This window comes from Atractosteus spatula, chromosome 2, assembly GCF_055471065.1.
Source record: "Atractosteus spatula isolate fAtrSpa1 chromosome 2, fAtrSpa1.hap1, whole genome shotgun sequence".
In the NCBI taxonomy this organism is placed as follows: domain Eukaryota; kingdom Metazoa; phylum Chordata; class Actinopteri; order Semionotiformes; family Lepisosteidae; genus Atractosteus; species Atractosteus spatula.
In genome coordinates this window covers 10,370,947-10,436,915 of record NC_142707.1, presented here as the reverse complement: position 1 = coordinate 10,436,915, position 65,969 = coordinate 10,370,947, and the positions used below count along the sequence as shown (strand labels likewise).

The window sequence follows — 65,969 nt, the reverse complement described above, 5'->3', positions numbered from 1 at the left end:
TAATAATAGAGCCAAAAATGAGAGCCAGTGCATTAATTAACAAGCAACACTGACCTAGAGCGCAGTCACTGTAATTAGGCTTGATGGCTTTCTCAGTATGCAGCAAAAATCTGTGAGCTTCCAAAATTCAATCCTCATGCCTCAGTTTTGCCAGCTTATGTGAACACCAGGCTTCTCTGTACATTGTCACGTCTGCACAATAGCATGATAGTGTTCTTGCAGAAACTATAGTTCCAGCACTGAGGCGTTTACTCAGATACCCCCGTTATAATTAGCAGACAGCAGAAAGAAAGAGCATGGGACATTTTTTTTTCTTCTAGAAACAATATAAAGGGGATGATAATTGTGGATTGTAGAAATAAAAGAAGGGGATTAGTCCCATTGTTTTCACTTGTCGGCCCTTTATTGACAGAGAAAAAGAATGTTCACACTTCAGTGAACACTCAGAGGGAATCCAAAAGAGGGTGCCAGAGACAAAGGATGAACAGATGCATAAACGAACAACGTCATGCAAACAATATTCCCAAGAAATATGACAGTTTGCAATCCCAATTCCTCAATCACTGCAAGCCCCCAGTGCGCACACACGACCACAGCTCTTCATCCTCTGCCTGCTGCCATCCTTATTTTTCTTTTCCCACTCCCTGATTTTCTTTCTTTTTCTTCTTAACGGGCACTGAAATCCAAATGCATTCTTCCTCTCTTTTTCAACATTCCCGCCATTTCATGATTTGCATTTGAATGCTTGCTCATTTGTTTCTGATTCCTACTGTAGTTTTCGTCACTCACATGGTTAACCTCCTGACCAATTGGCTTCACAATGAAAAGATTCAAGGTTGTGAATCCCCTTCTGGTGTGCCCTTCCCCACATCAAGATAGTTGAAAAGATGGAAGAAGAAGGGGAAAGTTACGTTTATAAAAAACTAAAGCTGGATATTTTTGCTACACTCAGCATTGTATTGTGAGTGTTGTGATTTTGAACAGCTCAGCATTGCATTGTGATCCTCATTCACACAATCTGAACTGCTATCACTTGCACTGCTAGGGACGCTGCTCATATGAGGTAATATCACAGAGGTGCACAATGAGACAATCTTAAGGCTTTGGATGAGTATTGACATCAGTCCTCTATATTTTTAGTCTAGCACTAAGTTATCTCTGAGATAATTTTCAAATAGTGCTTTCAAATCATGGAGCATGATGTCTGGAGAAATATGTCTGTATACACTGTATCTATACTGTATCTATACACAGTATGCATTGGTTTTTGTGTACTCCATGTTATTGATGAATACCCATAAGCAGGAGATGGAAGCACATAGTGTAACAAAAACATACTGCATCTATCTCACAACTGCATAACCCACAAGAATCTCAGATGCTGCCAAATGACATCTCAAATCTTGTTCAGAAAAAAAGATGGAATTAATCAGCACTTGGTTTGTTGTTACATTTTTAGCAGTAATTTAGACTTAAACTATGTTAACATTCATTCATTCATTCATTCATTGGAGTCCCTGGCACCAGAGAGCTGAGCTCTTGGTATATATTTTGACAGGCAATTCCTGCAACACTGCCTGCCTTGCACTTGGTATTTTTGCATGAATCTGTCCAATAAATAATTCCTGGCGCTACAAAAGAGACTGAAGAAAGTCAGATGGATTATTTATTATTCTCTTTTCAACAAAGTTCTAGATTTACAGAACATGCTGTAAAGGAAACCAAGACTCAGATTCAGTTTTGAAACTGTATTTACAGTACTTGTTATGGAATAGTCTCTAAATGGATTTTCCAACAAGGCAATATTACAGCAAGAAAAAAATCAATAAATGTATGCATGGATATGTAATAATGTAGAAGAAAGGGGGGGGGAAGTGGGTAGTAAATTAGAGTTGAGTACAACCCTAATGCAAAATTGGTCTGTGTGCATGTTAGTACAGATTAAAGCAATAAGAATATTTCTCTTTTAAGGGGGTTGTATTTCTCCAGAGGAGACTGTTGTAAATATCCACTTCCCTGCTATGTGCACAGCGGGTAAGAGGACTAAAGATACTGTTTCTTACAGGGAGTGTGGGATTTCAAACTATTTCCAGCTAATGGGCTACTGAGCACACTCTGTGTGCCCAGTGTTACTGTGAAGAACAAGGACAATTTGGAAGACATTTTTAAAAACATCCACTGTGATGGTAATGGTATTGTATATATATATATTTGGAGGTGTCAAATTTGAATTCTCTTAACAAATGTTATCCTTCATTGTACTATGAAGAGGAGCAGGAGTAAAACTTGATACCAGCGTTTGAAAGGGAATCAAAGAGCACTGTCTACAGCAGTCAAAGAATCTAGTTTCCTTTTGCGGACTGGTTTCAGCTATTTTCAAGCCTGTTACTGAAATACTGACACAATAGGCTGAACTCCCTCTTTCCTCTAAATTTCCCCTTTACCACCAAATCCTTCCCTGCTTTCTCAGAAATAACATGATGAATCACTTTGTCATGGAGACAATAATTGAGAGCTTTTCGTATTGATTCACTTTTCAGGCGTCTTTTTCCACCGTGCTTCAGAGTAGAATTTGAAACTTACCTCAATGAGATATATACACTAGAGATGCAAGAAACAGGAAATAGGAAATTATACTGGAAGAACATCTACCAAAAAAGAACTAAATTGTTCCTTATGAGATTTGTGTCTAAAAGATTATTAAGGGTGCTTTTGAAAACTAAAAATACTAGTTGGATAATGGGACTGAATACAAGACATATTAAGATGTCTGTCTATTAGTTTTCTGCAAGTCTGGATATTGATAACTCAATCATATAGATGCAACCAAATCTGAATGTACTGGGAGTAGAAGATCTGTAGCCTGGTGAATCAAATGACTGCTTAGCATCTAAAATGAAATTCATGTTATTTAGATCACTGGGGTTTATGCAGTTCATTATGCTAATGCTATCCTTGTTAAATACCGTCTCTGTAAAGGAAGGCTTGTCCCAATATTATTTGCTTTTCAACACCCTCCGAATATAACTCATGGTCTGACCTACTGTATGCTTGCTTAGAGATCACCTTTCTATCTTCATTCTTTCTTGCAGGTTACTGGATGAGGGAACACATAGGAATTATGATATTTTGTACAGTATATTACCATGTGTTCTTACCAACATGCCCATAATTTTCATTTTTAATATTCCCATCTTGGCAACTTATGGTTTCCATCCATCACTTGTAACTTCAAAAATGTCAGCTTGCAGTCAGTCCAAGGATACGGGCTGAGGGCTGTGGTCTGCCTGATGTTACATGCAATAACTAGAGAAACACCTTCCTTCGAACCTTAGTGCAATGAAAGCACCTGGTGTTGGTGTTACTCCAGCAGCTGTGAATGACATTACGGTCCAGCCTCAAGTTCCCCTGCTGTATTGAAAGTAAGAAGACATCTTGAAACTCAGCACAATATAACTTCAATATAACTTAAAAGTTTAAAGTGACCAAGATTTGAGGAATTCAAGCAAAAATTACATAAACATGACTTTAAAGCTATGGTAACAGCTGTTGATGATGTACTGTGTAATGCTCTATTTTTCATGACTCATGATACTTGTTCTTTGGAGTAGCTGCAAGTTAAGAAAAAAGCCTTCCAATTCTTTTTCTTCAATTGCACAATTCAATATCTGGGGCAGAGAAAGACTTCATATCTCTATCACTTAGATGTTTCTTCTGAGCGACCCTAAACAGGCCTGATTGCTTTAATCTCTATTACAGACTCCTATTACGGGGAGAAGACTCCTGGAATTGCGTGGCTAGCCCCAGTGGGAGGGATTTACGATGAGGGATCAATGAACAAGTAGCAGTGCTCAATGCCAAGACCCAGCGAGGCACAGAAGCTGTAATTGACTTTCAATGTTTTCACAGCCTTGTTGACAATCTGCCAACACCTTGGTGTCATTGCAAATATCTAGAGGGACTCTGGGACTGATTTCCTCTCAGAGAGCTTTGGGGCAGAGCGCTGATTTCCTCTCAGAGAGCTTTGGGGCAGAGCGCTGATTTCTTCTCAGGGAGCTTTGGGGCAGAGCGCGGAGAGAACTGACAGCTGGCTGATAACGCAGTGCTTTCACGGTACCTGTCAGGTGAGTTGCCCATCATTGTGCTGATATGTCAAGCTTGTAAATATAACTTCCACAAGTTGTAATTACTACCACAGGGATTGGATTCCTTTATCAGAAAACAAGAAATTTGGTCGCATGAAACTGTAGGACGGTTTGTTCTAAATGTAAGGCGGTTCGGTAACTGTAAGAGAAGTTACTCTAGACGATTGCTTGAGTGCTGTTCAGCTTGATTTAATGTGAGATCCTCACCTGAAAGCTAAATTAGTTGTCTGTGAGTGAATACCACAGACTAGGCAGGCTAAATCTTTGGACTGTATTTCTTACGGTGAAGCTGATTATAGGTCTTGCAAGCACAAATTTAAGGACCATGCCAGAGTAACCCTCAATTTCTTTGCCTTTCTGTTCATCCTCGCTTTGCATATATTACGCAAAACTCTTTCAATCCCAGTATACTCTGCTATTGACAAAATAACTGCAAGCCTATTGCTTAAATTATATGCTTCATTGAAGTTGAATTTATTGCACTGTGATTTATCTATATCAAATTCCTTTGTATATACAGTATGTAACTAAAAAATATTCTCCGAGCATGTGAACTATAAACTTTACTCCATCTTCAAACAATAAAACAGTACAGAAGAAAAGGTATTTAATAACGTTCCCAGCAGTTACGTATCCCCTCTTATCCTGTAACGTTCATTTGTGTCTTCCAAGCACAGTGGCTCCGTTACTGGGCACTCTTAGTATTACCCTTCAGGACTGAGCACACCTAGGGATCAACACAAACTTCTCTCTGTAGTGCTACCAGAAAACAGTAGAATTAGGATTCCTGGCTAAACCTGGCAGCAGTGGGTGATCATGTGCCTTGTGTAACTCTCAACTCGGCTCAAGCACAAAAAGGAAAAATAGACACTGGATGGTTTTTTTTTCAAAAAGGAGAATAACAGCTTAGATGGGATAAAAAAAGAAATGACAGGGACAGCACATAACACAAAATGACTGGGAAGTCATCCCCAGGTTATATCTATGCCTTCAGGTACAGCCGTATCATATTAGCCACTTGATGTGGATCAGGGTTGGAGGGTTGCAGTCACTTAGAAATTGAAATAACTGCACATGACATGCTCAGTCTAGCTGGATGGGCTGGATTGTCATCCCCACAGTCCAGACCACTGTGAAAGAGGATAAGAACACAAGAATGTCTCCAAACAAGAGAAAGCCATCTGGCCCACTAGTTCACTTGATCTTTGCTGTTTCTTGCAATGTGTCAGCTTTGACTGCATGGTTGGGTAGTTCTCGACTCCCACAATGCTTTGTGTGAAGAAGTGCTGCTTGTTCTCAGTTTTAAATAGGCTTCCCTTTGATCTTCCCCTTCACTTGTGTTCCAGTGCTGATTAGGAAGAATGCCATAGTGTTGACTTAGTTGATGCTCTTCAAGATTCTGAATACTTGAATCAAGTGTCCTTGTAATCCCTTTTTTGTGACTAAAAATATCTAGTTTTATTCGCCTGTCAGAAAAGGGCTACTCCTTTGAGACCGGATGTTTACCCTTTCTCTGAAATAATTGCTAAGCAGCAATATATTTTTTTAATGTGGTGAGCAAAACAGAACACAATAACCTTAAAGTGGTTTTATTAGTGCATCGTACAATTTCACCATGATATCCCTTGATTTAATGTCTATGTGTCTATGTATCTAATTTCTTTGTCTATGTATCATAACATTCTGCTGCCTCTTTATGCTTTCTGACATTTCACTGACATGTGACATGTCCAGAAGATGAAAATGTCTTTTCACTAGTAGCTTCTTCAAAGCTCAGTTTTCCACGCACTCACTAATAAACAGTTGTTAACATTAAATTAATGCCTCCTGCTGGAGTTTTGCCTGATTTTGAATTCTGTTTAATCTTTTGACTTTTGTTTGAAATGTCTACAATGTTCGGTAGTCCAGAACTAAAAACAACTTTGTTCACAACTTTAGAAAAGTTAATTTGCAAATGTGACTACTTTATTAGCCATACCTAAAGTACACCCAGATCTATATCCCTGTTAGAAATTATGAATAGCACTGGTCCTGATATAGATCACTGTGGTGCTTTGCTAAATACGGTACCCCAATTGGATCATTCTTTACCTGAATTCACTTTTTTTCTATCTAGTTATTAACCAGTTCTTAACCCAAATGCATGTTCGTCCTTGAAATCCTTGAAACATTCTGAAAATCGAAATGTATGTCTGACACTCACTGATGCAGGGCGTCTTAAAATAGGAATTTTAAAATTTTAACATACTAGTCATGGGGAAACAAACAAAGTAGCCCTAAGGCACAGTATAAACTATGTGCAATTTATTTACAGTGTGGAAAACATAAAAACAAAACAAAAACCCAGGTCTTCTCCAAGCTCATGACAGACTTCTTCAGTAACTATCAAACTGGGAAGCTAAGCTGCTTACCAGTTTTCCAGTTTACAAGTAAAAGCAGTTGAGCAGGCTTTAATAAAGTTAAATTTAGTATCTTTCCATAACAAATTAGTAATCTCTAAAAATCTTTAAAATCTCAAAAGGATGTTTTAAGATGGCCAGGTTCTGAGGTAGGAATGAGTTAAAACCCTCCAGTGTTCAGAGTGAGTGATTTCTGGAACTATTTTAAATGAGCATAGAATTAGGGCAGGACTGGAAATATATGAGGCAACATGCTGTAGCAAATACAGAGAAATAAAACACACAAGAGTATATTTTGTGTCTGCATGAAAAAATGCTTACTCTTTAACACCGTTATTTTTCAATCACCTAATGTCACATAAATTTAAATTTTGCTCAAAGGCTTGGAATCATTTAAAAGCAGAGGGAAAGAACAGAATATATTTGGAGAAGAACTGTCTTGCACTGGATTATAATAATCCATATATTTAATCTCTTCCTATAAAGATCATAAAATGGAAATTCTAAGAATTTAAGCCGTATGTAGTCCAGAAACTGTAGATGAATAACATTGGGTGCACAACTTAATAATGTCCACAGATTTGAGATGGGTCTCCTGCAGTAGAGCAAATTGAACTTTCTTGTTAAGTAAAAGATCTAAACATTTAGCTGCCTTCATGGGTGAATTCAAGCTAAGCACAGCTCAGAATATAATATTGTAAATATCCATTTCAAGAGATTTAAAAACACGGGAGTTAAGGACAGCCTGCTCCCTGGGACCTGGACGTATGTAACAGAAAACAAAAAAGTAACTTCCATCCACTTTCTTAATACTTTATCCAGTAAAGCAGAGTCAGAGTCACTGAGAAGCTGGAGCCTCTCCCAGCAAGTAACTGGCAGAAGCCAGGATACACCCTGGACAGGATACCAGTCAATTGCAAGGCACACCCAGACACATACCAGGGCCAGTTTTCCCAGACATCATACCTACCAGTATGTCTTTGGACTAAGGAAGGAACCCACACAGACAAGGAGAGAACCTGCAGAAATCTCTTGAACTTGCCAAACTCTCTGTTCATGTGTCCACTATAAGAAAAACACTGAACAAGAATGGTGTTAATGGAAGGACACCATGGAGGAAACCACTGCTCTCCAAAAAAAACATTGCTGCACATCTCAAGTTTGCAAAAGACCACCTGGATGTTCCACAATGCTTCTGGGACAATGTTCTGTGGACGGATGAGACAAAAGTTGAACTCTATGTATGGAGGAAAAAAAAAACATACTAGTCATGCACTGCACATGAACACCAAAGCCTCATCCCATCCGTGAAGCATGGTGGAGGGAGCATCATGGTTTGGGGCTGCTTTGCTGCCTCAGGGCCTGGACAGCTTGCTATCATAGAGGGAACAATGAATTCAAAATTGTATCAAGACATTTTACAGGAGAATGTCAGGGTAGCGGTCCATCACCTGAAGCTTAAAGGAAGTTGGGTGATTCAACAAGACAATGACCCTAAACACAGGAGTAAATCAACAACAGAATGGCTTAAACAGAAGAAAATTTGTGTTCTGGAATGGCCAAGTCAGAGTCCAGACCTCAACCCAGTTGAGATGCTGTGGCCTGACCTGAAGAGAGCTGTTCACACAAGGAATCCCAGAAATATCAATGAATGGAAACATTTTTGTACAGAGGAATGGTCTAAAATTCCTCCTAACTGTTGTGCAAGTCTCATCAGCAGCTGCTAAAGGAGGTTCTACCAGTTACTAGATACAAGAGTTCACATACTTTTTCCAGCTTGGACTGTGAATGTTTAAACTATGTGTTCAATATTGACAAGAAGAAGTACATTGTGTGTTATTTGTTTAAGCAGATTGTGTTTGTCTATTATTGTGACTTAGTTGAAGATCAGACCACATTTTTATGAGTAATTAATGCAGAAATCCAGGTAATTCCAAAGGGTTCACAAACATTTTCTTGCAACTGTATGCTGTACATCCATAACAAAACATAAACAAGATTGTCTACAAATACAGAACAAATAATGGCCCATCCATTGCCTAAGATCTTTAGCTGAGGTTTCACCGTGCTGAAGTGGTACATGTAGTTTTTGGGCTGCTTGAACAATGAGGTTCAGGTCAGTATAGAGAATGAGTTTAAAGAAAGATTTAGATATGATGCCCATCCCTCCATGCACCAGTGACAGCATATCAAATCATACAGCGTATACTTTATATCTTCATTACCTCAATGAGTCTGGTAATGGCCAGGAAGGGTTACTATTTTGGTAACATTTTTCACAAAAGGTTAGTAATATTATCTTCCTTGGTTTCCACCAGCAGGCCAAGATTACAGAAGTTTGATTGGCTTTTATCCCCCAGTTTAGCTAGATGGGATTTAAGCAGGGTCACCTTTTCTCAAACTTTCTGATGCTGTCAAAGATCTGATGTTGCATAACCTGGAGGACATCCTTCCACTACTTTGTTTTTATTGGTGAACAACACAAGACACCATGGTCCCAGTGATTTTTGGTCATTCAGACAACCCATAATAAAATCCCTTAGTGAGCAGAGCTGTTTACAGGAGAATCATGGTATCTCCACCCCCCCCCCCCCCCCCCGTGAGTCCTGACAGGAAAGACCAATATCTGTAGTAGCAGCCTGGAAGGTAAGAAGCTGCTGGTATTCATAATCCTTACTTTGAGAGAGGGGGTGCCTGGCTCCGTTATCCATTTTCACACTTCTTGGGGGATTGAATAACAAGGTGTAGAATCACAAACTGCCTTAAAATTAATTTTTATTTAATTTTTAAAAAGAAAGGGGGCAGTCAGGTTGACAGTATCCTGACTATGGCACCATCTTATCTAAAAGCCACCGGACATCCCACCTTAATTACTTGTTTGAACTAATAATCTTCTTAGTTGAATGAGAAGAATCTTTTTCATGTCTTTAACCACTGGTAATTTAAATGGACCCTTGGGCACTTAGTTTCACACCACTGCATTGGCTCAGCAATGTTTTCACTCACTATGATTATCAAGTCCATTTGGTATATTTTCAATTCTTTATTTTCCCTAAAGACAGTCTAGAAAATTCTAAAAAGTCAAAAAAAAAGATTTTTTTTGTTTTTTTTTCTCACAAATACATATTTGCACACTTAAAACCAAATGACCAAATGGTTTAATGTAATGGTGGGTTTTTTTCGTGGGGGGACAGATTTTTCTTGATATTTGATTTTAAAAATGGATGCTTTTTGCACAAATCTGTACAATTTTCAAACAATGAAATTGACATGTCAAATGATGTGTAGGGTATATACTGTACATTCCTAGTAATGCATAATTACTAAAAAGGACTCTAAAAAGTTAACTCTTTGATATCCAGCTCATGATATCATACTCATGATATCCAGCTGTGCCTGCTATATCTTTGTCTACCACATTTTAAATTTTTAATTCCAAATTTACTGCACTTCTAAGACAGTAAAGCAGACTGCAGGCAGTTTAGTGCCTCATTCCACCTCATTCTTTATCCACTTCTCTTGGTTACTAGTGTAACCCCTGAACTACAGAGCTCTGAGTGGCTCACTGGCCTAGACAACTTCAAGTTTAGCTCACCAGATTGGAAGAAAGGCTCCTGTGGCTTAAGGATACCACCCAAAACTTTCCTTTTTGCTGGAGGTCAGATGCAAATCATGTACAAAATATTCAAAAAAGATCCCACTGAATATAGCCTTAAAAACACTATTTAAAACTACATTTTGAGATTTCAAGGTACTTGCAAAATGTTATGAGTAACACAAATGCCCCATCTGGATAAGTCTAATTAAACACAATAATCTAATTAAACAAATAATTAGTTTGCTTAAGTGATTGAATATTGGAAGATGTTGAGGTCTTGAGGAGGTCCGAACTTTGAAAAGGGACATACTGTATTTAATTTAACAAACATCTCTGGGGAAAAAAACATCTATATGAAATATGAATCAATTCCATTTCCATATTCTGTCCCTACATACTGTATGAAATCATGCCTCCCTGCCAGCAGTGGTTCAAGTGCTATAAATTCTTCATAATATATTGATATCTCTGATTCACAGCCTAAGAAAATCAGATGTCCGTCTCCTTGGCTACCGAATGGAGACAGAGAAACAATGGAAATGCCATTTGGAGCTAATTGTGTTGCCAGAGCTTGAAGGGGAGGGATGGCTTAGAATAGGCTCTGACTGAGTCAGGCAGCACTGTGAAAGTCAAGTGGAGACAGCTGTGGAAGGGACTGTAATCAAAGCTTATGGAACTGAGAGAGAGATATGATTGCTCTGTTCCTGACAATGTAAAGACTACCATAGGGCATGCTTTATGTTAGTACAGAATGCCAGTACAACTTGAGTATATCAGGATCAAAACTCTCTGTTTTCATTTTGTTTTATTTTTTACCAGTCTACTTGCGATTAAAGCCTCACTCAACAACCATTAATCCATCGACATTCACTGCATAACAAAGCAACTTCTATTAAAAGCAACAGTGGTTACAGCATTTTTATGACAAGTGAAACAAAATCTATATTACTCTACACCTGCTTGATTCAAATTTATGAATTATATTAAGCATGTTAAAACATAAAGAAATGAAAGCAACTTAAAAAATGGGTGTATCTGATTAGAATAGTTACATTTCACAAGTACTGTAGTTGTACAATTGCCTACTGGTGCCTAAATTGAAAGACAAATGCTCTCAACTACAATTAGCTTTATTGCATGTTTTAACAGAGAATCTGTCAGTTTGGGAACATGTTATTTAGAATGTGTGACTTTTTAATCTTAAAGATGTACCATCAGTGTCCGAGCAGAACCTTTTTAGCCACAGCCTTCACTACCCTCTCCTTAAACATGCACAACTTCACAACACACCTTAAATCAAGACAATCAGGTTAATCATGAAATAATAAATTAAATGCAAAAATCCCCCATTATGAAGCATTGGGTAATATTTGTGTGTAATAATAATAATTGCTTACACTTATATAGCGCTTTTCTGGACACTCCACTCAAAGCGCTTTACAGGTAATGGGGACTCCCCTCCACCACCACCAATGTGCAGCATCCACCTGGATGATGCAACGGCAGCCATAGTGCACCAGAAAACTCACCACACACCAGCTATCAGTGGGGAGGATGGCAGAGTAATGAAGCTAATTCATAGATGGGGATTATTAGGATGCCATAATTGGTAAGGGCCAGGGGGAAATTTGGCCAGGACACCGGGGTAACACTCCTACTCTTTTCGAGAAACACCCTGGGATTTTTAATGACCACAGACAGTCAGGACCTTTGTTTTACGTCTCATCCAAAGGACGGCGCCTGTTTATAGTATAGTGTCCCCGTCACTATACTGGGGCATTAGGACCCACACAGACCGCAGGGTGAGCGCCCCCTGCTGGCCCCACTAACACCTCTTCCAGCAGCAACCTTAGTTTTTCCCAGGAGGTCTCCCATCCAGGTACTGACCAGGCTCACACCTGCTTAGGTTTAGTGGGTTGCCAGTTGTGAGTTGCAGGGGGATAATGGCTGCTGGTGTATAGTAGCTTTCCTACAAAAAGTACTTCTGGAGAATGTTAACTTTTCTATCATGAGCACAGAAATGAAGAGTTGTGAATAAAGAATAAACAAACTATTCTGCACCTTCACACAGTACTAAATACACAAGAAGTCCTTGTCTTGTCATTGCATCATCAAAATAGGTGAACCCTATGGGAACTTCACAAGGATTAAGATACTGTACATACTTTACACTGCCTTGTAAACGTAGTCAGACCCTTGCACGGTTTTTATATTTTGTTGCTCAAAAACTTGCAGTCATGGCAATATGAAGTAACAATTAATATTTGTTATATACACAAAGTACTCCACACATTCAAAGCAAAAAACAAAAAGAAGCAAATAGTATTAGTACTCAAACCCTCTGCTATGGATAAAATTGTATAAAGGCACAGATCAGGAGAAGAGCATAATATATTTCAAAGATCCTTAATACCTCTTTAAGGAAGTTGAGGTTATTCATTAAAAAGCAGAAGACACTCAGATACTGCTTGCACCAGGCTGTCCCCCAAACTGAACAGCTGGGAAAGGAGGAAACTGGTTAGGGATGCCACTGTATTGCCAATGGTGACTTTGAACAAGTTTGAGAAAATGTCAGTGGGTTTACAATATCATGGTAACTCCACAAAAGTGGGCTTGGAAGGAATACAAATACTGTAATCTCAAATTCCTAATCAGGTTGGAAACAAAGTATTCAAGTGAAAACTGGGACAGAAATTCACCTTTCCGCAAAACAATGATACAAAGCACAAGACCAGACTTACAGTGTAGTGGCTTAAGAGTAGGAATGTGACTGTCCTTGAGTAACCCAGTCAAATTCCTGATTTGAATCCTATTGGAAATCTGTGGAAAAAATTGAAAACTGCTGTCCGTGGGTGATCCCGAAGCAACCGGAGATAACTTGAGCAAATCCGTCAAGAACGGAAGAAGTTTGCATCAAACCAATGTGAGACTTGCACAAAATGATTAGCAGCTGTAATTGTTGCCAAAGTTGGTTCTACCGTACTGGATATTGTTTACCTGTCTGAATACTTATGCAATCAAAACATTTAAAATATTGTATTTCTTTCTATAGTTTTTTTTTATTTGTGCTGTAACATACCTTACCTCTGTCATTTATTACTTCATTTTGTCGATAAATATTTTTCTCAGTTTTGGAAGTTATTTCTTGGCCTCAGTTAAAAAGCATCTCAGTCTAAATTGATATGATACAACGCTGTTTGGAATTTCCTATTACTATTACTCAGTGTCAAAGTTAGCAATCAACAAGGGTACCCATAAAATGTTTTTTCTAGAGGAAGGGTTGAATACTTTGCCGGAATCCTATTCCAACTACAGTGTCTTCAGCTTGCCAGCTCTACTCCGGACATAGATTAATGTAGAAGGAGTCCCAATAAACACAAATTATACGTTAGTACACATAGCATTTTCCTATGAATTTTAAATTATAGATCTTCCACTGCTGCACTGTTAACCAATTTCATCCGATCGGCCATGTTTTATCGCTAAATCGGCAACCCTGTCCTAGATATTTTTAGAGTAAAGTTAAAGTTGTTTACCCTCATTTAAAGCAATACAGTCTGAATCATGGGGCATTAAAATGTGAAAACAAACGGGCAACGTGCCAGGCTGCATGGAGAAACACAGTCCCACCAAGCCGCCCAAATAGAATGGCTTACCTTGCTAATCTGTCTTGTTAAAAAGTCTGTTCTTGAATTCTTTACTGAAACAGAACAAATAACCGTGCAGAATCAACCACTGAACTCGCATTCCAGATTCAGTCCTCGGCATCAGACAAGACACCGCTACTAGAAAATGTACAGTACCTTATTTACAGGAGCGTGGCAGTGACAATGACAAAAACCAAGAGCACGGTGAATGAAAATTGTATTCGAGAGAAAACAGCTGGAGTAACAATACAGAATGTAGTAGTCTCTGATTTTATTTTAGACGTAAAATATGAGTTTTTGGATTTGTCCTTAAAATTAAGAAAACCAGGAAGGTATTTCATGACTTAGTAATTCTGAAATACAATATATTTGGATGTATTAAAAGTTCAATATCCATTGTTTTCGACTGTTTTAAAAGTGGTTCCTGAAATTACAGAGAATATATAAAAACAGTATATTCTTATATTTAAGAATGAATCCACCGTACATTAAGAGAGTGCGTCATGTCAGCACCAAGAGGATTGTTTTACTAGGCTGAAATACAAATGAAAGTAAAATCTGCATGAAATACTTCTAAGAGCTGCAATACTCGAGGAGTACACGAGTGCTCATTCATAAAGTTAACACGAAAAATTGGCGATGTCAGTGTGCCGCACAACTCCCACCCTGAGGAGGTGTGGCCACGCAGACACCTGAGCGCGAGAACATCGGCTCCCTCACTTCATCAGTATGACGGGCGTCCATTCTGTTACAGAATACAGCTGTTCCGCACAGAACGAACGGTCATTCCAGGACCATATTAAATTAGGCTACCGAGCGATTACGGGAACATCACACGTAATGCTTGAGGTAAACGGGCTCGTACAGTATATACAGCTCGCATACTGTTCGTTGCTCAGGATACGAAACCAGTTTGTATTGTAGTTAATGAAGATTTTAATTATTTATATTGTTCCTAAAAAACAAAACGCCTAAAGAGGATTAAGCTTATCTGATTTTACTTTACTTGTCATCAAATTTGAGCTTACTCAATCATTATTTTATCATCATCATCATCATCATCTTCGATAGTTCGATTCTTTGCAGAATGTGAAAACACCGGTCTCGGCAAGCGGTGACATTTACAGCTATTTCACCGTACATAGAATTTACAAAAGAATTGCAAACTGAAAAACAGTTCAAATATGTCAGGAGAAATCAATGCAATCACGCGTGAAAGCTGTATTTTATCTTAATGTTTATGGGCAAAAAAAGTAATTGGACGCTTTACAAATATATATAGTCCCACATGAGCATTCGCAATCTGCAGGTATTGTATCTCTGCAAGGCTCCGTGTATTTCCGAATGACTTTTTGGCACTGTGTGGTGTTTGTGGGTGTCACACTGGATCACTGGAAAGAACTTTGCACCGTCGCCGTAATAGCACCCGGAGGAGTTGAAAAGCAAGAGAAAACAGTAACCCCTTGCATCTGATAAGACTTGCGTTGTTAGTTGATGTCAGTATTTGTAGTCACAAGGTAAGCTCTCTACGGTAGATCTGAAGACAGTCGTTTTAAGACTCCGTTGTGGCTTTCGCACTTGTCTCAAAGGTTCAAAGAGGAAGAAGACGGTTTTACACAGACTGCAGCAACCGCTGCGTTTTAGACCCTGAGGAGCCGCACAACTTACAGAGCAAACACAGCTTGCGCTCCCCGCAGAAGGCGCAAAAAACATATTTATACTTTGTAGGAAGGTCTTTCCCAGCTATGCGAGAGGAAGAAGCAATCTTCGAGAACGTCATGAGACCGAAACGGAGGATTTTAATGGTATTTTCACCTCAAGCGCATCTCCAAGCGGATTCCTTACTGAATTAACTGATCACATATGTCAAAGTGGCGTTTTTCGGTTTTATTGCGGTTGTATTTGTCTCGTATTGGGAAAACGACAGATGGACCCCAGGTCAGACGCAGACGAATAAAAACCTCCTAAGTATGCTCCAGACAAGAGCGCGCTGTTGGCGAGGTGTCCCCTGCACCAACACGGGCAGCTCCCGGCCGTGATGTTTGCTACCTCGGGTGTTGAACTTGCTTTGGGTCACCAAGACAATGTTTGGGAAGCGTCTAACGCCACCACACAGCTCTATCTCTCCAACAGCCTCCCAGCCTCGGATCCCACCGCCAACGTGAGTCAGTCATGCGGGGAACAACTCCTCGACTTCGGTACGGTAGAGAAGATTATGATCGGGGTGATGCTAACCGTTATCACAGCGGTGACCGTGATGGGGAATACATTGGTAGTGATAGCGGTCTGTGTGGTGAAGAAACTGAGGCAGCCGTCCAACTATCTCCTGGTGTCTCTGGCAGTGGCGGACCTGTCGGTGGCCGTGGTCGTCATGCCCTTTGTAATCGTGACGGACCTTACAGGCGGAAAGTGGCTGTTTGGCGAGGTGTTTTGCAATATCTTTATCGGAATGGACGTAATGTGCTGCACGGCATCCATAATGACGCTCTGTGTCATCAGTGTGGACAGGTAAGGTGGCAGAATTACTTGTTGGATGCAAAATGCTTTTGAACTCAACCCTCAGTAGAGCTTGTTTATCTTATTAAAATAAACAGCCTACTGCTTTTCAGAGAAGAAACCAGAAATAGAAATGTAGAGAAAAAATGCCATGCACCTTCTGTACACGATGAGCTATGTAGTACAAAAACAAACTTCTTGGCTTCGCAGAAAATTAAAAACTAAAAAGTAGTTCCAACAAAAATGTAGGAAGAGTAATGTATGTAAAACAAAAATGCAAGAAGAAGACTGTGTTTTTGAAAGTCAATAATCAAAACACCAAAAATATTTTCCAATAACGTTTTCTTCTTAGACTTATCTGTGGGAACGTTATTTCAATGAACTGAATCAGAATATTTTTAGAGACGCAGATCAAAAATATGTGATGGCTGGCGGCATTTTGACAGAAAAGGAACAAGTAATAGGTTTATTCCATGCACACACACCTGCTGCTCACGCCTGAAGAAGGGTCCACGACCGAAACGTTGTGTTCTCTTTCTTCTTTTTTTCAGCATGGAATAAACCTGTTACTTGTTCCTTTGCAGCCTACGCATGCTGACGCAGCTACCCACCTGAACTATTTTAACAGAAATATCTTTTTCGACTATCATTTTTGATGTATTTCAGTATCTTAATAAATCTGCAACATTAGTATGCGGATACCTTATTAAAGAACTCTCTACAATAAGAAGACATCTTTGTGCGCCGGATGTACATCTTTCCAGATTCAGCTAGTCTAACCACATTTAACTCATCTATATACAATGCTTAAGTGACTTATAAATGTCTGCTCTATACGTGAACACTAAGAAATGTATATATAATGTTTTTTACTACTAGGCCTGTTCCCTATAGGCTACATGTCAACATATGTTAATTACAATTGTCCGGAAGCTACGGGTAGTTTCTGTGTCCAAAGTTTTTCCAAAAGCCTCCTTTTTCAATGATGGTGGTAACGAAAAACAAAATAGAGGCTTCAGTCAACCACTGAGTTGCTTGTCCGTCCACAAAAATGTATTTCCACCACGCAATGATAAGAGCTTTCTGGTTACTCTGGACTCATTAATTCCTCACCGGTTTAAAGGGTTAGGCTGTAAGACAAGAAGTACAGCACATCACATGGTGCAAACATGATTTCTTTTTAAATTCATATTTTAATGAACACGGAAAATGATCCCGGTGACGTACAGTACATTCGAAAACAAAGGTCAGGTTAGCTTACAGGTCAGCTATATCACTTCACCAGAATTCAGATCCAGCACTACAGTACATGAAAATCACTACACAGAAGCGCGCCCGACCAGCTGACGTCATGGCTATTAGTAAGTCGCCCTGAATGAGCGTTTTAGATTTGTAGTGGTGTTGCAACCTAAGTTTTTTTAAAATGTTAGCTAGTTTGACACCATCTCTCTTGTTATAAAATCCTCTGTGAGGGTTGTCAGAAACATGCTGTAAAGAATTGATTTTCTGTCATAGTTGTAGCACTTTCTTACAGGGAACCGGCTACTAGGGTGGACATTATGCGGACGTTCGGAGAGAGGATTGATTTATTTAAATCCGGTAGCAGAAGACGCCCTTCCCTGCTAAGACTGCAATTGTCTGCAAAGCAATTTATTTCTTTATTTAAGTCCTTCAAGATAATCAACGTCAGTGAATACAAGACATGTCCCAATTAACCTCAGATCCGCTGGTCAATGCTTTATCATGGCTCAGGCGTTCCCATTCATGACAATGTCTTCAGGAGCATAATTTCCCCAGGCTAATGCTGAATAAAGAGACCAGGCATCCTCGCCCACCGTCGTCTGATGTTATGACATCCAGACTACTGGAAACGGTTAATTGTTTTTGACATTGTTTAGAATTGTTTTCAGCACCGCTTAGAGTGAACACAGACTTAAAAGGAGCAACACACGTCACCGTATGTGATCGTTGAATCCCACATAAATGTCAAAACGTTGTCACAGTATGTGATCGTGATCACAGAATCCCACAAAAATGTCAAAACGTTTGAAGTGTTCGGAATTGTCCGGTGTTAATGTACTGTAGGCCACCCTGCACGTCTCGGTGAAGACGTACAGTATCATTTTACTATTACTGAGAAAAATGAATGCACTGACGACTAGTGAACATTTGAACAGACGTACACCCACACGATATTCTTACAATATTTAACGCAACACTTTTATAATAGACCATAAGTTGAGCGAAATGTTTTTAGCGATTCATCCAATGATACAGACTTTTAAGTGGTGTGATGCGGCTACACTTCAGTTACACCGGGCGGTATCAACCCGCATTAGAGCACGACAGAAATACCATTAGAGAGCCGACAGCTCTTAAAAGATCTATTTCTACCGTGCTTTACCTAACAGAGGAAGCACGACGTCGATCTAAAACCATCGCTTTTGACCACCGATGAAAAGTTAAGGCAGAAGTGGCGGTTTCACTACCGCTTGTCTTTTGCAGCAGTACTAACCTTTGCATGTATTTATAAAATGTCGTTGTTAATTAAAAAGCTGTTGCGGCAGGTTCGTTTTGCAATTTGTTTGCTTTGTTTTTGTGTCTCACGTCAGCGCGTGCTTTGCGACGCCATTTACCATAAGGTAGTAAAATAAAACGAAATATTTAATTTCTTTACTTTGAATGTACTGTACCATCAGAGTGTGCATATTTTAATTCTTGCACGGAAGTGTAGAACCCAGGCCCTTGTTATTCAGAAAAAACCGGCTTTACTAATTTGATATTAAATGGAAGTTTTTAAAATAAGTTCGGGAGGGATAATAACAAGTCTGTCTCACACAGCTGTACCTACAGGTAGTCACCTTCATTACGTCATTAGCTATACACACTGAATTCAAACGCCCCCCTTCGCATTTCGTCTCAAACATCCCTCCGACTGTAGGTTTCTGGATTATATCTAAAATGGGGGCCGTATTGTCAAAACCAGTATTTAAACCTATTGCTGTATGTTAACTCCGTTTACAGTATACTGTACCTAAACCAGCAGTATGAAAACATCGCTAACATGGCATCGTTAAATTGCTGTCATCTATATACCAATGTGTACAAATCATTGCATCTTTTTTATCAGAAACTTTGTATCCACATCTTCCATACACAACACATATATTTTGTTAAATAAATGTTAATTTATAAAAAAAACAATTGACAATAGGCATGGCTATCTCTTATATTGCCCTCAATAGAGTTTGATAACAAAAATGAACATAAACATTGATAAAGTTCCTCTTAAATAGTGTTTAAAAAGGGAAATGTAATTGTTCAATATGCAACATACAGAACAGGGTTTTAAAAGATAAACCTCTTCATTCAGAGATAATGATTAAACTGTTGAACTACTATTACCTGGTGACTCCAAAAAAATTAAACAATCTTATTTAAAAATAAGCCAGCATGAAATTGTACTTCATGCAGGCTTTGGCATTTGCTGTCTCTGAACGCTACAACGTATTATATATTAATTAGGTTTAGTAATACAGGTTTACAGGCAGATTAACGATTACAGAGAGAGCTGGAGAGAGCAAGTTGTTTATTCATTTTGTGATTCTTCTGTATTCTAGAACAAAAATATCTGTATGTACATTATTGGCCCGAAACCTTACTCAGAAAAGGCAAAACCTGTTTCCAAGCGATACACAAGATAGACGAGTCATAGAACGAAAGAAAAAGAGCCTGACAAGAGAGAGACACAGAATGAAAAGGATTGCAGGTGGCCACAGGATACCGTAGGTGTTCAGACACAAAAGAAAAAGACTGAAGAACCAGAGGTTAGGGGAAATGCTGGGAGAACCCACACCAAGAACAATAACATCTTTCAGCAGAGCAATTATTTTTTTTTTCACTCTTAATGTGGTATAAAACCGTCGTGAGTTTACAAACAAGAGGTGGCCAATCAGTCCATTCTAGACTATATTGGGTGACACTGACCTGTTAGAATGTCAGGTGTTAGATTCAAACCTGCACCTCTGTAAGAAATTGTGCTTAATTCACAGTGCTTTAGCATGCTGCATTATCAGTTCTCACCTCTTATAGTACAAAAGCCATCTTCACATATACCTTTATTTAAACTTTGTCACACTACCTCTAAGTCAAAGCTAATGCTTAAACATTCTGAAAAGTAATTACAAATGAAAATGGAGAAAAAATACTGTAGCTAATTGTGATATTAATCTGACATAATAGCTTGTTGTTTCATTTGAAAGGCAATTAGTTACACCAGAACTAATTTACAATTGCTATTATTAAGGGTTGTGTATATTTAATGTCATTTGCCAAACAGCTTTATACCATACGGTGTCGCAGGAAACCGGAGCCTACCCGGCAAGCAACAAGTGCAAGGCAGGGTACACCCTGGACAGGGGTCCATCGCAGGGCCAGTGCAAGCCAATCATACATGGGGACAATTTGGAGGCCACAGTACAGGACGAGGGGGGAAATTTGTCCCGGACACCAGGATAATTCCCTACTCATATCAAGAAATGCCCAGAGTTTCTGCCCAGACAATCTCTCATATCAACCCATTGATTATTGTTTTTATATTGCCTTCATTAAGATGTGAGTCGCCACAGCTATAGATTGGTTTCTTATTATAAAAGCAGTGTAACATTGTTTATAAAGGCTTCTGCTGCTCACGATTCTTAAGATAATTTTGACACAAAGTGATGCAATTTTTAAGAATTTGATTTCTGTAGCTAGCAGCAGGTGGACAGCAGGAGGGAAATTCCCGATTCTCCTCATGTAAACTTCCTTATTAAACTGGGGAAGCTGCTTCTGGCAGGACTGTCAGGAAACTATCTATTACCTGACGAAGATGAGTCAGCATTCAGACTGCCCCTCACTGACGGGTAACGGGTAACGAGTCATGATGGGTAGCTAGATTTGTCGGCTAAACTGATTACAGATTATCTTAGATCTTGAATTTACTAAAACAGGTTTTTTGACTGTCTGTACTTTAAGGGATTATTTATCATCGCAGAGGGAGCAGCTCAGACTCTGAACAGGGGGGATCCTGGAGGATCTCCTGGAGGCCCTTGTGTGATTTTATTATGAGGTCTTTTACTGTTAACTTCTTCATACATTCACTTCATTAAAGTTGCAATTATTTAAATAACACTCCAGAGGCCAATTAGAAGTATTACGATTATGCAGTTAAAGTAATTAACTGAGCTCTCATTGTTTAACTGAGAGCCTGGGTGAAAGAAAAGCCAGCAGACTCTAGGCCACTGGGAGTTTCAGACCTCTGCTCTAAACATAACTTGCTGCTCTGGAACATGGCTCACAACAGATATTCAGGACTGCACTCAATTTAAGTCAAACACTTGCTTCCATACAAAACCATACTTTAGGTTCTTGTGACAAAACTTTTGTTTGTTGTCTGGGCAGGCAGCATGGCTCCTTATTCTCAGCAGATGGTATTTTATTCCTTTGGAAATTAGAATGAACTCAGAGAGAAGGCACAAAGGTGTGCCACAGTTCAGATTAATGCAGAAAATGTTTTTTATTAATACCATTTCTTAAAATCAAGGCATATTACCATACAACACTGTCATAGCCTAAGCTCTGGCCAACAACATTAAGTTAAAAGGTCCACAGTGACAAGATAGAAAAATATGTTACACTACATCCACATTAAGACTCTGCCTTCAGAAACAGTACACATCTCTACATAGTTTCTGTCCCGACTGACCTACAGAATAAATCACATCTTTTGGGATCCTGCTGCAACTTTCTCTATTCATTCACATGTGATTGTCATCTTTCAGGCAGCCATCCTGGCATAAAACCCTGGTTGATGCAATTGTTGTTTATACTGTACATTAGATGCATTTGTAGACACACTTGTGTAGTCATAAGTGACATTATGAGTGATCCCTTTTAGGACACGCATTCAATGAGTGTCACTATATGTTTCCTTTTTTACTTTGCATAGTCAATCATGGTTTATCTTGTGGTATCCGTATCACCATTCCTTAGTAACACGTTGTCTGTTTGTCTGTCCGTCCAGGCAGGAGCTGATTATGACAGGCTATATATTTTATATTTTGTCTTTTTTTAATCTGTCAACCACTTCCTGTAAACAATTAAGGTTGACTGAACTAACACATTAGCCAGGTCTGCTGCTGCCTTCAACAGTACATCAGAGACATGGGCACCAACATTCACTGAGGAAAATGTCTAATCAGCTACAACTCTACTGTCCTCAGGAATCATGGGACATGTAATGCGCAGGACCTTTTCCTCTGAATTGGACAGGATGCATTACTCCTAGGGCCTGCCTGTTCTGTGGTCCATGACGATATTTCCCATGACAGTGCTCTTCAGTATAATATCCTCCATAATGGACATCAGTATCTGTAAAGTCTCTACAATCTCACATAAAGTAATACAAGGTAAATGGCATCCAAGTCACAACCAATCTTCCACATTATCTGGATCTGATTCTTCAAATACCCCATGTACCCTTTCATTTCTCACAATCACTGATACAATAGCAAAGGAAAATATTTTCTCTTTCTTTTAACAATCAAAGAATTTAACATTTGCTGCATAGGAAGCATTTGTACACTGCATAGTGTTGATATACAAATATAATCACATGTACCAGTACAGTATGTGATAGGTTAAGCTGTATTTTTAATGTAGCTTAGTCTCTAACAGGAGCTATCTTTGAGAGTTTACAGAACTGGAAGTTCTCTTTAACACTTCCACCAGTCTGTTGGTTGTTCTAGTGTTTGTGTGTTTTTAGAAGTTATTAATCAGTGCTGTGCTGGAGATTATTGTATACATAATGTCTTAAAATATATTTGTGTTTCCTAGACTGCATAATTGAGGGTTGGAACTCACATATAATTTCTAAAGGCAAATGCCTAAAAATCTTTTTGAAGCCATTAGACATTTCTATTGATCTGACTGAAATTACTCACTAAAACATTAATTATAATGTTGATTGCAAAGTGAGACTGGCCAAATGTGCACATTGGGATTTTCAGTATACTTGTTTAGACAAAAATTGTAGCAATCAATCATGCTGTTCCATTTCAGCAGCTCCAATTAACAGAAATGCCTTCATAGAGTTTGCTGTGATAGATTATTATCCCCTGTAGTTGTTTATATTGCCTGTTGGTTCCAAACATTACAATTCAAGCTCATGACCGAGGCAATTTTCATTAACCAAAAAGTAATTTTTCACTTTTTGACCTGATGTGCTATACAGTGGAAATTTCCATCATAGCTGGTCAGTTCACCTCCAGTGGTGGTCACAGCTGGGATACAACACAGTATCAGTTCCACTAGGTGGTTACATATGTCTGTGGAGATATAGATCTTCAATCTTCTCATAATACATGCCATCGGTCATCTGTCCTTTAAGTTTCCATATTCCAGTGTGAATGTTGGCTGTAACACCTTGGTGTTTAAATTGACACATTAGCTAGATTAGCTAGATTTCATGTTGCCCTCAGTGATGGACCAGAGGTACAGTAGATGCATCAAAGGTCATACCTCTTACTGATTGCTTACATAAGTCTTCCTCTCCATTACACAACACAAGTCTGTCCATTTTCATTAATTTGAATACAATGGGTCATCTTTTGAGCATGCCATTCACTTAGAGCTTGTTAGGGCGAAATGAAGTAAAATAGAATAGAGTGAGTAATAATAATAATAATGTTGCTTAATTAGCTCTATGCAATTGCTTGCATTAGGAATTCATCTTTTCACATACCCCAGCTTGCTCAACATGAGACACAGCCAGGGAGAGAAGCTTGGGGTCAGAGCACAGGGTCTGCCATTGTACAGCACCCCTGGAATAGTTGGGGTTAAAGGCCTTGCTCAGGAGCCCAACAGAGTAGGATTTTTCTGCCAGCTGCAGGATTTGAACCAGCAACCTTCCAGTCACAGGCACAGATCCTTAGCCACAGAACCACCGCTCCGCCCGGTATGCGCTGGCCTACCAGCAATGAAGGAGCAGACATTGTTTTGCTCGAATGGGATTTTCCTTTCCTTTCTATAATGTCAAAACCTATCCATCTTGCATGAGAAGAGACATACTTCTTCCAAAGTATGGAAGCAGCATGCTGGTTATGGATTTTGGAATAAAATGTTATGGATCTATATAGCTGACAAGCACTCAGAGATATTCCTTGGTTTGCTTCCTCAATAGGCACTGTGAGCAGGAGCTGAGGTTTGATTTGGAATGCAGGTGACCCGTCTTCCTCATAATGCTGAATTAAGATTGCTGTGACAATTGACACACTTTGGAGAGCTCTTAAAATAGGGCACAGCAGCTTCCAAAGGTCAGATGAAATTCCAGGGTGCATTGTCAGACTGAAATTGGTATGTGCAACATGAGGATGTGTAGCACACAACTGTGGCTCATTCTTGAGGAGGTGTTGGCATTGCGATTTCTAATTCTTGTCCAAATCAATTAGATTGATTGCCCATTAGTGACATTCCTGCCACCACAGGCAGAGAGTTTGATGCAGCAGGAGTAATAATAATAATAACATCACTTTATTAACCCTTTACAATCTCTTGCATTAGGAATTATCTTTTTGCATACCCCAGCTTGCTCTCCATGAGACACACAGACAGGGAGAGAGCCTGGGGTCAGAGCACAGGGTCTGCCATTGTACAGCACCCCTGGAGCAGTTGGGGTTCAGGGCCTTGCTCAGGAGCCCAACAGAATAGGATTCCTCTGCTGGCTGCAGGATTAGAACCAGCAACCTTCCAGCTACAGGCACAGAGCCACTGCTCCACTTTCTTAGCTTACGCTTAGCTTTCTTATCAAGATTACTTTCCAAAACAAAACAATATTTTTACAAAGGAAATTCATATTAGGAAAAATGCGACTTGTGTTGCATACCCCCTGCTCAAAGACAATAAATGCTACACTAAGAAAATAGCAATGCTATTAACAACTTTACATCTACCTTCACAGAACACCACCATTGTAACTTAACCCCAATTCTGGTTATAAAGTAAAAAATGTACAATCAAGTGCTTTGTGAATCTTTCAGGATACTAATTTTCAATATTTCAAACACATTAAAAAGTTTGTTTTTAACTTTTGCAATAAAGTGTGGCACTCATAACATGACATATGACAAAGGCCTACAATGAATCATTTTAAGGTACAGTGAAGGGCTTTATGAGAAAAAAAAAGATTCACCTTTTAGCTCAACCTAAATGAATAAAGCCAAATTCGAAATATGAGTTCAGAAATGTGAAGGGAAAAGAGCGTCTGATTAGAGGTGATTGAGCACTTAGAGCACAATGAAGTGGAATCTTGTATCTGTCATTGCGGGGAAAGATAACATGGGGTTTTCAATCACAGGTCTAAAGCAATCAACCACAATTTTGTGTCATCAACCTTTATTTTCTTTTAAATGAAGCTTGTACTAAAAGGGAAAGAAAGAGTACATACTGTATATTTATCAGTTTTGTGAAGTGTTGCAAAGCCTAGGTATACAGCATACATGTCATCTTGGATAGCCTTGATATATGGGCAGCAATGCCTTAGAAAGGAAAGGTACTGAAGTCACCACTGGCGTTGAGTCTCAAAAGTTGAAGTAGTAAATTTGATATGGTCATTTAGTATTTTTGTGTGTCTCCTACATACTTCTCTGTATACCTTGCCTATCCCTTTTGATCTTCTGTGGTATTTCTATGTTTTCCAGAGATGAACAATTCTAGAAACTTAAAAACATTGCAAACTACAGTACTCTGGAAATGTTCAAGTGGTAGCACTTACATTTACTTACTGTGGTGTGTCCTAATATTATTATACAAAGCTTAGTTGTAATGCTCAAACTGCACTAAGCCCTAAAAGAAAAGAAAAATGTTCTAAACAGGTGTTTTCATGTTCTGGGATCAATCCTGGCTGTAGTCTTAATGTTTTCCAACACAGTAGAAAGCTAATACATCCCACCGCTGCATTTTCAATGTGAATAAACACTTTTCCCCTTGTGGGACTCATGGAACCACAGGGATATTTTTTTTATCTGTTAATGTTACATGCACAGGTGCGTGGACAATCAGTTTCTCCATAAATATTTGTCTTTGGAAATATTTACCTCTCATGAATATTGCTTGTGTCTAGTCTGTACTGTATGATTCAAACATATTGCTCTGCAACACTGCATATTTTGGAGAAACTGTGAATGGAGTGTTCTTATCTTTCCGAGTTACTGTTCTTTATTAATGAAAGTTTGGAAGAAATAATGCTTCATACCAAGAATCTCACCAAACAAAACATGGTCTGTTTGGGTAATTTTTAAAAATTTGAATGAAAACTCTTATAGAACCTCCCAGACTGTCAACAGAGAATCCAGTCTCTGCTTACCAGCAAAGTCACAGTTGTATCTAGAAAGCTGTGATTATTGTAGCAATAGAAAAAAAATGTTAACATTTTTTACATTACAGTAATCTCTATCAATCCCTGCTGATAGTTGACTGCTGTGACGCAACACTGTATCTTAGAAGTAAAATGGATAAAATGTGCTGATTATTAAATTTTAAATGAAAAAAATGAATAATTCAATGACCAAAAAAAAAACATGAAAACAAACTCTTATCTACACAGAATCTCAGGGCAATACTGAGGGGAAGTAACAAACTCATTAGAGTGAGAGAAGCCAAATCCAGATTTAAATTACAAATTAAGGTTCTGAAGTCCTGTAATGTAGCAACATCTGAGATATGGACAAGGGTTTTAAACGAATAGCTGCCAAAAAAACAAATATTTATCTTTTGCCTTAGAGGCAACGTTTAAGTTTTGTTGCTGTTCCCTGTTTGTAAATGGAACGAGCTGGCAGAGCAGCTCACACTGGCACACCTGAGCCGAGCTGAGCTGAGCTGATACCTGTCAAGCCCAGCCTGCATGAGTACGGTCTTATTTACACTATTCAAAGCTGCAGTGTGGGGGGGGACACAGTGGACATGTTTCAGATTTGTTTTAGTTCCTGAGGACAGCGATGTCTTTTGCACATTTTTTTACCACCTATTACCGAATGCTAATGAAAATCAGCAGGTGAGCCGAAGACATTTGCTCGGAGAGAATCATTTGAGACCCAGGAGAGGTATACTCGGAGGACATAGGAGAATTCTGCAATTTTCAAACTTCAAATTAAAATCAGCGATTCTCTAAAGGCACACAGAAATGCTCCTATGTGGCACAGTAGCATTGCCTTTGCTCTTAATCCCATTCACACACCTAAAAATCCCATTGCTGTCATCACCCATTCATCCAGACTTACAGCACATACCAAAGGCTTCTTACATTTCCAGAAAATAAGACCCCATTGTAGTCACTGTGGTGATTTGTCCAAAGGATCAAAAAAGATAATTCATAGAAAGAAAAAGTGCTGAATCCCTACTCATCACATTAAGGTGCAAGTTTATGTTTCCACACTAAAACTGCAAACAATCAAGTGATTGAAAATTGTACTTGCCACCTAATACTAACCCAAGTCTGGATTTTATTACCAGACATGTGATGTGTAACATGAAGAAATGATAGGTCACATCACTGAGCCCACAAAACAATCAAATCCAATCCAAGTGATTTGTGAAATTTAAGCTCCTAAAATAAATCATTTTACACAAATGATAATACATAACACAGTACAAAACTAATTCAAGATAATTGTTTTATATTTGTTTGTATATTTCTGAGGATCATATCAATACATTTAACACATCTGTAAGTACTTCGCTGGCATTTAACAAATCTGCAGTAGAAAGTGAAATGAGTGAAATCGGTTTGCATTTATGCTGCCTGCATTTCATGAGGATAAAGATTGAAATCCTATCATACATCTACTGAATTTCACTAAATGTAGTACAAAAGAAATACTTGAGTTAAGTATTACTTAAATAGCTATTAAAACATGTGAAGTGTCATTGTAGTATCTCTCATTTCCCATTATGAATTCACTTTCTCCTCCTTTTCACCTGAGTCTGATAACTCCTAATTAATAATAATTCCTTGCACTTACACCCTCACAGACACTCCACTCAAAGTGCCTTACAGGTAATGGGGACTCCCCTCCACCACCACCAATGCGACGGCAACCATAGTGCACCAGTACGCTCACCACACATCTGCTATCAGTGGGGAGCCAGTGATGAAGCCAGTTCATACATGGGGATTATTATGATGCCGTGGTTGGTAAAGGCCAATTGTAAATTTGGCCAGGACTCCGGAGTTACACCCCTATTCATTTTAAGAGACACACTGGGATTTTTAATGACCACAGAGAGTTGGGACCTAATTTTAGGTCTCATACGAAGGACGGCTCCTTTTTACAGTATAGTGTCCCCGTCTCTATACTGGGGCATTAGGACCCACTCATACCACAGGGGAGCGCCCCCTACTACCTCCCCAGCACCTCTTCCAAGTGTTTCTGGAGCCATAGAATCGTTTTTGGATTATGGTGACCATAACTGACAACAAGCAAGGATCTGCATGATAACACTTTAGTTTACTTGTGTCTACCTTTTTAATATACATCTACAGTAAGATGTTGATAGCATTTTTCGTTTCTTTTCCACATTGTCTAGATTAGGTCAGCAGTCAGTCAACACAAAGAACCCTAATGATTTTTGTACATATATTAAATTACCACCCATTTGATAGTTATAACATATAGTGCACTTCCATGCATTCAATTTAATCTGTCATGAAATCAGGATATCATAGCATCAGTTTACTCAAGACTCAGATATACTGTATCTGGTTTTAAGAATAATTTCCACAGTTGACAGGATATCCACAGGAAAGACATAAAAGAAGTCATGTATTATTCAAAGCTGTCATATAAGGAGTGCCCTGTTTTATTTCTGACTTTATGTGGGACAGTACTCCTTAGATTCCATCAGTGTCAGCTGTACTCACAGAGCTTCTGTGCTTTTAAAAAAGCTTAATTATTTCTAGTTATTGGTATAATCCTGCTCTTTTTCTTATTTTATGTGCTGCTTCATAGTGTATATACCTCATTTTTATAGTGTGAGTCATAAAATCAATTTTCCTCAGTAAAAGCCATTTTGAGTGCTTGCGAACATTGGTGCAAACACAAGTTCTTGTACAAGGATGAACTACCCTGATTTTCCCTCTGTCCATCAGATTTAAAAAACAGGGCGCAGTAATTATAAATATAAATGCAAAGAAGCTGCCATCACCACGAACACAACAACAACATCAGACAGGGAGTGCCTTGTTGTAATCTCTCCTGTAGCCTGCGCCACTTGACTAAGTTAAATGTAATAACATGACACAAGAGGGGAAAGCAATCTTGTTAATCCACTAAACAGCAAAATAGATAAGTATAATAAATAAATCCTTTGCAATACTTTCAGCCAGCTGGATGTGCTTTTCAGGTCACTGTTATGTAAGGCAAGCTAAATTTGTCCTCCGTAAAGGATTTTAAATTCATGCGAAAAATAAATGACATATTTCTACTGCGAAGCTCTGTGATTCTCACCAGCCTGGTCCAGTTCAACAGAAACAGAAACAGACTGGGTTACCAATAGCTGTTTAATAATAGAATTAAACTTATCAGTAATTAGGCATCCGTGTCGCCAAAATTCCTCCAATGGAGTATGTAAGAGTTTTGCAGTGTAAATCAGTACATGCCATGTATCTTGTTTTGAAGCTTTTGCCTCTGAACCTGGACATTACAAAAACCGACAAAGAACACTGTGTCTCTTGGGGTTTTGTGATCAAGGATCCCTCTCTTGTGCTCTAATCTTTGAAGTGCTAGCTACACCATGTTTTCTCCAGAAAAGGTTTGTGCACTATGCTCAAGCACTTAATTGAGGATCACAGGCCCAGGATTTTGACAGGCTGGCTACATTAACTTTTTTTTCTGTCATCACTGCTGTAGCTCACTCCTTCTCATCTCTCCATTTGATATATCCGTGAGAGTTGTTTTTTTTCCCCAGCAATACTTCAACGCAAGCAGTTTCTCTCAAGTCGAGAGTGGAGTACACCATCTGGATAGTTGTGTGTCTCAGGTGCAGCCATCTAGTCATTAAGGCACTGGGGCACAGCGAGAAATGCAAAAAGGGACAACAAAATGCAGAAGTGTAGATCAGGACACAAATGTTGAAGTTCAAAAAGAAAAAACTTGCTTCTGTTTCTAAAACCAATGCAATGTGTAATGTGTTTCAAGAGGTTTTACAGGGGAGGAAGCTTGGAATCTTGCATCCACATGTTCATCGTAGAATCTTGCACATCAATTTCTCAAGCTTAAGGTCTACTGAATCTTTGTAAGACCCTGTAATCATTATCAGTATATGTTGTGAAACATGGGTCTACACCTATAGTGCCTGTAACATCAGGAGAATGATTTTCCTTATGCAAGGTTTCAGACTTGGACATTTCCAAACATGGAAATCTGACAAAGACTAGACCAGTTCCTGTTCAGTATACCAAACTGCTTTTGGTTTGTAAAGTTGAGATGCTAATTAACAAAAAGACAGATCAGAACTTTGCCTGGAAACTACAAAAAGCCACATCATAAATCCCTAATAATCACAGAGAGTTTATTCCCTACATGATGATTGCCTCAGAGAAGAAGCAGAGCTCAACTGGACAACTTTACTGAACACACTGTCTATAAGATCAATGCTGGGTCAGCAATACTGTCCAAGATCAGCAAATGAAAGGATCAGATGTACTGTATGGCTACTGGATACCCTCTAGTCCTCAGCCCTAGTATTTACAGAGCAGTCAGGTGTTCCTAAAACTATTGGGTAATACTGTACATCACTGGGCATTCCTACAACTATTTCAGCATCATCCCTGTAATGTTCTCTTTTATCGTTACATTTCAAATCATTTTGCACTCTCACTTTTAAAGGCATCGGCTTGCTTTCATGCTGGGGTATGCCCTCGACGTTGCTCTCTTTCGGATGTCATTTACAGCTACTTTTTGTACTCCTGATGTGCTGGAAGGTGCTTTAGTTTTGGCATTTTTCCAGCCACAGCATGCAGTATCAGGCTAACCATGAGGTCAAGGCCCTGCACTCAATGCAGTCTGATATTTTGAAAAGGGTACAGTGGACTACAGTACATTGAAAAACCTGTCAGAATACGACCAATATAATGGGAAATCACATCACATAAACAAGCTCAGCCACAAATGGTGCGGTGTAACATTTAATTTTGCAGCCCCATTATTTGCTTGTCAAAATTGTAACAGCAGAGAGGAAGAGAAAAGCAGGGGTCTGTAACTAATTTAGAATTCGGGAAGAAAGGGAAGCTAACATATTTTTTGTCACAGTGTGATACAACACGAGGCTAAACTGTAGCATAGCTGGCATGTGAATACAAAGAATACAGTCGTATCCAAGGGGAAGACAACATCACAAAAAATATGAATTTATTACAAAATAGCTCAGCAGCAGACTTGAGTTTTCATTTATAATCACTGAATTTTTTTAAGTATAACCCCAGGTAGCTTTAGATATCTATAGATGAGATAGTTTATTCATGAGTTAAAATGAGATCTGTGAAATTCCACCCCAAAGATTAAAATTACGTTGAATCTGTTCTGAATATGGACAAAGCTAAAGCATATTGCAGACAGTAGGTCTGGCTTTTAACAAAGAAGTATCTGGAGCATAAAAGAATCAGAAATAAATTGAAAACTGGTTTTGTGGGCTTTATATTCATGCTAAGGAGAAACAGCAGACCTACAACTTACTCAAATTTGGACTTTTGCACCAGTTGTTTGTTAATTTCAGAATCAATCCTCAAAACTGTGGTGCTGAGCTACAGAGTCCCGAGTGGAGAGGCACCATAATACTTGAAAGACACATTCACCCACCCATATGATGTATGTAGTCTCCAAAGTCTGGACTCCTATCAGTCCTCAAGAACAACACTTTGAATGTAATGAAATCTTCGGTAATGTGCTTCCAAAGAGTTTTCTAATGTTCGATATTTAGCAAACATTAGTAGGTTTTGATTACTTTTGAATTGTATTGCATCATTTAAGTTGCATGGCTTTTCACTTATCTAAATTATTCTGTTTTCTGTTGTGTAATGTTTCAGAGGTCACGTACAGTATCTTATGCATGTGCAGGGACTATGGCACTGTGAGGAAGAATTGGATTGAGCTTTTTTCTGTAGATCAGCAGCTGGACATAAGAAACTTAACAAATGATGAGCACCTTGTCTAGTTGGTAGTACTTAAGGGATACAAGAATGTTTTAAGGAAAACTGATGAAAAATGATGAAGTAATGTGTCTGCACATTTTACACCTCTTTGTACAAAAAATGTCACTCGTTTTCTGTCCACTGAATTTGATTTTTTTTTGCATTCAGATGATTTGGAGAAATGGTAGAATTTTCTGCATTCACAACACAATAGGCAGAATATGAATTAATTAAATCATAAAATATATCCGAAAAATAAAAAACAAATGCACTTTACATTACACTACAGTAAAGTGAAGAACTACATTAAAGGTAAATGGAGTTGTCTTCGTAGCCACTATGTTCATAGTAGACTATAATGTTTTTAAATGGGTCATTCGTAGCCTGAGGAGGCTTTCTGAAATGGTTCACTTGCCTTGTGCATCAAAACGGGCATTGGATCACTATTATGAGTGCAGTTATTTTATGCACCATTTGAATTTTGTTGCTGAAGCACAGTGATGTGCCTTTCTTACAGGTTTCCAGGCAATTGGGTTGATAAGAGGATGCCATGCTTAACTCATGCTTCAGATACATGCTTGCCGAAGCTCGTAGTACAAAAATATAAATTTGTTTTATAGGTTTCCAATAATATACAGGAATTCTGTTTTAATGATTGATGGGGGCTCCACATTCAAGAAGAGCAGTTAAATTAATCAGTGTTCAGCAGTGAAACAAACAGGTTGTGGTGGTGACAGATCCCTTGAAAGCAGGACGTTTCCTCATGCACCTTTGGTGTCCAATTCCCCATTCAGCGCTAACATCTGTAACCATGTGAAATGTCACTTATCTAGGTGGTTGAAATAATAATAATAATAATAATAATAATAATAATAATAATAATACAAGGAGCAAATTATTATTGTTTTCAATCTGATGTGGACTGCATTGATCACAATATTCACATTAGAAGATTGGAAAATTGGAAGATGAGAATAACAGTACAAGTAAAAAAAAAAGATGGTTGATGATGATTCTTTAGTGTCATTTCCTGCACTATGCAGGCAAGCACAAAAACAGGTCAACAGAATTGGGTGCATATTTTATAAAATGTCAAATTCACTTAAAGGGAGGTAACCGCAAAAAAGAAGGAAGGAAGACATTGAGACCTACTAACAACCAGGAAAAAGTATCATACAGACCCCAGTTATTACAAGTGATCCATATGTTATATTATTAGAGAGCATCTCATTCTTGAAAGGGTTTTGGCAATGCCTTAGCCTTACCCAGAAGCTTTAGGGTGTAAGATCAGCACTACCCCCTGGAAGGATTGCAATACATCTGTGTTCGTATTATGTACAAATTTAAAAGTATTCTAGTAGACTGAGAACATCACTAGCTACATGTACTTGTAACATTTTATTTCGGATTTTGGATTTATCTTCAAATTATGTCTTTGTCCATAGAAGTGAGAGGTAAAGACATATTCTTTTTTCTGTATTTGTTTCCATATCCCCAAAACCCCCCTTTCTTCCAAATGTGTATTCTGATTTTACAAGCAATAGACACAGACATCAAATTAATAAAATTTCTAGATGTTAGAAATGTTAAAACGGGTTATGACATGGACATGTATCCAAACAAAGATAACTTGTTTGAAGAGCAAAGAAAAAAGTTAGACTCCATAAGTATCATAAACGTACAGTTAACGCCATTCAGATAGCAAACTGTGACCATAAAAAAAGATCTTGTTCTCTTCATGGGGCCTGGTCAAGGTCAAGGTATATCACTGTATTTGTCAGGTAACAGTCAACAAAATGAACAAATTAACAAGAACAAAAGATTCAACAATCAATAGTGTTAATGTCTGGACATGCATGTTTTTTACAAGCTTCAGTTATGTTTAAGTATTTAAAATGAATCAATTATTGTAAAACAACTCTCACTTGTAAAAAGCAAATATTAGTACTGACTGTTTCACAATAATTACCTTCGACTCACTTTGAGCTGTCAAATCCTGAAGCTTTTTCAATTTTCAGGGATTTGATAATCGATGAGACGGTCCAGTCCGGTTTGGTTGCCAGATCTTGAAAACTAAAAACTGCTTTGGTAATGTTTTACTTGAATCAGTAACCACAGTCAGTACTCCCTCATAATCACTATACAAACAACACGTATAAAAACCAAACAGCACAATACATTTTCTCTACAGAGAGGACTTGTCAGCTCTCAAGTCATTAATGGCGCTTTCTATCATTTTCGTCTGAATTCTCCCAAACTGCAGTTCTGCTTTAAAGTCTCATCATGAACCATAACAAATAATTATGTCCCTGTAATGTCAGTTGCACAGATGGTTTTAGAATATTTCACTTTGTTATATTGTTTTGTATAGTGTTAATGAAGAAGTTATACAGTAACTGTGTTTTAGCCATATTCAAGTGAACTGTTTCTACTTATTTAAGAACCTGTTATGGTCACAGTGAAATCAATATACAGAACAAAGAAATCTGTACTGTAATTAACTCTGAAAAAACTATAAACTTTTTATGTGGATCTTCACACAGAAATATATCCTGCTTTCTTAGGAATCGTTTCTTGGTGAGGAATTGTTATCTTGTTATGTTACTGATAAACTTAAAAAACAGTGTGTCAGAAGAGAGTGATCGAATTAATAGTAGAATTAATGTAGTCAAACAAATACCTCACATAGACAGGTTAAAGGACCTGAATCGCTTTAAATGTGATGTAATTTAAATATTCAAAATCCTTAAACCCACTGATAATACCACCCCACAGGTTTGACAAGGGAAATTTCAGAAAAGATGCATTTAGTTAAAGCTTGGAAAAAATAATTGCAGGTATATGAGAACAGAGTGGAATCAAATTGTTGATGACACTTGAGGATACTTCAAGAAATGATATTGGACAAGGTTTTGGGAGATGTAATCTACGAGCAACCAAATGAACGAAGATGGACTAGAAAGCCTTTACTTGTTTGTAAAGGTTTTCTATGCTTTTTTGTTTTAGTGATTTGTCTTTATATAGTCAAGAAATTTGCAAACATAAATATTGCTAGAATCCAAAACAAGTTTCCAAATTAACCTCGAACAGTCTTTTTATCATACACCAAGTTGGAACAGCTTAATTAAAAAAAAAAACAGATCAAATGCACAAGACCCAAGTAAAAAAAAATTCCCTTGAGCAGATAGCTCCCCTCTTGAAAGAGTGTGATGACGGAATCGTTCTATTAAGTTAATGTGCTGCGCTTTGTAGGAAGACTGGAAAATGACACCCAAAATGTAGAATCAGAAACAACGTTTCAGAGAAGACTGAGACAAAAATCAAGAAGAAAACAAATACTTAGTGTCAGACAGCTCAAGTTGAAAATATGGAACATTGTCATAATCAGAACTGTTCCAAAGATTTGAATAGTCTAACAAAAATATAAAAAACAAAAATTAACCCAGAGGCATTGAGGAAAAGGATTGTAAGAACTTACCCATAACAAAGGTATAATGATGTCTGTACTACAAAATAGTTTCAATACATACCCAGTGGATAGACGTCTAAAATGGATCTATTAAATATGGGTCATAAAAATATAAAATGTAATTGAGCCTAGTGAAGCACAGAACACAGCACCAGGCTACTCGTGCCAAGAAATTGCATGTGGACAAATTTGTCATGTTCAGTCTGTTTAGTCAATTCTAATTCATCTGAAATTGAACCATCTGGATACCAAAATCATAAACACTGAAGAAGTAAAAAATTATAATCTGCATTAAAAAATGACATCCTATTGTGTATAAATGCTGTTGTACAGGATTAAAAGAAAGATACTGTACAGTCACAGCATGGTCCTTGCTATTAAAATGGCAGTTCCACAATGTATGAAAAGAATTACCTTTCAACTCTAGGTGGGCGCTGTGATAGAATCACTTACTGCATACAAAATTGGCAAACGCTGATGGGCCACTTAATGGCCTGTTGTCATCTTCAACTTTTCTTATGTGCCAAGGAGTGAAATATTATTTTTGCTGTTATTGGATTTACATGTACAGTAGTTACAACACGCAGATTTTTTTTCATGAGGAATATGCAACTCACGAGGCATTGGTTGTAATAAAGTTGGACTGACGTCAGGCAGGGCTTTCAATAAATGCATGTGTTTCAAGTTCACCCTGGTCAACTGGGATGGTTTTAAATGTAAAAGAATGAAATCACTCACTGTCATGAATGAATCACTTCTGTCTAACTTGCAGTCATAAATTGAACTGAACTGTTGTAGTAGCCTTGAAGCTGGATTTAAGTTTAACTTGAGCATGAAATCTCCACTGAACATAAGTGACCACAAATCCACAGAATTGTGATTTTCCTTTATGTGTCAAATAGAATAACTGTATTAATTTCTTTAACCTAAAGTGTCTTTTTAAATTTTTCTTTCAAAGAAAACTCCTACATGTGACTCTCAATGTAATCATAATCATACTGTACATACGTCACACACATGGAACTAAAAATATGGAGTATGCATAGAAGAATATCACAGTAATTAAACTAAGAATACAATTATTGAGAAAACAAAATCAATATAATGTGATGAAATTTTGTTCCATGTAAGCATTAAAAATCATGTTGTATCCCCACAGAGTCACATAAAACGAAAACATTAATGTTAATGTATTTAGGAGTAGTTGTTACAGTATTGCAGCAGTAGTAGTAGTAATGAGAACCAGTTAAGGCCCACCAGTTAAGGAATTCATCATTTTATCATACAGTACAGCTTTTTTTTAGTTACAAAGCAGCAGCAGATCCTAACAAACCAACATTGCCTTTTGAGGCACAGTTGACAGGTAATTTTCAAGTTTGCTTCTTTCAAGAGCCTGTGAACAGAGGCTGAGGGGGGAGGCCAGAATGTTTGTCATGGGCTCTGTTAGTCCTCACAAAATAAGAATGGTCTTTGTGGCTGTGTTTACAAACGAGAGCCTGTCACCTTTACCCAAGATAACACTGTCGGTTAGGGAGTGCCACAGAGCACCAGCTGGAAGCCAATTGCTTCCTTTTCCAAAGAAAGATTACAAAACAAAAACTATTTGGCACATTCTAAAAAAAGAGCAGTTTGATACAAAAATCACTGCTTAACAAGAACACCTCCTAATATCCCGAAGTACAAATGCCAGAAGTATGTATCGCAATGCCATCTTTTACATCTTACCAAAAATTGGTAGGCCAACATGGTTATACAGTATCATAGGAAGACAAACTATGGGTGAGGATAAACAATTCTCTGATAGATCAAGCTGTATTTTAGGTTCTTTCATAAAGTAAATGCTACAGAGACCATATGAAATTCTTTTAGCAATATGGTTACACTGCCAAATGAAAAATCACATCACATTCATTAACAGGAAATGTTTTTTTTGTGTTTCAAGGTATGGAGGAAATAAGGTGGTATCTCTCATGACATATGAAGCACAGGGGTACAGTATATGGTTTTAAAAGCATTAAAAGAACACAGTTTGATTGCTTATGAGGGTCATAACCCAATTGCACGCACATACCATACGCATGAATATGCAACGTTGCACAATATTTTTCCTGATATGAAACAAAGCAGATCACTTTAGAAACTATATGAAAGAACTCTGTTTACTGTGCAGCAAAGCTTTCCATATTAACCTGAGCACTCCCCAGAAGCATAACAGTATACACAAAAGCTGTGACACGAATGACGAGTTTGTGCACAACTGTTTGGGCCAGGCTCTGCATGATGGCTTTCTGAAGTCTGAGTACCAAATGTGAATAAATGTATTAGTAAAATAATTAATTAAATTATTAGTAAAGGGTGGCACAGTGGTGTAGTAGTTAACATTGCTGCCTTGCGGTTCTTGAGCCATGATTGGTTGACAGTGTCAGGATCATGCTCCAAATTACATTGGCTCAGAGCTTCCTGGTTCTCAGGTCTGTGTATGTTAAAAAGGAGGACATACTGTACTGTCCAACTAAAAACAGTACAGAATCCATGTTCTTGTTCTGCTTTTGTCCCTCAAATTATTATCCTAGATTTGAAAAAGTAACTCAAGACCACCTCTGTAAAATACAGTATACTTACATGATTGCACTTTCTTTTAGACGGTGGGTAGCAGCTCTCTCTCTGTCAGTGGAGTGGTCCCACCCTGTATTTTTCATACAGTTACTCAAGGCATTTTAATACTCTGTGGAAAAAAAAAAAGATGCCACCCAACCACTGTTTGACTGCCTAAGTGAAACACAGTAAAGGAGTCTTATAAATGTTTCATGTCTTCTTTCCAAGAAATCAAGCAATTGTGAAATGAGATAGTACTGTAATAGAGGCAATTTTTAACACTCAAGCTGCAAGGGCTTAGGGTCTACATTGAAGAAAAAAAAAATTAAACTGAACCGGCAGCCGGTGTTTTTCCTGTCTCTGTGTGTAGCACAACTGCTAAATCGATGCCTTCCCCGTGAGCTCAATGGATTTTAAAACAGCCACCATTATTGCAAATTGTCACTTCCATCATAGGCTTTGCATGAGATAATTCTGCTTGTCTGAAAATAGATGCATTTATGCACACTTTCGAAAGTCAATAAAAGTGCGTGGTTATTGTGTGAATTCAGAGCCAGCATGAGCCGTTCACTGAAATGGGGGAAATTAAATACTGAGCCATGTGACTATCCTTAAGATTTCGGTTACTATGACAACTGTGACCTCCATGCCAAGATTATAGTCTTCATCAAAAGACAGGCAATCTGGACTTCTAAAGTATACGGTTCAAGGGCCTTACTTCATTCCAATGCTATTGAGCTGGATTTTGAAAGATCCTGTCTCATGAATTTTTCTGCAGTCAACAGTTTGTATCCTATTATCCAGTGTTCCCCATTGCCAGTTCTGGATAACCACAACTATGAAGGATTTGTAGGGTAATTCAAATCCTCATTGTCTTGTAAATGGTAGTAATTTAGACCAATTAACATCAATAATTGATTTAATTAAGCTATTAAAAGCTTGTTCATTAAAGGAGCAAAAAACAGAATATCCAGTGACTATCCAGGATCAGGAATGAACATCACTTCCCTGGTGTGTCTGATGTAATCTCCATTTGCTGCTTTTATCAAACTATCTACAAAGAAATTGGCAAGATGATTATCTGAATCTTGAGCCTTAACTGAGCTGAAGATGAAGGAATATCTTGCTGAATTATAATTTTTTTAAACCTGCTGCCTCCAACCAGCTGGGACCCCAAATCTCCTGACACTCCCCAACATACACAAAATACACACCGACAGTGACATTGGTAGGATGAAAAAATTAAAATATTAATTATATTGATACTAAATGTCTGCGGGGAATTCATTGGTTCATAGCTAAATGCTGCCTTAGCTCCATTGACAATACCTTAATGAAACAGACAGCTCCAGATGGTAAGTGACATGTGTGGGATAATGACCTATTTATTATAGCACTGCAGCACATCACTGAAAGGAAGTGTAAAGTAATAAGGTAATAAAGAGCTGGCTAAAATCAGTCAAAAAAGGGAGGTTAGAGAAAAGATGTGGAAAAACACATAACACCTGCACACGTATTCAGGGGCAACATTTGCCTGAGTAGTGAGTCGGAATGGAATCGGGTCACAGCTTGAAGAGGGGGGAAACAGCAGGAACAAAGGTTGAAAACACGGCACTGTGAAACGCAACTCACGCGCACCGATAATCTACAGCCCCTGCCAGCGCTGGGAGGTCTTTCAGCAACAACCCGTAAAAGAAAGCCACGAAAGTGTTAAAAAACGAGAGCACCTGCTGTTGATGCACCTGTGCCCCACATTGCACCACTAGGCCATGAAATCTGTGATAAGGGTTGTTTGACTATGCTCATACCAGCCCTATATACATCATCATTTCTTGGACTGTTTGCACAAGCTTCCTGTTTTCTTTTTTCCCCAACCGAACGGTGTGGTGACAACTCATTGTACATAGGTATTGTGTTTGCAATCCATCAGACAAAGCATGCCCAAACAGGTCCCAAATCTCGATTCCATAAATAGAATGACTCTGGAGGCCAGTGAGCACACAGTCACGTCATTTCAGCAAATAACTTATACAGTCAACATTTTACTCTGGAACTAGACTTTACAGATGCGGATTATATGATCCTGCTATTTCCTCTTATTTTCTAGACGAACAGGGCCAAAGATCTGATTTGCATAGCAGGGTGTTTCAGTTAATGTAGCCGCTATTTAAAAAAAAATCTGTAACTTCAGAAAATACAGTCCACCGTTATTTCACTCCCTATTAAAGAGTGCCCTTCGGTGGTTTGTCTTGTCTCCCCTATAGTTGACATTCTTGTGGCAACTTGTCAGACATCACATTCACAACTGAGCAGAAGGTGGAAGTTGTGAGGTGGTTTTAATCCCAGGCTGTTCTCTTAAATAAAGTAAGGTAAAATCACTCACAGTGGAAACAGGACATAGATAAAAGCCAGGGTGCACACAGCACTGGAGAAGTCAGCCTTGGATACAGCAAAGATGGCTTCGTGGAATTGAGGAATGTTTTTCTTGTCCAGCTTTTTCTTGATCACATTTAGGTGTTCAGAGGTACGTTTTACCTTGATTTCTTTGTGACTCAATAAGATTTCCACATTTGCGTTTCAAGCTAACTTTAGCTCGTTCATTAATACATTTTCCTATGTACCCTACTGTAAAGAAAATCAGTTTTGACAGCTTCCCAGTAATTGTTACAAAATGGTTATGTATACCGTAACTATGGCAGACAGTAGCCAACATAACTTCATGCTGGAATAAGATAAAACATTAATGGCTAAATAAAGCAGTATCAAAATGAATAATAATTCACCTCTGGGTGAAACTGCCAACTTGAATAATTGCTGCTGACCCTGAAGAAGTACAATAAAATAACCACTGCCAACACAAGGAACCCACAAGCAAATAAGACAAAACGGAGTCCTTCTCTCTGTAGAACTTGGAGCTGAAGACCACTTTCTCTCGAGAGGAATATTTTAACAGTAAAACCTGTTATTTAGAATATTAAGGTCGGTTTAGAACACAAAGCCACAAATAGAATATTAAAGAGTACAAATACAACCAGCTAGAATGATTCCTAGTCTTCTGGATTTGTCATATGTAGGCAGGTTTAAGTACAGTTGAAAAGTTAAGGAAACAGAGACTAGGAAATTGTCCCTTACACGAAGAGTTGTGGGTCTGTAGTTAAGAATCAAGCTTTGGGCTCCTTTAAGAAACAGCCTGATAAAATGTTATTTTTACTAAGATACTGTACTAAGCTATCAAATAAGCAACATGGACCAAAATGGCCTCATCTCATTTGCAGCATGTCTTAAATTCTTAATTAAATGCAGCCCTTCAAAGATCCAAACAAACGAAATCATTGGCAGACTAATTTCTAGATATCTCTAATATGTAACATGCCCTGTACAGTACAGTTTATTTTAAAAGAAAACAACTAGAAACAATATTCCATGCATGTTTTAAAGGTATGGATACATCAGTGATCAGTATACAAAACTGCAGATTTTCAGTACCAGTATACTACCCCATTGGTAAGGAAGATAATTAGGAAGAACTGTGCATTCCAAAAAGACAGTGGCAACAAGACATACTTCCATGGAATGTCAAACTGTTCTTGTAATTTTGAATGTGTTATGCATTAGATGGGTTTGCAATAAAGGATCTAATCCAACGGCATATGAATACATTTTCCTCTGGTATGTGCAAAGCTGAATAAATGACAGTTCTTGATACCCTCTAAATTGTCACTCAATGGTAGGCATTTCACCACTCTTTATATGAATCAGTGTTACTCATGGGAAATCTGTCCAGTGTTATGCATGAACCTCTAACTTATTTGTTATTGAACTCCTTCAAAGCTGTGTGGCGTAGGAAGAGAGATTAGCATACAATCAAGTAATCAGGTGCAGTAATATGCTTTTCTGAACATTACTTTCACTTCTTTGTCAGACATGAGAGCTCATCTCCATCTCTCTCATCAGCCCAGCAGGTTATTTTCACACTTTTCAGCTTCACAGGAATCATCTGTCTGTTCCATGAGCTCATTAACTGGTAGTACTTTTATAATCATGTCAAGCGACCATGATCCGTGCCCCTTAAAAGGCAGCAGGACTTCATATTAACAAAGTCATGGGGGCTCTTTATTTCACTGTAACTTTGAATATAAGAAAAGTTACAAATGAGAGGGGACTTGGGCTCATCTTGCTCATTCTGTAGTTCAGGACATAATTGAATCTAAATTTTCGTCTGGCCGGCTCGTGAAAGAGCTCAGAGTTTGAGACTCAACCAGCAAGCTGGGAAGCCTGTTCCAGACACCCACAACACTTAATGAAAATAAGTCTTTCCAGTTCCCTGACCTAAATTAATTCTCCTTTGTTTCCAGTTACGAACTCACAATTTCTTATGTATGAGGAGACAGGTTTGCATATACTAATATACACTAACATCTGGTTTCTTCCATCTCAGACTTCAAAAGACTGCAGTGTTCTCAATGGAAAAGTATCCATTACTGTAGTTTTTGTTTTTGATTAATTGAATTGGCTCAATTGAATTTTCCTTTTTTTAATGCCAATTAGGTTATAATGGGGGGGGGGGGGGGGATTAACTGACTCCAACACATACACATAGTTTTCTGTTTTATAATTTTCTAATGAAATTTTCTGATGCATGAGGGAAATTAAGGGCTTAAACAATATTTGCTAAACTATTCTGCTCTATAAAAGGTGGCACAGTTGTGCAGTAGTTAGCATTTCTTGTTTTATATCACTGAGGCCCTTGCTTCAGTTCTTGGGGTGCTATTTGCGTGGAGTTTGTATGTGTTTACCTGGGATTCTTCCAGGTGCTCCAGTTTCTTCCCACAGTCCAAAGACATGCCAGTTGGTTAATTGGCTTCTGGGAAAATTGGCCCTGGTGTGAGAGGTGTGAGACTGGTTATGTCACTGCCACTTTTCTGCTTCTTATGGTGCAGTAAAAAAAAACCTATGGGTCATTGTATCATCATATTACTGTACTGAAAACCTCATATTTGCATCTAATATGATTTTAACATTGAAATCTAAAGTGACAGGATCATTTTCCTGAATAAAGCATCCCTCAGACGTGCATGGCTTTAAAAACACTACCGGGGATATAAGAAAGAAAACAACGGACTGTTTTTTTAATTACATGACCTTTGAGTTAATAATGCTATGATACAAAACCCCTTGATCTACAAAAACCTCATACAATGTTTTGATTGATAGAAATGGGTAATAGGACCTGGATTCTAAAAGTAATTGGAAATGAATCTGTTTTGGATGATAAAAGCCTACCAGGATGTCTTTACGGTGGCCTCTCTGTTGAGAAATGAAATAAAATTCACAAGCCTGGTTTACAGGATGGGACAGTACTGACATCTCTGTGGTATTAGCAGCTCTATTATTCTGTATCAGAAATAGATGGGATTTCCCCCTGGGTTATTTTACAGAGAATTCTGAGCATCTTACTGGTTCTGACTCCAACACTTTGACTCCACTGTGTATTTTGAAAATAGGTAATGAAAAACAGATGACACTGAGAAAAATGGTACTGTATTGAATCCCTGCAGGGTGCCTGAACAGAGCTTTTAGTACTGACTGACAGTTATGAATTTAAAGAAAATAAATAGCTTGGATGCTTACGGAAGACTGTGAGCCATGCATGACTCCAGTCAGTGAAAGATATTTTCTTCTTTAAACTCACCTGACACTTCAGCTGCACTCTGATTCTTTTCTTCAGAGACAGTTATACAGTAAATGCTTCTTTGGATTTACGGCTTTCATGAGAAACACGGTTGCTATTTCAGTTATTCTAAGCAAATACAAACATTGCACCCTACAATCTTATTGTACATTGCTGCAAGGCTTCCAGGACTATTACAAATGTTGGTTTGTGGGCTGATAACCTGTGTTTGAACATTATAAGCTTATGTGTCAGTAAAGGCTGTGCAAATGTGTACATTTGTGCACTGAGGGAAAAAAATGCTTATTGTTATAATAAACAGGGAATTTTGGAAGTTCATTGTGCTTATCTGGGGAGGGGGGGTTTAAATGACCCATTTCATGTGGATGGATATGCATTGATGTTCTGTGATACTGGATAGTGTCCTGACTTTCGTTTTTCTTATAATTAGGCATGTTGGGAACCCTGCCTGAGCCTCATTCACTGTTTCTTCTTCCAGATACCTGGGAATCACCCGTCCCCTCACCTACCCGGCCCGGCAGAACGGGCAGCTGATGGCCAAGATGATTGTGGGAGTGTGGCTGGTGTCAGCCTCCATCACCCTGCCGCCCTTCTGTGGCTGGGCCCAGAACGTTAACACGGCAGGCGTGTGCCTGATCAGCCAGGACTTCAGCTACACCATCTACTCCACTGCCGTGGCCTTCTACATCCCCATGGCCGTCATGCTCATCATGTACTACAAGATCTTTCGGGCGGCCCGCAAGAGCGCGGCCAAGCACCGCTTCGCCAGCTTTACCCGCCGCAAGGACCTGGAGACCGCGGCCAACGAGGGCCTGAAACTGCAGGGCCTCAAGCCCCCCGGCATGGCAGAGGAGTGCGCGGCCCTCTCGCGGCTGCTGGGCCGCGAGCGCAAGAACATTTCCATCTTCAAGCGGGAGCAGAAGGCAGCGACCACCCTGGGGGTGATCGTGGGCGTCTTCTCCATCTGCTGGCTGCCCTTCTTCATACTCTCCACCGCCCGGCCCTTCATCTGCGGCGTGCACTGCAGCTGCATCCCCATCTGGCTGGAGCGTACCCTTCTCTGGCTCGGCTACGCCAACTCCCTCATGAACCCGTTCATCTACGCCTTCTTTAATCGAGACCTGAGGTCCACATACAAGGACCTCCTGCGCTGCCGCTACCGCAATATCAACAGGCGCCTCTCTGCTGTAGGCGTGCATGAGGCCCTCAAAGTGTAGCTCTCGTCTCGGACTCCCGGATGAGGGAGAGAGCAACAGACTGGCGGGGGCTCCTCTGCCCCAATCCCAAAGTCCTTTTGTGCCAACAAAAACGGAGAAAGCAGGTCATCACATGCTGGGAGGAAGCAAGCATCTGTTCAATCAAAACATAACTGGAGTTTTGAAAGTGTGCTGGTCACTATGATTCACATGCCAGTGAGTTACATGCCCACAAAAACTGAAGAGGAAGTTAGTGGTCGATTGTGTTTTATTGCACTCCACATACAAGAGCTCTGCTCTGGATATTACTTGTTCAGTCAAAGCAGATCATCTGACCTCCCTTGTGAATCTTTGGCCTTCTAAGAATTTCTGTATATACACATACTGTATTTGTATATATACTGTATACACAACATATTCCTTAGGACTTTATTTCTGTCCTATTAAAATTCATTGACCTTTGTGGAATTCTGTAATTTCACTCCTGACCCAGTGTGTGAGTTAAAAGAGTTATCTTCAGGAACCAGACTGATCAGCATACAGTAGATAGGAAAAGACATACAGAATAATCCTGTGAGATATGATGAATAAACCTCACTTTGAAAGGCAACCTGTGAAGGGAAGTAACTAGCTTCAGTCAATTCCCAAGCCTTAAACACCGCACAATGCGCTGGAACCTGTGATTTTGAATTCTGTGTGTTTCTGTGCTTTCACTTTTGTATTTCTGACTCTTTTGAGCAATGATCAGAAACGAGAACTTGAGTTGTCCAAGGGTTCCCAGGGCTTTTTTCTTGAGATGTCATGCGTCAATTAATAATCAATTAATTGATTCTTTGACTGAAGCATTTGTATTTATTTTTGCTTATTCAACACCTTCCAATTTAAAGACCACACCCCAAAAATATTTTCTAAGTGATTAAAATTATTGTTGAGAAGCGGGGCACTAGACAACTGAAGGTCAGGCTTGGAAAGCACAAAATTAGGTCACAAGGCGATCATTTCATTATTCATTAAGGTTTTCTCAAATCAGAAAAAAAACAGTTAATTATTTTATCAAAACCCTAAAGGAATAATAAAATGATGATGGAACGTTTTATTTTTTACAAATGGTTAATGGGAAACCATGTCACATTTGACTCTTCTACCCTGGTTCAAGGGCTGCAGAGCTGAGTTGACTTGATTAGTACATGATGAGTACAGTACCTAGCAGATCTAGTGTTTTTGAGCCAAAAGATTAATCAATTTCTCTAAATGTTAAGAAAATTCCCTTAAGCGGATTGAGTCACCTTTTCATAAGAAGGGGATTCTGAAGACTTCTTCCTAATTCAAAGGAAATGCCGTGGAGAAGAGTTTTAAAATCCTATGCAGTGCCTCACTGAAACACTCTTTTGCGGCTGAAGCCTGTAGCCTTGTATTCTTCTTGAACTTCCACCTCTGTGCTAACAGTGGACAGAAGGATTTAAAAAGACAGCTTCAACCCACTTGGCTTGTCAAATCTGAATAAATAAGAATACAATACTGGCAATACATTACAAAAATTTGTTTTCCAGAACCTTCTTTCTTTAACCCATAGGAGATTTGTCATTAGGTGTTAATGGGTTTGTATTGTATATTGGAAGCAACAGCTGGGTTGACGTTTGAATACTATCCAGGTCTCAGACAAACCAGGACAATAAAATACTATTTAAAAAATCATTTTAGAAATTCATCTTGCTACTGTCAAAATAACAGCACCCACTGCAAAAAATGCTAGAAAAATGTATACAGGGCAGGTGAAGAAGAAAAAACCCTGATACAAAGTGTTTGAAGGAAGATGGTAAATGATTATGATTCAGAATTGGATATTGGGGAGTTTATAAAGAAATGAAATATTGGCATTATGCAGGGCCCAAAGAGAAGTTGCAAAAAGAAGACTCAGAAAAAATGTGTTTTAACAGTTGGTACGTAAGTGTATAGAAACACAACATGAAGGTACGAAATCAATATAAAAGGTTCATTTTATGGTTTCAGCTCTGTCCTTTTGGCTTTGTCTTTCAGAAGCACATGACACATGCTTTTACAAACACGTACAAATGGCTAAGCTGTACAAGGCCTGGCTCTGCCGTATCTATTCTCGTGTACCTTTCTATACAAACTTTTGTGCTGAATCTGTGTTTTGTGAAGTCCACTGTGGCTTTCTTTAACATGAGAAGAATGTTACAAAAACTTGAATGCTGCGTAAAAAAGGAAACACTTTATCCAAACTCAAACAGAGATATATGTTACAAAATAAGACAGCAAAGAATACCCACTTCAGTTGATAATATAGATAATAGCGTACAGTTCTCATGCGAATAGCAGATGTGAGCAATGCATACATATAAGTACTGTACCTGCTGGAAACAGTTCTCATGCTGTTGTGAGTATACCTGGCAGTGATGTACAGTATTAGGCTTAGAAACTATTTTTCTTTTATTTTTCTGGCAAGGTAGCTATTTACTGTCTATTCACACATACATGTTATACATATTACATACATATTCTACATACTGTGCTACACACTACTGTACATGTAGCATATCTATACGTCCCAGATGATGGTGTTCTTAAGAGCATGCATTCACATGAATTATGGGACTTAATATATTTATTGGGATTGAATGCTCTTAAGTATACCTTAAACCTGAAAAGTTTTCCTAGAAAGACACTTAAAATTGAATGTTAATTTCACTAAAGTTAGCAATTTCACATTGATTAGCTGACAAGTTAGGGTTCAAGTATGCTAAAGTTTTAATTACAAGTCTCTAGCTGTTTCAGCCTTCCAAAGTTTTTAAATATTTTCATTACTTATATACAGTACGTACTGTATATACAGTGCATACATACAGAGCTTCTTAACCTCTTCTCCACAGGCTTATACAGAATTCAGAGACAGTCAGGGAACATGTTTCTAGAATATACTTCCACATAAATGTTGTGAAAAATGTTTTTCCCTCCATTTACAAAAACAAAACTGGCAAGAAAAAATGACCAGTTGTTTATTTTTTATTTGAATTGTGTTTACAGATTTCTCCTCTAATTTTACCTATGACCCTGTAGGAAAGATTCAAACTTTTGGAAATGTCTATGTGCAGGTTTACAAAATGTAAATTAGCTATGTGACCTACAGTATAGTGAAATATTTACGTGGCTGCTTGTTTTCAAATTGTTTTCTGGAGAGATAAGCTGCAAAAGATTTTTCAGTCACAGATTTCAGGTGAAAGAACAAGTGTCAGTGAAATCATATTTTTATTTTAAGAGTGGGAAAGCATAATATAATTAAATATACTGTATGGGTGTACAAGGATTGTTAAGATTAATTTTGAAAAAAATAAAATTGCTATTCAATTATATAAGTCTTGTTAAATTCATTATGGTGGGGCTCTTTTAAAAAACTCATGTCAGTGTATGTTTAACGAAATTTCACTTAGCTGTAAAATATAATGCAAAGTGACAGAATTATGATGCTGTCTACAATTCTGCAAACACTGGGTATAAACAATGTGACAATCCACACAAGACATACTCCTTTAATTTACATCATAAGAAGTTCCTAGCTACTTCTGAAAAAATGCAGGTTTTATTTCCCTATAGAAAGAAAATAACTAAATTACCTCTGAAGTTCAGGGCTGTAGATTCTTCATTTAATTGAGCTCCCTGTGAAGACTTGCTGCATACAGTATGCGTCACGATCGCTACTCCTCCTCTTAAGGGTGCTCCAGCCCTTCCTTGTTCTACCTCATTCCCCACACCTGTTCCTTATTCCAGCCCCTCTTTAGTTCCACCTTAAAAGCCAGACGCAGACGTCACTCGAGGCTTTTCATTGAATCCCGTTTCGTGAGAGCCCGGGTCCTGCTGCCTCTGGCTCCATTATGATTTTAACCTTCTGTTCATGATCCCCCCCGCCGGTTCCGACCCGGTTCCCGTTCTTTAACCCCGAGATGGATTGCCTGGCGATGGACTCTCGCTTCTGTCTTGTATTACCCGTTTGGACTTTTACATGGATTGTTCGCCCCGGAATCGCTACCCCTGGACACCTGCACCCCTTGGACACGCCCCCTGTCTCCATACCCTCTCCTGCATGGCTTTTTCCCTAGTGTTTCCTCACTAATCCGGATCGTGGCGTCTGCATAGGGCCCGGATAGAACCGTTCGTGACAATATGGTACAGCTTATTTTGATGTAAACCTGTTCTCACATTCAAAACCCAGCTCTGTCCTCTCAGATCCGAACAAACATCTCTGCAGGTGTTCAGATTAACCAATTTGACTGGTGAAATGTGGGATTAGGAGAAATTACTGCACCAAGAAATGCATGGAGAGCCTGTATAAATGTAACTCATAGCTGCTTAATAAAGTCCCAAGGCCAACCTATTCCAAGGAAATCCTTTCAAAAATTGAGGAAAAAAAGTCATTGCTCACCCACAGAAACAATGAGAATAACTTCTAAGCTCCATTAAGCAAGACATGTCGAGTTGTGTAATGTGGGAAGGCCAACAGAGTGAACACAATGTCTGATCTGTGCGAGAAATCTCAGAGCCTTTTAGCAGCCTTCTCAGTGTTACTGATGGGAGTATGGTGACAGCTATGGCAATTGTAAATACAATGGGTTTTCAATATCACATGTTTAATTTGCTTTTTAACTGCAGCCAATAGAGCCTCTAGTTAATGCTTACAGTACTTCCACGTTTTTGGAGATCTCCCTAAACATGTTCAACTAAAAACTGGATTTCTCATTACACCGCAAACATTTTCCTGTAAATGCCTGAATCACATCAAAAACAAACATTAATAGCGATTATATATAGACAATAAGGAAATAGAAGAACCTTTGAAAGCATACAGAGTTCTGATAAACACAGGACACAAGGCTTGTACAAGGCAACAGCAAGGCTGTTTGAATGGACATGTTCAATGAAACTCATCTATGGGACTGTGGCCCATTCTCAGCCTAGAATTCCTAGAGGAGAACCCAGGATCCAGGTCAGACCATCGTGACAAGTCTTGTGTCTGATCAGGTTAATGCAGGCTAATCTGTTCAAAGTGCAGTCTTACTCACTGAATGAGCAAAGACATTTGTCAAGCCCTTAAAGATTTCACAGAAAGGGAATCCAAAGTAGACAGAAAGTTAACACAAGATGTTGTCAAGCTCGCATTGACTGTATTCCACAGAGAGACGTGTGGTCTGAGAATTCTAACTCCATCTTGGCTTGGAAAGAAAACCCGGAAACCATGTTGCCCTCCAGGACCAGGAGTGAGTATTACTGTATGTTGATGTGCTAATGTCAGGTTTGTAGTTAAATCAACTGCTCTTTACAAGCCTCTCCTCTGGACCCCACTTCTTTACTTTTGCCCTGAGTCCCTATTGGCTATACTGTACTTGTTTTGCAATAGAACTAGAAAGTACTAAATAATTTGTAATAGATGTCTCTTGTAATAGATGTCTGGAATAATGAGAGGATAGACTAATTTTATGGTTAATAGTACTGCGAAATAAAAACCTGCAAAATCTGTTTAGTTTTTAGATCTGCAATCCAGCACTCAGCAAGTATCATCACTTGACAGACAGAAAAGCTCCATGTAGCATGGGTCCAGGAGTTAAAACAACTCCACAAATTTGACTGCACTCACACTGAAACATCTAGAAACTTTTATTTTGTTTAAAATGATGTTTTCCAGAACTATTTTTGCTTACACAATTTATGTAAACCTAGCACATAAATCAAACAAACCTAGTACAATACATACATTTATCCCGGTTTGTTTTAAAAGCTTACTGGTTAGGAGGCAGTGTCTGTTCCGCCTTTCACTTCTGGGGCCTAGGTACCAAAGGAAGGGTAGAAAGGAAGTGGTGGAAAAAAAGCAGAGGAACAGAGAAACATGTCCATATGTGACACTTTCAATTCCTATGTTTAACAAAAAACCTTGTCTCAAGTGTGCTGTTGACTTGTACATCAGTGTGGCAGGCTGGCCTTTGAGGGCTCTGTTTGACAGCTGTCCTGCTTCTAGATGCTGCTACTGGCCTCTGTAAATAAACACACTGGGTGACAATTAGTTAATCCTGAATGTAATAGGTGTGATGAAAGGAATATTTGGGCATATAAATTGTCCCAATGTTAGTTGGGTCTTGGTTGCTGTAAAACCCACTGCTCTAACCAATAGTGTCCATTTTAATATGCTCAGATACTTCAATCCACCTTAATTAAGGGAATGATTTATCATATTTAATGGGGGTGGGGTTGAGTTGCGGAATGAGATTCTCAACAAAAACTGTCTCCTTCCCTGGACTTCTTGAAATCCTTATGAGTTGTTAATGTGTTCAGACCCCTCAGGCCATCTTACTCAGGTTGGGATCTGTCACAGCCAGGCAGCAGGTTGATACGAGACATGACATCTGCTTCAGGTAAACACAGTGAATGGGCATGCTTGAGACTAAAAGACACGGCTCTACAGTTCATGTGAAATCGTGTTGTTACTGTACTGTACATGGGGACATGCTGTAAAGATACAAAAGTACATTTAAGAAAGTTTAACAAAATGTGGCAGATGACTATAGTTCACACACAGCCTGCCCTGAATGCCCCAGACAGAGTTCACATGAAGAGCAATCATGGAGACTGAAATAATGTGCGTATGGTATTTCTACCCTTTTCTATTGCAAGACAGCTAAGGGACTGTGAGAGAACAGTAAAACATTTCAATCCATTTTGCAAAAAACTGTTATGAGCCCCAAGACAAAGGTCTACAGTGGCTCACAACCCAAAAATTAGTACAAATTAATTTATTTTTGTACCTAAAGAAATAAAACAAATATATTTAGAAGCCAGCAGACTAGTAAATTTTGTAATGCAAATGAAAACAAAGGAAGAAAACTTATCCATTATCCAACTAATCCTAAATCAATTGGAAGAAGAACAGAAAACCTAAAGCTACCATAGCTGAAACAGTATACTGTATATTTATATTGTTTCTTCCTTCTATTAATAGCAGCTGCTTTTACCCAGTGGTGTAAGATAGATACATGTAGACAGACATTGTCACTCAAGTACTAAATTAAATGGAACATTAGCTTGCCTGTGTATTGCATCTTCCTTGGGGTATCTAGCTAATTGATGGAAAATGCCAAAAAAGGAATTACTGTACCACTCTGAAAAGTAGGACCCTGTCAATTAGACTCCTTAGCCCTTCCCATGTCTTCCACACCTAGCCCAGCACATAACCACTGAGGAGAAACTAAAACCGCAGCCAGGATGAGAGAATTCAATTTCATGAAAGACTTACACAATGTCATTTAAAATAAACTCCAAATTAATTACATTAATTACTTATGATGATGGTAATTACAGCAAAATACAAGGCCATTATTTGCCATGTAATTGCCTCTGCAACCACTTCAATAAGCCACTCACCCAGTCAGCCAAAGGCTCTGCTCTTAGCTCCTAACAACTGAATGGTGAGTCTGTGCCACTGAAATTGTGACAGCCTTCCCTTGAGTGTAGGGCTAGGACGAGTACTTACATATCACACTTCCTCTTATCACAGAGTTAAACCATAAAGCACAGACCAGATAACAGCACCAAGGTGCAGAGACCTTGTGGAATAGATACATACAGTGCCTTGCAAAAGCAATATGCCCCTTGCACAGCTTTCACATGCTGCTACTTTAACACTTCCAACCAAGATACTTTGAAGTAGGAATTAATATTAATATTAGATGCAGTGGACTTACTGTATGAAGTAACCTTGCTTCCGAATAAGGTAATCTTGTAAATTGTCCCATTTTATTTTTCAAAACACGAAAATGAAGTAAAACAAGTCCATTCTTGTCCAAATAATCAGAATACTCACTACTGATTCTATTGTTAATGGTCCACTTTAATCATACCAAAGACAGGAAAAAAAAGTCCTTAACTTTTTCGAGAATTTTTGAATTTACACTTGTATCCTGCCTTGTTGGCACAATATTCAATGTTTCCTCCTCATCAGTGAAAGAAAGTGAGAGATGGAAGATTAAAGAATCCCAGCAGGGGCAGCTTCAGATCGACACCGGAGAATGTTATTTTTTATTTGGTACTTTTCATCCACAAGGATCTCACAATCTTTTACATGTAAGAGGGGACTGACCTCATCTGCTGCTGAAGTGTAACACACACCTGGGTGACACAAGGTTGCTCTTCTGTGCCATCAGGTCATTACAGAACTGATAAAATGAAACAGTGAGAAAGTACATCACCTACTGTATTACAATGAGCAAGAAATGTAGGTATGATAGACTGAGCAAACCTGAAATAGTTGTTCAGATTAGCATACTTGTTCCTCCCAAATAATTTCAGACCTTGAATAATATTTCAATTTATTTAGGTATTCTAATGCTTTTTTATAATATCAGAATCAAAAGAACAAGCATTTGAGTTACACATTTGCTGACTCTTTCCAGACCAACAGAGCCAGTCTGCTTTGTGGAGGTTCATCATTAATTTACTAAGCAATACAGAGCTATGAAGTTAAAAGCATCTTCAGTAGATTAGTTTTGTGTGTGTGCATTCCCCAGAGGAACTTTATGCTGATCCAAGCCAGAGATGCAACAAAAAACAAAAATCACTCAAGTTTACACATCTCACCGGAATAATTTTCTATTCTTTTCTCCTACAAAAGCAGGCCAGAGTTTAGCCCCATCACAAAAATGCAGTAAACAGTTTTTATTAGTCTCAGCTGACCCCTAAAAAAGTCTATCACAATCATTAAACTGTTCCAAACTGTGTACTAGAGACAAACACTATGGAGAAAGTGAGGTAAGAGTGACTGGGTATGGATGGGGATTAAATCAGGACTGATACAGTATGTGTTTGGTAGCAAAGACACGAGAAAAAGAGCCAGTGTATCCTCACTCTCATGCAGACTGTCTATAGCCAGCATTACCCTTGTTTCTTTGTCATTGACACTGACACTAAATAATTAAACAAAGAGACCATGTTAACCTTCATCAGCCCTTGATTTCTTGTATTTCTTCCGCAATTTCACTCCTCTCTTAAGCTCACTTCTGTTGTTGACTTCAAATTCTGTTAGCATTTTGTGATTTTATCACATTTTGTCGCCGTTATCATTTTAAATTCTATACCTCCTACTCTTTCCTCTTCAATTCTGCACTTCATCGTATCCTTGCATGACACCTCAGATACCCACCCCCCTTCCTCCCTCTGGCTCACACAAATCAAAATTCAGGCAGTCTCCCACCAATGACGTGTGGCTTCCAATTTCTGATTACTTTTGAGGCTTCTGCAATTGACACCGGGGCAGAAGTCAGAGCTGAGCAACAATCGGATAAATGGCTTTTGGAAAATATTTATAGCCCTGCCTTGACGTCAAAAAGGGCTTTATACAGGCCATCTGAGTGGTATCTGACACAAATGCCATTGTCCTTTTGCACACAAAGCTGTTTTATCACAGCCTTCCTTCTATCGCCAGGACAATGCACTGGAATCTTCAGATGTAGTCAATTGAATTAAAAAATTATCCCAGAACGATGAACAGCTGGATTGAGTATTGTTACAGCACTGCAGCTGTATCTTGCTCTACATTACAGTTACTCTCAAATTCCATTCCTGCGAGACTGCACATTTCTTGCTCCACACACTAAAACACTTGCCTTGATGTTAGTGCTTTAACATTCCTGTCGCTTCTTGTATAACATGTTTCACTGTCATTTTCAAAGCTTTTTACACCAGAGCAAAAATAAAAATCTGCAAAACATGAGCACAAAACCTTAGGATAAGCTTTAAATAGCTGGCAAAAATAAGCAATCAGGGTGTTTATTATACTTTGTGTTTGTTGTTTAAGACAAGATAATAACCCCAAGACCCATTAATGGGCTAAGTTCTATGGTTCAGTTTTTCCCGATCCTAGTCCTGGTGATCCACACATCAGTCCCAACTTCATTAGATAATTGGAGCCTTACATAATCTAAGAAGTTGTTTCATTTGAATATTTATATTTTGTTTCTAGTCAAAAGCTTGGGATTTTATTTCACTTACAAAATACAAGGGTTAATGCGCCAACATGTTTAAGGGCTGGGTTCAGTTCAAATTGATCGTATTTAATTTACATTAAACTGGGAACAGTTCAAATTAAACTTAAGTCAATGAAGGGTCTGCAAATTGAAATGGGTTTTTGAAGGGCATGTTATTTGTGTCAATTTCCCATCACTCTCAAAGTGCACACCTAATCCTGGTACCTTTATGTAAAACTGTTTCAATATAATGCATCAGCCGAAACGTGTTAAGATACATCATTCATAGGCTGACCCTCACAGTCAAGGATAATGGTCTTGCATGAACATTAAGGTGACTGATAAGGCTAACAGGGCATCTGGCTGGTGGATCAGGTGCTGTCCCAGGAGATCTGTGATCATGTGGTGCATCATCCGGTAAAAAAACTCCCATAAAGCTAAAATCTCTGCAAGTTCAATTAACCACAAATCCTCATTTCCAGCTGACATTTCACCATAACTTCCTAATGTTTTTTTATTCTGTCATTTTCTGCTGTTCCATCTAGACACAGAGGAATGCAAGAGGCTGTTGGCTCACATGGGCAAACACACACCTTCCTCTTGTGGCGCCTGAGATAATAAAAACCCCAGTACTGCAACATGTGCAGAGCGAGCAGCTCACTTTACATCAGACATAATGAGGGGAGCGTTGTTTATTTTTTTACCTGATCAATGTCATGCTCTTTAACCCCTCCTCTTAAGGATGCTCCAGCCCTTCCTAGTTTTATTCTTGATTCCCTGCACCTGCCTCCAGTTTCTGCCCACGTCCTGCAAAAGCCAGATGTTCCTGCCGATCTGGGCTCAGCTTTGGAAGATGGACGCCCGGAAGCCCGCCTATCCATGAGTCCAGGAGCGACTCGACGGCACAGGCTTCTTCAAAGCGTCCTGACATTCAGAGTCCGGGATTAGGGAGCGTCTGGTCCCATGACCCCCCTTTTATTCCCCCGTCCCCCCGCCGGATCCCGCTCCGGATTTTAACTCTGTTTGTCTGTCAGGATGGATCACCCGGTCTTGGACTATTGCCACTCATGGATTTGCCTCAACTCCCTTGGACTGTTTGCCTCGGCCACACCTCCCCCGAACACCAGCGCACCATGGACACGCCCCCTGTTTTCCTTCCAGCCCCTTTGCATGCTTTTTTCCCCGTGTTTTCCTCACTCCTCCCCGGATTGTGCTGTCTGCATAGGGTCCTGAAAGAACACTTCGTGACAATCAAGGAACAGACAGCCCTAATGAAACCTGGGGTTTAATTTTATGTTCTTAGAACAGATTGAGAGTTCTACCTTCAGTGTCTTGTTACATTTGCACACACATAAATACCTGTGTACACATGCTCTAAAGACTAAAATTCTAAACAAAACATTAAAACACACGAGAATTGCTACTCTGTGTTCCTTAAACCCATTATGACTTCCTAAATATCTTGCCATCACCGTAAACAATCACAATGTTGAAAAATATACTACTGTACCTACTAAACTCTTAATTAGGAATTACATTTTAGAGTTACCAAGTGCCAACCAAAACCTCTTACCACCCACAAACCAGTATTGTGCAGCTTGTAATAGGAGCAGTCCCTTTCAAGAACCTGTGCTACAGTTAATCATTGTATCTAAATGATGAACCTTTAAACAGAAAAATTACAACTGAAATATAGTTTAGAGTGTGTATAAAAATTCACAGTCTCCTTGTTCATAAACCTGCCTTAATCAAAAGTCCTAAAACTACTCTGGTTGATACCTCTCTCTATATATATATATCAATTTTTATTATTGTTTTATTGTATTTATGTACAAATCCTCACATGCAAAACTTGTTTCACGAAAATACTATAGCGACCGCCTACAATTTGTTTTTCTCTGCAAGTGTGTATACGTGTGATGTATGTTAAGTCAACTAAAGCCATCTGTTTCTAACATATTAGGCAAAAATGACACTTCTAGAAGCCACCAAATATGGGACAGCCCTAGGAAGTCAACAGGAAACCACGAGGAGCTTGTAGTCACAAAAGACAAAATAATATCTCCAATAAGGACGTGTCTAGACATCTCACAGTCTTTTTGCATCATTAGCCACACAAAAGCAATTGTTTCTGGGCAAACAATACATGCCTTCAATAAAAGCTACCAATTAATTTTCAGTATATCTTTCATTTGTGTATCTGGGAAAAGAATTAGATCGGTATATTTTCCATAGAGCCTCTGGCAATTCAATTGGAAAGAAGAAATGTAAATTCAATCAGGAGAAAGCAGTCAGAAACTGTGAGCAGCTGTTTATTAACCATTAGGGTAGTTCCATTAATTCAATAATTGGCCTTCAAGCTACATTCTTTGATGTACCCCTTTTCCCTAATTAAACCTTCAGAGCTTTGCATGTCTGGCTATCACTGGACAGGGCTCAGTCTGCCACTCCACTGCTGGACAGAATCAAGAAACAAGAAGGAAGGTGGGACAAATCTTTTGGTAGCATTAACAACCTTTCCTTGCCATTCACTGACTACTTTCATTCAATAACAAATTATGGTTTTTACATGTCTTGCAGTGCGATGACACGTGGAGTAAAAGAAGTGCAGTATCTTGGATAAAATAAGCTTTCTGCCTGAACCATACCTTTGTTAGATTAAGAGTTGCACTATATAAATAATAATAACCAACAGCCTCTCTGGTATTACTGTATCACACTTGGCAAATTACCCACAAGCAGTAATTGTCAGCAATAAATTGCATGAAGTCCCACATGTCCCACAGTTGGCTTAATATATTATTCCTTATGCGATTTCCCTGTTTAATGGGCTCAGATCTCCCACTGGTCAAAGTTTTGCTCCTACCTACTGTTTCTGTCAAGGTACATCACTGGTAAAGCCCAAAAAAGAAAATATGTCCCAGGACCAGAAACGTGACCAGTGACACAGGAGACCACCACTGCAGCTCTGACTTGAAAGTAGGTCACTATTACTAGTCATTGTTTCCACTGTCATACACACCACTTGAGAGCAGGAGAGCAGAGAAATCACTATAGAAATCTATTTTTTTTATTCACAGCAATCCTGTGCAAAGACAGGATATATCTGACAATGTAGTAATAATAATTGCTACACTTATATAGCGCTCTTCTGCACACTCCACTCAAAGCGCTTAACAAGTAATGGGGTCTCCCTTCCACCACCACAAATGTGTAGCATCCACCTGGATGATGCGATGGCAACCATAGTGCGCCAGTACACTCACCACAAACCAGCTATTAGTGTGGAGGAGAACAGATTAATAAAGCCAATTCATAGATGGAGATTATTAGGAAGCCATGATTGGTAAGGATCAATGGGAAATTTGGCAACACCCCTACTCTTTTCAAGAAACACCCTAGGATTTTTAATGACCACAGAGAGCCAGGACCTTGGTTTTACGTCTTACGCAAAGGACAGAGCCTTTTTACAGTATAGTGTCCCTGTCACTGTAGTGGGGCATTAGGACCCACACAGATTTCAGGTTGAACGCCCCCTGCTGGCCCATCTGACACCACTTCCAACAGCAACCTTAGTTTTTCCCCAGGAGGTCACCCATCCAGGTATTGACCAGGCTCATACCTGCTGAGCTTCAGTGGGCTGCCAGCTGTGAGTTGCAGGGTGATATGGCTACTGCTACATGTACCCACTAGGTTGCCCACTCCTTTAATGATCCACAGAATACTGACTTCTTACCTGCTAAGAGGACAATTGCATTGATTTTGCATTGCTAGAAAATGCAAATGGAAAGAATAAGACACAGTACATTTGGCAGCACATTATAGACGTTCCCTTACAGTAATACAAAGATGAGATCCTTTGAATCATTGACTGTGCACAGCTGACCACAGTAGCATCAACTTCTTATTTATGTCAGTTGTTAGAGACATAAGTTATTAAAACATGCATTTATTTGCATTTTAACAATTAGTTTCACATTGGACTAAGTGACTTTTGTCCACAGGGTGCTGACCACTGTCAGAATTCAAACATCCTGTAGTCAGTAAAAAATAAAAAGTTACAAACTGGAGGAGGCCATGTGGCATTTCTCTGTGATTTTGTTGCTAGGATCAATGGAATGAAAGCAGGCATTTTCAAAGGATTAAAACATGGATTTTGCCATCTGTTTCAGATACAGTACCCATACTTCCATGCATGTGTAAATTTCTCCTCTCAAGGCTACCTAGTGGCTGAAATGGTAAAGCTACTTGATTGTGCTACAGGTTGAGTCCTATATCCCAGATGCTGCCAGATCACAGGCAGTAGACACAGAGCAGGTCACATTTAGTGTGGGTCTCCATTTTCAGAGAAACAGAGGCTCATAGTGCCATGAATGAAAGCACTCACCCTCCTCTAAAGTGCCATGGAGCTTGCAACATACTGTATAAAGATAACTGGTTTTGACAAGTGGGCATGTCTGAGCACCATGGTCTGGAGGACTCTTAGCCATGAGTCGAGTCCTGAAAATCAGCCCTCAAGTCTCATGAAAAGTCTTGCATGGTTACATTCATAACCTCAGCAAATACATAAGGTACCATAATTAAACTTGATCTTGTACCGATACGAAAAGAAAATTTGAGAGTGTAAGTCTAGAATGGTCAAAGCAAGTTGATTAACAATCTGTGTTTTAAAAGACATGCTTTTAATTCATGCCAAACAGTTAAAGCTATATACTGTAGCCATGTATAACAGGGATCAGTGCACTGGACAAGTCACAGATGTGACATCAGCCTCCTCTGAAATCTAGACTGTGCAGCACTTTTCCAAATCAGGTAGGTACAGTACATAACAAAAACATGCACATTTTTATAAAAAAATGTTTGCTCCCACTTTACTTTTTACACACACTTTCTCCAATTTCCAATTGTCCCAATCCTGTTTTTGTGATTTAAGATCATTTTTGGGTTGATTTTGACAGTACCTTTGAGGAATACTTGAGTCTGAGTCTCCTCATGATTTCTGCTGTTACAAATGAATCTATCCATCTTTTCTTTAAACTATGTACTGTTTTTTTTCTCGTTTGGAAATATCATCACAAAGGCCAAAGGACAAAAACAGTGACAAATGTCTAAAAGCGGTTTAGCAGTGCTAAAAGCAGTGCTCAGTAGAAACTGAGACGAAACCTTCTTTTAAAGAGATGTAAAAAACATGTAAATTAAAATGAAATAGGTCCTCTTCTGCCTTTACAAAAAGCAGCCAAGGACTGTGATGAGAGATTGCTTTTTCATAAAACATTTCAAAAGCCTAAAGCCTCAGGCAGACCTGGGGAGGAACCACAGAGCAGACTGATTCAGACTCTCAGCTCCCATTGAAGTAATCTGTCTGAGCTCTATCGCAGAGCTAACATGTTGCATGTATTCTGGAATTACTGGCAGAGAGGAGAGTTCCGTTTTTCTTTCTCTTCCAATTCCATGCCCCTGTTCCAATGTCTCACAAGACAAGTAAGCCTGATGGCTTCATTATACTGTAACTCAAAGCAAACAATTTATTATTGGTCTCCTTTCATACGAGGTTGCTTCCTGCCAGCTTAAATCTGGTCTTGTTTAACTAATTATTTGTGCAACCAAACAGAACAAAGCAGTTTTCAGGACTGAAGCAGTGATTTCAAGAGACCTGCAAAATAGCAAGACCTCTAAGTAATAGATTACCTAACATTGCTTTGAACCATAATCCCATCTAGACTGTAGACATTAAAGTTCCAGAACTCATCGTCATCAACAACAAGCAAGACTGTCTTGAATAAAATAAACTTTAACTTTTAGAAGATCCCTAAACTACAAAAAAACATGTCCTAGCTTTCATAAATCAATGAAAACATCACACTCAGTGGTTCTTGTTCAAGGGCCTAATCAAGATGCTTTTAAAGGATACAATTGAATCGGCTTTTTTTCTATAAACATTTTCAGCTGCTTCAAGGTTTTGTAGACAGGACCTACAGTATGTACCTCCAATCATGTTAGCTTTGCAATAGTGCAGCCTTTGTATTTGCTGTGTCTCTTCATTACTTTTTTGGTGCTGAATAAATAACTGCAGTTCGCTTGAGAGATCATTACAGAACATGTTCAGCTATTAATGTAGAAATTGCACACTGGTAGTGATGTCTACTTTCAGCCTTTCAACACCATAAGTCACCCACACAAGGTGTTAAAAATCTCTGTGAAGGGTTTGAGGCATACGACACACTTCAGCAATCTATCACAGACCACCTACATCCCCAGATTCTCAGATGGAGATTAAATGGAATTGATAACAATCTTCTCCTTTGGCTGCAGCTACTGAGACACACTACAGTATATTAATGTCTTGAATTGCCTTCCTTTGAGGCACCTTCCTGGAACTTCTTAAGTCCATGCCAATTTACGTCAAGGCTTTGATGAGACTCAACAGGAATCTAATGGAACAGTAACCCAAGGTCTTAATTAGGTCCCAATTAAAAATCCAAAGATGACACCTTAGTCTAAGGCAAGAGCCTGCAGTTCTGGTCTTGGTGCAACTGCAGTGGCTTCTAGTTTTCTCTTCCAGGTGACCTTTGATAGGCTTAACTGGTCAATTATTTGCATAATTAGTACAAAATACACCTGAAGAAGGCTTCACGGCCGAAACGTTGCGTTTTCTTTCTTCTCTTTTCAGCATGGAATAAACCTATTACTTGTTCCTTTGTAGCCTACGCATGCTGACGCAGCTACCCACCTGAACCAAGATAATATTTGTCAGGTTTGTACTTTATTTAAAACACCATTTTCAACCTTCAAGGTTCTGGACCATCATGATTGGGGTCATGCATCCTGCTCTGGAACAAACATCCAGAAAAGCTTAAGAACGCAGGAATTGCTGAACATGTTAAACTTTATTTTTTAACAGTTCTTTTATTTTTATTTAAACCCAAACTCCATGAGAAACGCACAAGAAATTAGAGAAAACAGACCTCATATATTCCAGATATATGTTCCAGAGATACACGATATACATTACAGTATTTTAGAAAAACAAAAATTAATAGAAAGATAAAAGGGGGAGAATAATATAGTACTTTGACAAGGAACAGAAAATATCACATCTGAGATATTTTGTCAAGACCAGTATGCCAAGCTGCCAATGTGGTAATAGGGCCTGAGTGTAGCCAAGCTGTGGACCTTTCTAGAAGCAAAATATAACCTTCACTTAACACAAGAAAAAGAAACAGTAGACTCTATCCAGCTCCTCAGAAGAATGTTTTCTTTTTTACTGCAGTCATTCCCAGCTAAGAAAACTAAGAAAAATAATAAATAACTGCCCATTACCTTAGACATGCAGAGCTGACAGGTAAAAGAACAGTGAAGGGTTAAAGAAAACATTGTGGAAATATGAACAAGCTAATTACTCATATTGTCAGAGTTGATACCTTAGAAACCGAAGAGTGAAATCCTGGAACAAGCAGTTTGCAATAGAAGCTGGATGAAGCTGAATAGCCCAAATGGCTTCCTCTTGTTTGTTACCTTTATGGTGTTCTTAACCTTAGTCCTGGAAAGTCACAATCCAGCAGTTCTTATACAAGCAGGTCACCCATCAAGAAACACATGAGGATTTGTCGATTCGATAAAGTAAATGGTTTGAATAAATCATTGATAACTTTGGTAATTTAGGGCTACAGAACTGCAAGCATTTTCATTTCAAATGATCTGTAGACTATCACTGAACACCTCACCTGCTAAAGTGGTCAAAACAAATTTGTTCCAAGGGTCTAGAAATTAACAAATTAAGGGTGACCCCTAAAACTTGCTGCATTGTTGCTACCCCGGACCGGAGTTCCTATGCATTTCTACTGTATCTGCTCTGTGCATTTATAGCTCATGGTCATCAAGGCAAATGTAGGTATTCAAGTATTTGCACAATACAGATTAGAAACGTAATTGACATAATGATGTGATAGATACAGTATCTCTGATTTATAACAGAAGCAGGAAGCAGACTGGGGGATTTCCATTTTATTTTAAATTCAGCAATGGTGAAGGTATTACCACTGATCGGATATGTGGCCATGCCCTGTAGTTTTAGAGTACTAACTGTCCTGTAGGTTCTAGGTTTATAATCCAAGTCACTTTTATTGCAGATAACGTGGATTCACATTTAGCATTTCTAGCATCCAAGCCCATCTGTGCACATCACAGCTGCAGTGAAGAAATCATATTAATAAAAAAATAAGCATCTGCTTAGATGTGTGCAAAATTGCTTTCCACAATACAGACTATATTTTCATTTATTTCTCATTTTATACCCAGCTCTCATTAGCACATCAAAGTGGGTTGTCTGGGAATCCAAATACATTTAGCAAAATAATAAGATCTGAATTAAAATGGGTCTCACTTCTACTACTGTCTGTTCCCCAAGATTATGAGTATCAACCTGAGAGGCCTTCAATGAGTTCTGAGAGCTAAATTTTGCTTCTCCAGAACAGTTCATTTGTTCTGAACTGAGTTGTGTTAATTTGAAGACACACTTGTGCTAAAGCAGAATCGTAGCTAAGAGCAGTGATTTCTTGTAGCAGAGCTGACCATAATCACTACTGTTACCATTCTAACAGAAAGCATTCTATTTCCACAAGATGAACAAAATGTTCGTTGAGATGGCTTATTTAAGTAATCTGTGCTCCAGATCACAGCATGATAACTCAAAACGAAGAATTTCTTCACACAAAAGTCGGGGCTTAGATCACAAATGTCCTTGTAATATCAGTTACATAAGGTACTCCATTGCTTATCTGTTAATGCAGATTCATAAACTGCACTGTGTAATCTATACACAACTGTATTTTATCTTAATCATATCTAAAATTAGTTTAAGCTTATCACACTTTTGTGTGATGTCACATTTGTGGTCAAAATTAAAAAAATGAGTATGTGCAGCCATAATAAAATTGTCAGCAAGACAGTACCCAGTAGTGAAGTGTATAGGACAGTAAATACACATACATCTGCGGTACAGATTAAAATTTAATCTTTCCACTTTGCTCCTCATCACCATCAGTGCTTCTGTGAACTGCCATTATGTTGATGTGGCCCCAGCTGGGGGAATAGATGTGAAACTGTTACACTCAAAAGGCTCATTTTCCCTTCCCCTCTCAATACTAAACGAGCACATCCTAGAGTCGTTTCACCCCAAGAGTTTTCTTTTGTGCAGAATCACAGGACACAATTAAGGTGGCAGTCCCATTTGTGTCTCATTTAAGAGGACAGCCACACCAGTGTGCAAACTCTATAAATGACAAAAATTGCTATCCTGCACTTGAAGGCAGCTTGGATCCTTGTGCCATCTCTTCTATCTCTCAGTTCACCGATTTCTGTACTTTTCCACAAAAAAAAACAACTTAGATTGATCTAAAAGGCAGCCGTCAGACTCAGAAAACATACCTGACACTCAGGAAAAAAAAGCTTTCTCTGAGTTTGATGTAGCAAAAGATTAAGAACTTTTCTTCAATCTTGCATTTCTGATGAAGCTTTTAAGTCAGGAATACAGTTGAAAATGTACTTGCACACTGCATGCTGGTTAGCAAAGGCAACATTTTCCAACTGTTTCATGTATTGGGGATTGACTGCATCAGAGGATCCAATGGGGAATGACATTTCTTTGTAGAATACATTTTGGTAAGATTCTTGAAAGTGTCCACCATTTTTTGTGACTAAAGGGTGTTCATTCCTTTTCACGACACTAAATATTTGTTTTATATTCTGTGCAATACATTAAAACAAGAGCAGCAATATTTACAAACATATTTGTATTACTACACTAGGTACAGACAACACACAATACAACGACAACAAATAGACATTAATCTCTTAGTTCAGTTTGTCTGTGTAATGTCTTCATAATATTTAGGAATGGGGTGTGAACAGGTTAGGGTTATGACTGGTGTGAAACATTAAACAAAGTTATGTTCCAGAGAAACAGCAGTTGCTTGTTTTTCTTGTCATCTTTGTAAGTCATTACTGTCATTCTAGTATTAGAATTACTGATAGGTATGTTAATTAGATATTTTTTGTAGCGATATGAGGTAGGTGGATCTTTTAAGTCTTTTTAAAAGAGACATTTTTTAAAGTAATTGGCTCATTGCTTGTTACTGTTATAATTTGATTTTGAAAAGTGATTGACTGATAACCATGATAAAATTAATACAGTTACAGTTAAGTTCAGGTAACTGCATTTTTAACTATTTATTCACTAGACATGTGTCATGTGACATGCGAGTCATGTGACATGGCAAAATCCTGATTGGCTGTTGCCTACAACTGGACCACTGTCTGCTGTGACAGCCTGTGATGCTTGGCAGGTGCACTGACAGTAGGTTGCTAGGGTTGTTGCAAGGGGAATCTATGCAGGTTACAAGCGCAAGGGATAAAACATGACAGCAGGTTGCCTTGTGTATAAAGGGATTAACATTCCTGAATCTGTGTCAATCTTAAACAGTAGGTGAT

General features: G+C 38.7%; 1 protein-coding gene across 1 annotated transcript; it reads left to right on the top strand.

Moving 5' to 3' along the window:
• Window positions 1-15,827: 15,827 nt before the first annotated feature.
• On the top strand, window positions 15,828-48,828 carry LOC148839212 (5-hydroxytryptamine receptor 7-like). The gene is made up of 2 exons (XM_088935544.1): window positions 15,828-16,297; window positions 44,742-48,828. The coding sequence occupies exons 1-2, from the start codon at window positions 15,828-15,830 to the stop codon at window positions 45,478-45,480; spliced, it is 1,209 nt and encodes a 402-aa protein (XP_088791670.1). The 3' UTR covers window positions 45,481-48,828.
• The last annotated feature ends 17,141 nt before the right edge of the window (window positions 48,829-65,969 follow it).

Excerpts from the sequence above, each read along its gene's own strand:
- LOC148839212 (XM_088935544.1), top strand. The coding sequence starts at position 15,828 with ATGTTTGCTACCTCGGGTGTTGAACTTGCTTTGGGTCACCAAGACAAT. Across the intron at positions 16,298-44,741 it reads TGTGTCATCAGTGTGGACAG|ATACCTGGGAATCACCCGTC; the intron begins GTAAGGTGGCAG and ends TTCTTCTTCCAG.